General features: G+C 43.3%; 1 non-coding gene across 1 annotated transcript; it reads left to right on the forward strand.

The window, feature by feature from the left end:
• The first annotated feature begins 28,658 nt into the window (after positions 1-28,658).
• Positions 28,659-28,765, forward strand: LOC138813071 (U6 spliceosomal RNA). The gene has a single exon (XR_011367712.1). It is a non-coding gene; the product is annotated as a U6 spliceosomal RNA (small nuclear RNA).
• Positions 28,766-72,089: the final 43,324 nt, after the last annotated feature.

The following is a 72,089-nucleotide window of genomic DNA, read 5'->3' on the forward strand; positions in this document are numbered from 1 at the left end:
TATCTGTCTGTGTCTGTCTGTCTCTCTGTCCATTTGTCTGTCTCTGTCTGTGTCTGTCTGTCTCTCTGTCTCTTTCTGGGTCTGTCTGTCTGTCTCTGACTCCATTTTTCTGTGTTTGTGTCTGTGTCTCTGTCTGTCTGTCCCTGTATCTGTGTGTTTGTCTGTCTCTGTCTTTCTCTATCTGTGTGTCTGTCTTTCTCTGTGTCTGACTGTCTCTGTTCATCTGTCTCTCTGTGTTTCTCTCTCTATATTTGTCTCTGTCTCTTTGTCTGTCTGTCTGTCCCTGTCTGTGTGTCTCTCGGTCTCTATTTGTCTCTTTGTCTATCTCTATGTCCATGTCTGTCTCTGTATGTCTGTCTCTGTTCATCTGTCTCTCTGTGTCTGTCTGTCTGTATCTCTCTGCCTATCACTCTGTGTCTATTTTTCTGTTTCTGTCTGTGTGTCTGTCCGTGTTCATCTACCTCTCTGTGTGTCTGTCTGTCTCTTGTGTTTCTCTGTATTTGTCTCTGTCTCTCTGTGTCCATCTGTCTGTCTATGTCTGTGAGTCTGTCTGTCTGTGTTCATCTGTCTCTCTCTGTCTGTTTGTCTCTGTCTCTGTCCATCTGTCATTCTCTGTGTCCGTCTGTCTCTGTATCTGTTTGTCTCTGTCTATCTGTGTCTGTCTGTCTCTGTATCTGTCTCTCTGTCCATGTCTGTCTCTGTTCATCTCTCTCTCTCTGTCTCTGTCTGTCTGTCTCTATATTTATCTGTCTGTATCTCTCTGTGTGTCTCTGTCTGTCTCTATATTTGTCTGTATCTCTCTGTCTGTCTGTCTGTGTCTGTCTGTCTATTTTTCTCTCTCTGTCTGTGTCTGTCCCTGTTCATCTGCCTCTCTGTGTGTCTGTCTGTCTCTTGTGTTTCTCTGTATTTGTGTCTGTCTCTCCATCTCTCTCTGTCTGTGTGTCTCTCTGTGTCTCTGTCTCTCTCTGTTTATCTGTTTCTGTCTGTGTTTTGTCTCTCTGTCTCTGTCTGTCCATCTGTTATTCTCTCTGTCTCTGTCTCTCTGAGTCTGTCTGTCTGTTCATCTCTCTCTGTGTCTGTCTGTCTGTCTGTCTCTCTGTCTGTCTCTGCCTGTCTGTCTATATTTGTATGTCTGTATCTCTCTGTCTGTCTCTCTGTGTCTGTCTATTTTTCCCTCTCTGTCTCTCTGTGTGTCTGTCCCTGTTTATCTGCCTGTCTGTGTGTCTGTCTGTCTCTGTCTCTCTGTCTCTCTCTGTCTATCTGTGTGTCTGTCTGTGTGTCTGTCTGACTCCATTCCTCTGTCTTTCTGGCTGTGTTTCCTCTCTGTCTGTCTGTCTGTCTATCCCCCCTCCTCCCCCGCCCCCCCACACCCCCTCTTTCTCAGCTCTGTGCCCCCCACCCCACAGGTCCGGCATTTTCCCCTTCCTCTCCCCTCCTCCTCCTCCTCCTCCTCCTCCTCCTCCTCCTCCTCCTCCTCCTCCTCCTCTCTCTTTCCTTCCAGAACTTTCTCTTAGGCCGTTTCTCCCTCCCCCTCCCCAGCATCCCCCCCTTCCCCGCCTGGCCTGGTGGGGGGATTCAGGGTCTCCCCATCCCCCTCTCCCCGACCCCCACCCCCTCTTTTTCTTCCCTGCTTCCCCTCCCTCCTTTTCCCACTGACACCCCCCCTCAGCCCAGGTTGTGTGGGGCGGAGCTGAGGCTCAGGCCGCAGCGTGGCAGGATGGGGACATCTGGGCCTGGGCGGATAAAAGAGGAGCCCGCAAGCTGTGCTGTGCTGTCTGGAGACACAGGACAGAGAGACAGACAGACAGACAGACAGACAGACCAGGTGAGGGGGCCTGGACGAGGGGTGGAGGGGGGTGAGGGGATCTTGGGGTACAGGGGATCCTGAGAGGGGGGAAAGGGGGAGGTGTAGGGATTTGGGGGTTCTGGGGGTCAAGGAGGAGAGGTTAGGGGTCAGGGAGATGCAGGGGGAAACATGGTCAATCCTGGGGTTCCCAGGACCCCAAAGTTCATTGGGGGGAAAGCACAAGGATTCCTGGGAAGATGGGGTCAAAGGCCCAGAGAGCAAAGGTCCTGGGGTGCAGCCAGCAAAGGAGTTCAAAGGTCAAGGAGGGGGGAGACAGAGGTCAGGGGAGGGCGGACACCTGGGACATGGGCAAGATCAGGGAGCCAAGGTCCTGGGGTGCAAAGTTCAGGGGTAAGGGAGTCAGGAAGAGGGGGAATGGGAAGTTCAGGGGTGCAGGGATCAGAGGTCACCAATCTGGGGGGTGAGGGAAGGCATCTGTCACGGGGGTCCTGGGTCCTAGGTTCCCCCAAGTTCAGAGGGGAAAAGCCCAGGGAGCAAAGGTCCTGGGGTGCAGAGTTCAGGGGGTGCAGGGGTCACAGGTCACAGGAATCTGGGGTACCAGGGTCCCAGGGCCCAGAGGTAATGGAAAACCCACCTTAGGGGTGCAGGGTGTCATGGTCCTCCTCTTCCTCCTCCTCTTTCTCCTGTCCTCCTCCTCTTTCTCTTCTTCCTTCTCCTCTTCCTCTCTTCCTCCTCCTCCTCTTCCTCCCCATCCATCCATCCATCTACCCATCCATCCATCTACCTATCCATCCACCCATCCATCCATCCACCCATCCTCCCATCCATCCATCCATCCATCCACCCATCCATCCATCCACCCACCCATCCACCCATCCATCCACCCATCCATCCATCCATCCACCCACCCACCCACCCATCCACCCATCCACCCACCCATCCATCCATCCACCACCCATCCATCCATCCATCCATCTGCCCATCCACCCATCCATCCACCCATCCATCCATCCATCCACCCATCCATCCACCCATCCATCCATCCATCCATTCATCCACCCATCCATCCATCTACCCATCCATCCATCCACCCACCCACCCACCCATCCATCCACCCATTCATCCATCCATGAAGCCACGCCCCCTGTGGCTGGTCCAACCCATTCTCTTCCTCCTCCTTTTCCTCCTCTTTTCCTCCTCCTCCTCCTCCTTTCCTTCCTCCTCATTGTTATTACTATTATTCTCATCATAGTTATTATTATTACTGTTATTGACGTTGTTTTTACTATCATGGTTGTTACTGTTATTGTTAATATGATGGTTATGATCATCATTATTGTCATGGTTATTACTATTATGGGTATTGTGGTTATTATTGTTATTGTTGTCATGATGTTTGGGTTATTGTTATGATTGTTATTGTTGTTATTGTTACTATGGTGATGGTTATTATTATGGTTACTGCTATGGTTGTCATGATGGTTATTATTGTTATTGTTGTTGTCATTGTTATTATTATAGTTATTATTGTTGCCATGGTTATTACTATTATGGGTATTATGGTTATTATTGTTATCATTGTTATTATTGTCATTGTTATTGTTATTATAGTTGTTATTGTTGTCATGATTATTATTGTCATTGCTATTGTTATTATAGTTATTATTATTGTCACAATGGTTATTGTTGTTGTTGTTCTTGTTACTGTGGTGGTGACGGTCGTTGGCATATTCTTCGCCAAGCCTTCCTTGTTGCTCAGGAGGCTGAGATCTGGAGGATCGTGGTTCAAAGCCACCTCCACCCCCTCTCCCCACCCCCCCAGGACCAACCGAGAGACCCGGATCTCCAGTGAACCCCCCAACCTGGAAAGGTAGGTGAGGAGCTCCGGCCCCGGGTTCGCGTCCTGGGGAGGGGGGGCTGATGGAGGTGGGAGGAAGAGGAGGAGGAGGAGGAGGACGGTGATGGGTGATAGGAAGCCAGGGGGAAATGGGGTGCTGAGTACTTAGTATTTAGTCCTGGGGAGGGGGGAGGGGGGATGGACAATGACAGAAACAGACAGACAGACAGAAGAGATACACAGACAGATGTAGACAGACAGACAGACAGACACAGACATGACACAGAGAGAGAGAGAGACACAGACAGACAGACCAAGATGTGCAGACAGACAGGGAGAGACAGAGACAGGACAGACAGACACACAGACAGACATACAGACAGACAGAGACACAGAGACTGAGAGAGAGACAGAGACAGAAGAGACAGACAGGCACAGACAGTCAAACTGAGCCAGGACAGATAGACAGAGACACATAGACAGGAAGAGACAGATGGACACAGGCACAGACAGAGACGGAGACAGACAGACAGAGATGGACGTGAGAGAAACTGGCACAGACAGACACAGAGAGACAGACAGACAGACAAAGAGACAGAAGAGAGACAAGACAGGGAGAGACAGGTGCACCGAGACAGATAGACATAGAGACAGACATACAGAGGCACAGAGAGACGGGCAGACAGACACAGACAGACAGAGACAAGTGACAGATGGAGAGAGACAAAAGAGACAGACAGAGACAGGAAGATAGAGACAGACAGACAGACAGACACAGACAGACTAATATGAGACAGACAGATGTAGACATGGAGACAGGGAGAGACCGACAGAGGTAAATGGACAGACACAAGAGACAGACAGATGTGAACAGAGACAGACAGGAAGACACAGAGACAGAACAGACAGACAGAAGAGACACACAGACAGATGTAGACACAGAGACGGACAGAGAGAGACACAGACAGACGAAGATGTGCAGACAGACAGGGAGAGACAGACAGAGACAGGACAGACAGACAGAGACACACAGACAGAGACACAGACAGACAGAGACACAGACAGACAGACAGGGAAAGACAGATGGCAGAAACAGAAGAGACAGACAGGCACAGACAGACAAACTGAGCCAGGACAGATAGACAGAGACACAGAGACAGGAAGAGACAGACAGACACAGGCACAGACAGAGACAGAACAGACAGACAGAGATGGACATGAGAGAAACCGGCACAGACAGACACAGAGAGACAGACAGACAGAAAAGACAGAGAGAAGTGACAGATGGAGAGAGGTAGAAGAGACAGACAGACAGAGACAAGAAACAGACAGACAGCTGTAGACACAGAGACAGGAAGGGAGATGAACAGACATGGAGAGACAGCAGCAGACAGAGATAGACACAAGCACAGAGAAGACAGAGACAAGAGACAGACACAGAGACGGGCACAGACAGAGACAAACAGACAGAGACAGAACAGACTGACAGACAGACAGATGGAGACAGGGAGAGACCGACAGAGGTAGACAGACAGACAGACTGAGACACAGATGTGAACACAGAGACTGACAGGAAGAGACAGAGACAGGACAGACAGACACAAGAGACAGAACAGACACAGACAGACAGACAGAGATAAGAGACAGACAGACTCAGAGACAGACAGAGAGAGACAGATGGACAGACACAGAACAGATAGACACAGGGGCAGACTGACTGACAGAAGAGTCAGACACAGACTGAGACAGACAGACAGACATCAACATACAGACAGACATGAGACAGAGACAGACAGACAGACAGAGACAAGTGACAGATGGAGAGAGGCAGAAGAGACAGAACCAAGAAGACAGAGACAGACAGACAGAGAGACCAATGGACAGATAACAGACAGAGACAGAGAGGCAGACAGACAGAGACAGACAGAGGGAGACATGGAGACAGGGGGAGACCAACAGAGACAGACGGACAGACAGACAGACAGATAGGGAGAGACAGATGGATAGAGACAGACAGACACAGACAGAGACAGAGAGACAGAGACAGAGAAAAGACAGATGGACAGAGACAGGAAGACAGACACAGACAGAACAGACAGACAGACAGAGGCGGATGTGACAGAAACAGGCACAGACGGACAGACAGACACAAGAGACAGACATATGAATACAGAGACATACAGGAAGAGACAGAGATAGAACAGACAGACAGACAACAGAAGAGACAGACAGATGTAGTTACAGAGACGGAAAGACAGACACATGAGACAGAGAGAGACACACAGACAGACGAAGATGTACAGACAGACGGAGACACACAGAACACACACAGACAGAGACACAGAGACAGACAGATGGACAGAGACAGAAGAGACACAGACAGAGAGACACAGACAGACATGAGCCAGAGATACAGACATGACTGACAGACAGACGGAGACAGACAGAATCAGAAGAGACAGACAGGCACAGACAGACAAACTGAGCCAGGACAGATAGACAGACATAGACACAGAGACAGGAAGAGACAGACAGACACAGGTACAGACAGACAGAGAGACAGACAAAGAGAAGAGACAAAAGACAGACAGACAGACACAGATGTACACAAAGAGACACACAGGGAGAGACAGATGCACCGAGACAGACAGACAAAGAGAACAGACAGACACAGGCACAGAGAGACGGACAGAGAGAGAGAGACAAGTGACAGATGGAGAGAGACAGATGAGACAGACAGACAGACAGACAGAGAACACAGACAGATGTAGACACAGAGACAGACAGGAAGAGACAGACAGACAGAGACAGACATGTAGACACAGAGAGAAGAAACAGACTCAGACAGACAGACAGACAGACAGACAAAGGACACAGATGTAGACACAGAGACAGACAAGAAGAGACAGACAGTCAGAGACAGACATGTAGACACAGAGATAGAGAAGAAACAGACAGACGCAGGCACAGACAGATAGATGGGCAGACACAGAGGAGACAGATGGACAAACAGACACAGATAGAGACAAGTGACAGATGGACAGAGACAAGAGTCACACAGACAGACAGAGACAAAAGACAGACAAGTACAGACAGAAGAGAAAAGAGACAAACAGACACAGACAGGAAGACAGACGGGGACAGACAGACTGAGACAGAAGAAACCGACACAGGCACAGAAAGACAGACTGAGAAGAGACAGACAGACACAGAGAGACAGAGACATGAGAGCCAATGGACAGACAAGAGACAGAAGAGACACAGACAGACAGACATATACACAGAGACAAAGACATGAGACAGACAGACAGATGGAGACAGAGACGGACAGAGGGAACAGACACAGACTGACAGACATGAGACTGATGGACAGACAAGAGACAGACACAGAGATGAGAGACAGAGCCAGACGGAGACACAGACACAGACAGGGAGAGATAGATGGACAGACCGAACAGACAGACAGACAGATGGAGACAGGGAGAGACCGACAGAGGTAGACGGACAGACAGACTGAGACAGACAGGAAGAGACAGAGACAGAATAGACAGACAGACACAAGAGACAGACAGAGACAGAACAAAAACAGACAGAGATAAGAGACAGACAGACAGGGAGACAGACAGACACAGGCAGACACAGAGACAGAGAGACAGATGGAAAGACACAGAACAGATAGACGCAGGGGCAGACAGACCGACAGAGAGAAGAGTCAGATACAGACAGACAGACAGACAGACAGACGTCAACACAGAGACAGACATGAGACAGAGACAGACAGACACAAGTGACAGATGGAGAGAGGCAGAAGAGACAGACAGACGAGCCAGGAAGACAGAAACAGACAGACAGACAGACAGACAGACAGAGGACACAGATGTAGACACAGAGACAGACAGACAGACACAGACTGAGACAGAAGAGACCCAGACAGACAGACAGACAGATGTACACACAGAGACACACAGGAAGAGAAACGGATAGAGACAGACACAGGCATAGACAGACAGACATAGAGACAAGAGACAGATGGACAGAGACAGAAGAGACAAAGAGACAGACAGGCACAGTCACAGACAGACAAACTCAGCCAGGACAGATAGACAGACATAGACACAGAGACAGGAAGAGACGGACGGACACAGGCACAGACAGACAGAGACAGAACAGACAGACAGACAGACAGACAGACAGAGATGGATGTGAGAGAAACTGGCACAGACAGACACAGACAGACAGACAAAGAGAAGAGACAGAAGAGACAGACAGGGACAGACAGACAGATGTACACACAGAGACAGACAGGGAGAGACAGATGCACAGAGACAGATAGACAAAGACAAGAGACAGACAGACACAGACAAAGACAAGTGACAGATGGAGAGAGACAGACGAGACAGAGAGATGGAGCCAGGAAGACAGAGACAGACAGACAGAGGACACAGACAGATGTAGAGACAGTGACAGGAAGAGACAGACGGACACAGGGACAGACAGACAGAGACAGGGACAGACAGACAGACAGAAGAGACAGACATGTAGACACAGAGACAGAGAAGAAACAGACTCAGACAGACAGACGCAGGCACAGACAGACAGATGGGCAGACAGAGGAGACAGATGGACAGACAGACAGACACAGAGACAGGCAGGAAGGGAGATGGACAGACACGGAGAGACAGACAGACAGAGACAGAGACAGACAGGAAGAGACACAGACAGATGGACAGAGACAGGAAGACAGACAGACAGACAGAACAGACCAACAGAGATAGACACAGGCACAGAGAGACAGACAGACAGAGACAAGAGACAGACGGGGACAGACACTGAGACAGAAGAGACACCAAGACAGATAGACAGAGACAGACGGACAGACAGAAACAAAAGACACACAGAGACAGACTGAGACAGAAGAGATCCAGACAGACAGATGTACACACACAGACGGACAGGAAGAGAGTCGGACAGAGACAGAGACAAGAGACAGATGGACAGAGACAGACAGACATGAGACTGGTAGACAGACACAGGGAGAGACAGAGATAACAGACAGACAGACGTCAACACAGACAGACAGAGACAAAAGACAGAGACAAACAGAGATGTGGAGACAGACAGACGTCAACACAGACAGTGATGGAACAGACAGACAGACAAGATCGATGGACAGACAAGAGACAGAGATAGAGAAACCCAGACAGACAGACGGAGATGTACAGACAGATGGAGACACAGAGATAGACAGGGAAAGACAAAACAGACAGACAGAGAGACATGAGACCAATGGACAGATAACAGACAGAGACAGAGAGACACAGAGACAGACAGACAGACAGAGACACAGAGACAGGGAGAGACTGACAGAGGTAGATGGACAGAGACAGGCAGATGTCAACACAGACAGAACAGACAGACAGAGATAAGAGACAGAGACAGACACAGAGACAGACAGAGACACAGACAGACAGACACAGACAGACAGACAGACAGGGACACAGACAGACAGATACAGACAGACAGAGATAAGAGACAGAGGGAGACAGACATAAGAGACAGACACAGACAGACAGACACAGGCAGACAGGGAGAGACAGACCAGACAGACAGACATGAGACCAATGGACAGATAACAGACAGAGACAGAGAGGCAGACAGACAGACAGATAAGAGACAGACAGACAGATGTCAACACAGAGACAGACAGACAGGGAGACAGACAGACACAGACAAAGACAGACAGAAAGCTAAAGACAGAGAGATAGACATGGAGAGACAGATGGACAGAGACAGACAGACAGAGCAGGTCTTCCCGGTCTCTTTTTCCTTGTGTCTCTCGACTTCCTGATCATATTCCTGTTGGTTGGTGTTTTCCTTCTTCCTATTCTGTCTCCTCTTTCTCTTCCATCTTCTCTTCCATCTCCTCTTCTTCTTCCATTTCCTCTTCCTCTTCCATCTCCTCTTCCGTCTCCTCTTCCCTCTTCTCTTCCTCTTCCGTCTCCTCTTCCATCTTCTCTTCTGTCTCCTCTTCCTCTTCCATCTCCTCTTCCTCTTCCGTCTCCTCTTCTGTCTCCTCTTCTGTCTCCTCTTCCATCTCCTCTTCCGTCTCCTCTTCCATCTCCTCTTCCGTCTCCTCTTCCATCTCCTCTTCCTCTTCCATCTCCTCTTCCTCTCCTCTTCCATCTCCTCTTCCTCTCCTCTTCCTCTTCCATCTCCTCTTCCTCTCCTCTTCCTCTTCCGTCTCCTCTTCGATCTCCTCTTCCTCTTCCATCTCCTCTTCCTCTCCTCTTCATCTTCCGTCTCCTCTTCCATCTCCTCTTCCTCTTCCATCTCCTCTTCCACTTCTGTCTCCCCTTCTGTCTCCTCTTCCTCTTCCATCTCCTCTTCCATCTCCTCTTCCGTCTCCTCTTCCGTCTCCTCTTCCATCTGCCCTTCTGTCTCCTCTTCCTCTTCCATCTCCTCTTCCATCTCCTCTTCTGTCTCCTCTTCCTCTTCTGTCTCCTCTTCCATCTCCTCTTCCATCTTCTCTTCCATCTCCTCTTCCGTCTCCTCTTCCATCTCCTCTTCCATCTCCTTTTCCTCTTCCATCTCCTCTTCTGTGTCCTCTTCCATGTCCTCTTCCTCTTCCATCTCCTCTTCTATCTCCTCTCCGGTCTCCTCTTCCATCTCCTCTTCCTCTTCCATCTCCTTTTCCTCTTCCATCTCCTCTTCCTTCTCCTCTTCCATCTCATTTTCCATCTCCTCTTCCTTCTCCTCTTCCATCTCCTCTTCCTCTCCCATCTCCTCTTCCATCTCCTCTTCCATCTCTTCCGTCTCCTCTTCCATCTCCTCTTCCTCTCCTGTCTCCTCTTCCATCTCCTCTTCCGTCTCCTCTTCCGTCTCCTTTTCCGTCTCCTCTTCCGTCTCCTCTTCCGTCTCCTCTTCCATCTCCTCTTCCGTCTCCTCTTCCGTCTCCTCTTCTGTCTCCTCTTCCTCTTCCGTCTCCTCTTCCTTTTCCATCTCCTCTTCCGTCTCCTCTTCTATCTCCTCTTCTGTCTCCTCTTCCATCTCCTCTTCCTCTTCCATCTCCTTTTCCTCTTCCATCTCCTCTTCTGTCTCCTCTTCCATCTCCTCTTCCTCTTCCATCTCCTCTTTCATCTCCTCTTCCTCTTCCATCTCCTCTTCCTCTTCCCCTTCCTCTTCCTCGTGTCCATGTCCTTCTTCCTCTTCCTGTTCTTCTGATACATCTCCTTCCTCTTCCCATTCTCCTTCCTCTTCCTCCCTGTTGTCTCCCTGACCCCCACAGGTTGCCTCACATCCTTGAACCTCCATCCCCGGGCCTCCAACTTCCAGCCTCCATCCCTGGGCCTCCACCCCCTTGGACCTCCATCTCCAGCCTCCACTCCTGGCCTCCATCCCCAGCCTCCACCCCATTTGGCCTACTTTCCTCTATCCACAGGGCCTCCATCCCTAGCCTCCACCCTCCTGGGCCTCCTTCCCTGGGCCTCCAACTTCCAGTCTCCATCCCCAGCCTCCACCCCATTAGGCCTCCATCCCTGGGCCTCCATCCCCAGCCTCCAATACCTCTGGGCTTCCTTCTCTGGCCTCCAACTTCCAGTCTCCATCCTCAGCCTCTACCTCTGGCCTCCACCTTCCTGGACCTACATCCCCAGCCTCCATACCTGGCCTCTAACCCCGAGGCCCCCATCCCTGGACCTCCACTTCCCTTAGGCCTCCATCCCTGGGCCTCCAGCCCCTGGGCCTCCAACTTCCAGTCTCCCTCCTCAGCCTCCACCCCTATCCTCCACCCTGTTGGACCTCCATCCCCAGTCTGCACCCTGGCCTCTAATCCCTAGGCCTCCTTCCCTGGGCCTCCAAATTCCAGCCTCCATTTCCCTGGGCCTCCACCCCTGGGCCTCCATCCCCAGCCTCCCCCCCTCCATCCCAGCCCCAGGATGGGGGGCCCCCGCCCCTGGGCCTCGCTGCTGTTGCTGCTGCTCCTGTGTGGCCCCCACCCAGCCCCCGCCACCCGCTGCCCCAGGACCTGCGCCTGCTACGTCCCCACCGAGCTCCACTGCACCTTCCGCAGCCTCAGGGCTGTGCCCCACGTGCTGGACCCCAAGATAGAGCGCGTGAACCTGGGGTGAGGCCTGGGGTGGGGGAAGGGGGGAAGGAAGGGAAGGAAGAGGAAGGAAGGAAGGAAGGAAGGAAGGAAAGAAGGAGGGAAGGAGGGAAGGAGGGAAAGAAGGAAGGAGAGAAGGAGGGAAGGAAGGAAGATGGAGGGAAGGAAGGGAGGATAGAAGAAAGGAAGGAAGGAGGGAAGGAAAGAAGGAGGGAGGGAAGGAAGGAGGGAGGGAAGGAAGGAGGGAGGGAGGGAAGGAAGGAAGGAAGGAGGGAAGGATGGAAGGAAGGAAGGAGGGAGAGAAGGAAGGAAGGAAGGAAGGAGGGAAGGAGGGAAGGAAAGAAGGAAGGAAGGAAGGAAGGAAGGAGGGAGGGAAGGAAGGAAGGAGGGAGGGAAGGAAGGAAGGAAGCGAGGGAGGAAAGGAAGGAAAGAAGGAAGGAAGGAAGATGATGATGAGTAATGATTCATTATTATTGACCCTGACCCGGAAACAAAAGTCCTGCCCTCCCAGCGCTGGTTTTCAGTCTGGTTTCCTGATTTCCTCTTCCTGTCCTCTCATCTGTTGAATTAGGTTCAACCACATCCGGGTCCTGACGCACGCTTCCTTCTCTGGTCTCGCGAGACTTCAGCTGCTGCTGCTGCACGGAAACGAGATCTTGGACATCACCGAGGGCGCCCTAAGCGACCTGGATGCAATGCAGGTGCGCAGGGAGCGGGCGGAATTGGAAGGAAGTGGAAGGAAGTTTGGCAGGAAGTGGGGCAGAAATACGCAGTGAAGTGGGACAAAGTAGGGGAGGAAGTGGGGCGGAAGTTTGAGGAAATAGATACGGAAGTGGGAGGAAGTAGGGCTGGAAGTGGGAAGGAAGTTGGAGGAAGAAGGATGTGGGAAAAGAGTAGGGAGGAAGGAGGGGGGAAATGTGGAGGAAGACAGGCAGAAATGGGGATCAAATAGCAAAGGAAGTGGGGAGGAAGTAGGGAATCAATGGAGGAAGTAGAGACGGACATGGAAGGAAGTCAAGGCAGAAGGGAGGCGGAAGTGGGGCAGAAGTGAGACGGAAATGGATAAGGACCTGGGAAGAAGTAGGGCCGGAAGTGTAGCCGGATGTTGAGTGGAAATAGGGAAGGAAGTGGAGCAGAAGTAGGTCGGAAGTAGTGAGGATATGGATCTGGAAGTGGAAGTAGGGCCGGAAGTGGAGTGGAAATCGGGAAGTAGGGAGGAAGTGTGAGGAAGTAGGGACGAAAATAAGCCGGAAGTGGGGAGGAAGTTGGAGGAACTAGGGGTGGAAGTGGGGCGGAAGTGGTTAGGATAGGGTTCCGGAAGTGAGAAGTGGGGTGGAAATAGGGAAGGAAGTGGGGAGGAAGCAGGACGAAGTAGGGGCGAAAGTAAGGCGGAAGTGGGGCGGAAGTGGTGAGGATATGGATCCGGAAGTGGAGTGAAAATAGGGAAGGAAGTGGGGAGGAAGTGGGGGCGGAAGTGACCCAGAAGTGGGGAATGATATATAGCCAGAAGAGGGGAAAAAAATGGAAATAGGACCATGGGTAGGACCGGAAGTGGGGCAGAAATAAGGAAGGAAATGGATAGGAAGTGGGAGGAAGTCGGGGCTGAAGTGAGGCGGAAGTGAGCCAGAAGTGGGGCAGAAGTGGTGAGGATATGGATCCAGAAGTGACAGGAAGTAGGGCCGTAACTGTGGCCGGAAGTGCGGAGGAACTTGGAGGAAGTAGAGGCGGAAGTCAGCCGGAAGTGGGGAGGAAGTGACCCGGAACTGGGGCAGAAGTGAGTCGGAAGTAGGGAGGAAGTGAGACTGGGGCAGAAGTGGGAATGGAAGAAGTGAGGATATGTACTCGGAAGTGGGAGGAAGTAGAGGCAGAATTCGGCAGAAGCCGGATGTGGAGCAGAAATGTGACAGGAAGTGGTACGGAAATAGGGCAGAAGTGAGACTGGAAGGGGGTGAAAGAGATCGGAAGTGGGGCGGAAGTGACCCCGAAGTGGCCCTTCGGATCCCAGAAACGCCCGCTTTGACCCGTGCAGGTGCTGAAGCTGAGCTACAACCAGCTTCGGGCACTGCACACAGGCTCCCTGCGGGGCCTGCGGCGCCTGTCCCAGCTGTACCTGGACCACAATCGGCTGGAGTTGGTGCACCCATGGGCACTGCTGGGGCTGGCATCGTTGCGGCTGCTGCGTCTGGATGGGAACCGGCTGGCGGCGCTGGCGCCCGAGGCACTGGCCACGCTGCGTGTGCGCGGGGTCCCGGCCTGCATGCTGGGCGTGCTGCACCTGGCCAGGAACCGCCTGGCAGCGCTGCCTGCCGGCACCCTGGCCCGCGCACCCACGCTGCGCGCGCTGCATCTGCATGGTAACCCCTGGGCCTGCGGCTGCCACGCGCTCTGGATGGAGGGCCTGCAGGGGCGGGGCCGAGGTGAGCAGAGGGGGCGTGGTCAAGCGCAGGCCAATGAGAGGGTGGGGCGGGGCTGAGGCAATGCAGAGAGGGAGCGTGACCAAGATACAGCCAGTGAAAAAGGACGGGGTCGTGGCTGGGCGTAAGTGAGTAGCCGAGCTCCCGAAGTCACGTGGGGCAGAGGCGTGGCCGAGGTGCCCAGGGGGGTGTGGCCGAGCTCCAGCCAGTAAAAAACGGCAGCAGTGTGGCTGGGCGTGGCTGGGCATTAGTGAGGAGCTGCAGGGGGCGTGGCCAAGGTCTAGCCACTACGGCGGGGCGGGGACGTTGCTGAGGCTCCACAGGGAGGGTGTGGCTCATCTTCAGCCACTCAGGCAGGGCGAGGGTGTGGCTAAGACTCCACGGGGGCGTGGCCGAGGTCCAGCCAGTCAGGTGAGATGAGGACGTGGCTGAGGTGACACGGGGGCATGGCTGAGCTCCAGCCAGTCAGGCAGGGCAGGGGTGTGGCTGAGGCTCGGCAGGGGTTGTGGCCAATCTCCAGCCAGTCAGGCATGGCGGGGGCGTGGCTGAGAACCCCCAGGAAGGGCGTGGCTGAGCTCCAGCCAGTCAGGCGCGGCGGGAGCGTGGCCGAGGCTTCCCAGGGGGGCGTGTCCCATGTCAGCCCCGCCCCTCTCCCGTCCCCCCCTGCAGGCGTGCTGCGCTGTGGGAAGGAACAGGCGTGCTCGGCCTGCGCCAGCCCCGCTGACCGCCGCAGCCTGGACCTGCGTCGCCTGCCGACACGCATGTGCTGTCGGTCGCCGCGAATCCTCACTGACCCGGCGGATGGCGAGGAGCCGCCAGAAGCAGAAGTGGAGGCAGAGGAAGAGGAAGTGGAGGACGGGGAGGATGTGGGCGAGGTGCAGCTGAGGCTGACAGACGCATGTGGCCGCACCGCCCACCTTGCCTGCCGCCTGCGGCGCGCGCCCGTCGTGCGCGACCTCCACATGCGGCCCGGCCTCGCCCCCGACACCCCTGCGCACGTGCGCCTGACGCTCAGTGCCGCCCTCGTCTGCTATGCCGACCCTGCCCACCTCGCACATGCCCGCCGCCTGCTGGGAGGCACTGATGACGTCGCGCTGATGCTGCGCTGGGACCCGGAGGCACTGGGCCACGCCCACCCGGATGGGGACCTGGGAGATGGATCCGGGGAAGGCCACGCCCAAACCTCGGGCGGAGACCCTGATGGGGATGAGCTGTATCAGGAAAGGGACTCGGATGTAGGCCACGCCCACCGTCAGGGCGGAGACCCAGATGTGGACCATATGTATCAGGCCACAGACTCGGATGTAGGCCATGCCCACCATCGAACCAGGAACCCTGATATAGGCCACGTCCACCAGGGAGCCAGAGACCCTGATGTAGGCCCTGCCCACGCTCAGGACAGAGACCCGGTTGTAGGCCACACCCATCTGCAGGACAAATACCCGGATGTAGGCTATATGTATCAAGCCCGAGACCCGGATGTAGGGCCCTCCCGCCAGCAGGACAGACACCCGGATGTAGGCCATGAGTATGATCAGGACATAGGCCCCGCCCACCCTCAGGACAGAGACCCGGATGTCAATGACCCAGATGAGGGCCCTGTTCACCCTGAGGACAGAGACCCATATGTAGGCCCCGAGTATGACCAGGATGGAGGCCACGCCCACTCTGAGGCTAGAGACCCAGATGTCCGTGACATGGATGAGGGCCCTGCCCACCCTGAGGACAGAGACCCTGATGTCAATGACCCGGATGAGGGCCCCGCCCACTCTAAGGACAGAGACCCGGATGTAGGCCCCGGGTATGACCAGGATGGAGGCCACGCCCACTCTGAGGCCAGTTTCCCGGATGTCCATGACCCCGATGTGGGCAAGGCCTACCGCCTGGTTCGCGGCCCTGGTGCGTCGTCATCGTCGCCGATGTCACTTCCGGGCGTGGTGGCCTGGCTGTGGGCGCGGCCTGCCTGGCTTCTGCAGCCCGAGCTGACGCTGCACTGGGCCGGGCTGCGCGGGCCACACATACATCTGACGTGGACGGTGTGTGTGCATGGCCCCGAGGACCCGGAGGACGCGCCCTGGGTGACCCTCGACCCCCGTGATGACCCCGATGACGTGGTGACCCCGGGGCAGACTCTGCGGCTGCACTGTGCGGCGCAGGGCTCGGAAACGCCACGCGTGGCCTGGACGCGGCCCGACGGCTCCGTCCTGCGGGGCGATGAGGATGGCGGCCATGACGGGGGGACAACGCTGGAGATCCACGAGGTGCGCCAGGCCGATGCTGGCTGGTACCGCTGCGAGGCCCGAGTGGGGCACCACGGGGAAACCGAGGCACGGCACGTGGCCTACGGCGGGGACGGAGCCATGGGGTCCGGGGCCTACGCGGAGGAGGAAGCCATGGAATCTGAGGCCTATGGTGTGAATGAAGCCATAGCATCCAAGGCCTACGCTGAGGAGAAAGCCACGAGATCTGAGGCCTACGCTGAGGAAAAAGCCACAAGATCCGAGGCCTACCCTGAGGATAAAGCCACAGGATCCCAATCCTATGCTGAGGAGAAAGACATCAAATCTGAGGCCTATGACATGAATGAAGCCATAGAATCTGAGGCCTACACTGAGAATGAAGCCATAGGATCTGAGGCCTACACTGAGAAAGCCAAAGGATCCAGTGCCTATGGCTCAGATGAAGCCATGAGATTCAAGGCCTACTGAGGAAAAAGCCACAAAATCTGAGATCTATGGTGATGAAAAAGCCATACAGTCCGAGGCCTATGCTGTGAATGAAGCCATAGAATCTGAGGCCTATGGTGCAAATGAAGCCATAGAATCCGAGGCTTTCGCTGAGGAAAAAGCCATAGGATCTGAGGCCTACACTGAGGAGAAAGCCATAGGCCCTGCAGCCTACACCGTGTCTGAAGCCACAGGGCCCGCAGCCTTTGATACCTCTGAAGCCACAGGCCCCGCAGCCCCGTCTGCAGCCCCAGGCCCCGTGGCCTTTGATGCCTCTGAAGCCACAGGCCCCGCGGCCTACACCAGCCTTGAAGCCACAGCCCCCATGGCCTCCGCCCCTTCTGAAGCCACAGCCCCCGCGGCCTACGCCCCATCTGCAGCCCCGGGCCCTGTGGCCTACGGTGGCTTTGAGGCCGCCATGGCAGGCCGGGCGCAGCGCGTTTTTTTGGTGGCGTCGCGGGCGCCAGTGGCCACAGCTCTGGCGCTGCCTGTGGGCGCCGCACTGCGGCTGGGCTGCTGGGCGGAGGCGGAGCTGGCGGTGCGCGTGGGCTGGCTGCTGCCGGGCGGGCGCTGGGCCTGGGCGGGGACGGAGCTGGGGACGGACGGCGTCGGGGTCGGGGCAGACGGGACACTGACACTGCCCATGCTGGGTCCGCAGCACACTGGGCGCTATGTGTGCGTGGCCGCCAACACGCTGGGGATGGCGCGCTGGGAGGCCGACGTCAGCGTGGGCGGGGCGGCGGGGGGCAAGATGGCGGAAGCCAAGATGGCGGAATCAAAGTTGGAAGAATCCAAGATGACAGAAAGCAAGATGGCCAAAAACAAGATGGCAGAATCAAAGATGAAAGGCAACAAGATGGCGGAAAACAAGATGGGGGGAATTAAGATGGCGGATTCCAAGATGGTGGACACCAAGATGGCGGAATCCAAAATGGAGGGGAGCAAGATGACCGAAAACATGACAGAATCTAACATGCCTGACGCCAACATGGCGGATTCCAAGATGGCCAAAAACAAGATGGGGGACGCCAAGATGGTGGAATCAAACATGGAGAGAAACAAGATGGAGGAATCCAAGATGGAGGGAACCAAGATGGTCGAAAACATGGTGGAATCCAACATGGCCGACACCAACATGGCAGATTCCAAGATGGTGGACGCCAAGATGGCGGAATCCAAAATGGAGGGAAACAAGATCAGGGAAAGCAACATGGCGGAATCCAAGATGGAAGGAATCAAGATGGCGGAAAACAAGATGGAAGGAATAAAGATGGCCGAAAACAAGGTGGTGGAATCAAAGATGGAGGGAACCAACATGGCGGAATCCCAGATGGAGGAATCCAAGATGGAGGGAATTAAGGTGGCGGATTCCAAGATGGTGGAGGCCAAGATGGCGGATTCAAAAATGGCGGATTCCAAGATGGCAGGTGCCGCTGCGGAGGCGGCCGTGGGGGCATCGCGTGGCGCTGATGTCATTGTTGACGCGCCGAGCTCGGGCCCGGGCACCAGGGAAGCGCGGCTGTGGCGTCGGCGTCCTGCGGGCGGCCCCGGGCGCGGGCAGCAGCGGCGTCTGCCGCCTCTGCCTCCCCTTCCCGCCCCGCGCGCCGCCCCCACCGGCCGCGGGTTCGAGCCCGCCTTGCCGCACCGCCCACGCCCGCCAGTGGCTGCCGAGCACATCCGGCCGAGCACTGGGCGCACATCCTGGCATGCGTGCAGGGCCGCGGCACGGGAGACTTCCGGGCCCCGCCCACCCTGCTTCCGGTCTCCATGGAGACCTCCCTGCTTCTGGCATCCACACTTCTGGTTTCCACACTTCCGGTTTCAACGCAAATATCCCCACTTCCGGTCTCTGTGTCTTCCGCCGACCCACTTCCGGTCTCCACTTGGACCTCACCACTTCCGGTCTCCACACTGCCGGTTTCCACTCAAACATCACCACTTCCTGTCTTCACTACTTCCGCCTACCCACTTCGCTCTCCCTGTGGACCTCCCCACTTCCAGTCTCCACTCGGACCCCCGCACTTCCTGCTTCCACACTTCCAGTTTCCACTCAAAAATTCCTACTTCCGGTCTCCACTCGGACCACCCCACTTCCTGTTTCCCCACTTCTGGTTTCCACTCGGAAATCCCCACTTCCGGCCTCCACTATTTCGGCCTACCCACTTCCGTTTTTGACTGAGAGATCCCCACTTCCAGCTTCCACACCTCCGGTTTCCCCACGGACCTCCCCACTTCCGGTCTCCAGTCATACCACCCCACTTCCGGTTACCACTCGGAGATCCCTACTTCCGACTTCCATACTTCCGGTCTCCCCATGGACCTCTGCACTTCCGGTTTTGACACGGACATTCCCACTTCCGGCCTCCACCCCTCGAGCATCCGCTGCTCCGACCTCTGCACTTCCATCCTCCTCACTTCCGGCCTCCTTATTTCCGGCCCCTAGGAGGTCTGGCGGCGGCCGCAGGCAGGGGAGACAGCACAAAGCCCACCACACCCGGCCGGGCCCCACGGCGAACACCCGTGACCCCGTGGTCACGACCCTGCACAGCCGTGCCCCGGATGCCCTCCCTTCCCGTCCTGCGGCTTTCCCCGACGGTGACCCCGGGACCTTTGACCCCCGACCCCGGGCCTCGCCCGCCGTGACCCCGCCCCGTGGCACCTGGAACGAGCTGGACACAGGTGAGCCTCAGTTTACCCATCTGTTTCCTGCAGGCTCTTGGCGTGGGGGTGTTGGACTGAGGGGAGCCAGATAAGAGGTGGAGGTTAGAGGTCACAGGGAGGATACAAGACAGTCAGAGGTCACGGGGAGGTTAGGGGTCATGGGGGTTCAGAGGTCACAGGGAAGTCAGGGGTCACAGTCGGGTCAGCGGTTGCAGAGAGGTCAGAGGTCATGGAGAGGTCACGGGTAGTTGAGAGGCCATGGGCAGGTGAGAAGTGGAAGGGAGGTCAAAGGTTATGGGGAACTCAGGGGTCATGGAGAGGTCACGGGGAGGTCTCGGGAGGGTCACTGGGAGGTCAGAGGTCATGGGGAAGCTAGGAGTCACAGGAGGTCAGAGGTCACAGAGTAGTCAGAGGTCACAGGGAGGTCAGGGGTCACTGGGAGGGCAGAGGGCATGGACAGGTCAGAGGGCATGGGGAGGGGTGGGGCGAAGTCCTTTACTCTGTCTGTTGTCTGTGTTCCTGGCCGTGTGGGGCACAGGATGACTGGGGAGACAAACACACACGCACGGACAGACAGGCAGGCAGACATAGAGCAGACAGATAGATAGAGGGACGGATGGATAGACAGACAGACAGATAGGTGAATAGACGGATGAATGGACGGATAGACAGAGCCATAGAGAGACAGACAAACAGATGGACAGAAGGACGGATAGACAGGTAGACAGACAGTAGACAGACAAATGGACAGATAGACAGACAGATAGACTGATAGATAGATAGATAAACAAATGGACGGATAGACAGAGCCATAGACAGACAGAGAGATACATGGACAGATGGATGGAGAGACAGACAGACATGGAAACATACATGGTTGGATGGATGGATAGATAGGTAGACAGACACCTGGATGGATAGATAGACAGACCAATGGACAGATAGACAGACAGAGCCATAGACAAAGAGATAGATGGACAGATGGATGGGTAGACAGACAGACAGACTGATGGATATATAGACAGGTGAGTAGACAGACACCAGACAGACGGATGGATACAGAGACAGGTGGACAGATGGACGGACAGAAGGACGGATAGACAGGTAGACAGTAGATAGATAGAAGGACAGATGGACAGATAGGTAGACAGACAGATAAACCAATGGACAGATAGACAGAGCCATAGAGAGACAGACAGACAGACAGAGAGATACATGGACTGATGGATGGATAAACAGACAGATAGACTTATGGACGGATAGACAGAGCCATAGACAGACAGACACCAGAGACATGGACAGATAGATAGAAAGAGACAGACAGACACACCTACCAATGGAAGGATGGACAGACAGAGCCATAGAGAGACAGATAGAGAGATACATGGACAGATGGATGGATAGACAGACAGACAGATAGAAACATACATGGTTGGATGGATGGATAGGTAGACAGACAGACAGACAGACAGACAGACAGACAGACAGACAGACAGACAGACAGACAGATAGATAGATAGATAGATAGATAGACAGACAGACCAATGGACGGATAGACAGAGCCATAGAAACAGACAGAATGGACAGAGAGATGAACAGATGGATAGATGGACCAATGGACAGATAGACAGACAGAGGCATACACAGTCAGAGAGACAGATGGACAGATGGATGGAAAGACAGACGGGTGGATGGATGGATGGATTGAAAGAGATAACATGGACTGGTGGGTGGGTAGACAGACGGACGGACTGATGGATGTATAGACAGATAGGTAGACAGACACCAGACAGACAGGCAGACAGATAGACAGGTGGACAGACAGATGGACAGATAGCTAGATGGATGGACCAGTGGACAAATAGACAGAATCATAGATAGACAGACAGAGCAATGGACAGATAGACAAACAGAGCCATAGACAGAGAGAGAGAGAGAGAGAGAGAGAGAGAGAGAGAGAGAGAGAGAGAGAGAGAGAGAGAGAGAGAGAGAGGGACAGAAGGAAGGATACACAGGTAGGTAGACAGACAGTAGATAGATGGATGGACAGATGAATGGACAGACATACATCGGTGGACGGAGCGACACAGACACATGGACAGATAGATGGATGGACTGATGGATGGATAGACAGATGGACAGACAGAGAGACAGAGGGACAGACAGATGGACAGAGGGACAGAGAGACAGAGGGACAGACAGATGAACAGAGAAACGGACGGACAGAGAGATGGACAGACGGACGGACAAGTAGACAGACGAACAGACAGACTGACAGAGACAGACAGACAGAAGGACAGACAGACAGACATAGACAGACTGACAGACAGATGGATAGACAGACGGACAGAGAGATGGACAGCCGGATGGACAGACAGACAGAGGGACAGAGCACTGTCTACGAACAGCACAGGGGCCCTTATCCAACGCCCTGTCCCTCTGTCCCTCCCTCCGTCCGTCTGTCCATCCCCAGGCGTGGAGCTGACCCCAGCGGCGCCCAACATGCATGGGATAGACACGAGTGGATCTGACGCTGGCATGATGGACACGCGTGGAAATGTCACACGTGGATCTGAAACTCACACGATGGTCATGTGTGGAAAGGACAGGCGTGGACCTCACAGAAGCAAACTGTACACGCATAGGCCTGCCACTGACTTGATGATCACGTGTGAAAATGTCACACGTGACATGGACACGATCAGATCCCTTCCACACTCACTGGACATGCGTGAAACGCACATAACTGCATCTGACATGAGTGGAAATGTCACACGTGTAAATGTCACACGTGTAAATGTGTCATGCGTGAAAGGGACACGATCATGTCTGTTATTCATAGGCCTAACACCAGTGGAAATGTCACGCGTGGATCTGACTCTCAGATGATGGTCACACGTGGAAATGTCACGCGTGAAAGGGACACGATCAGACCCCTTCTGCGTGGACCTGACACTCTTAGAATGCACATACGTGGATCAGCCACGCGTGAAAATGTCACGCTTGGATATGACAGGCGTGGAATGGACACGATCAGGTCCATTATTCATAGACCTGACACGCGTGAAAATGTCACGCATGAAAATGTCACGCATGGAATGGACGCGATCAGGTCCCTTCTGCATGGCCCTGATACTCTTGGACCACACATGCATGGATCTGACACGCGTGTAAATGTCACGCATGAATCTGACACTCACACAATGGTCATACGTGGAAATATCACTCGTGAAAGGGACACGATCACATCCCTTCCACACTCACCTGATACACATGAAGCGCGCATGCATGGCGCTGACACACGTGGAAATGTCATGCACGCCTCCCCCGCTCCCCCTATGCTGCGTGAGGCGCCCACGGAGTTTGTGTCCGCCCACGCGGGCCTCACCCTGCACCTGCCCTGCACAGCCCAGGCCTGGCCCCCTGCGGCCCTACACTGGCGTCTGCCTGACGGGACCCACGCGAGACCCGTGCATGCGCACACGCACCCTCGACTCAGCGACATCTACGTCCTCCCCAATGGCACGCTGGTGCTGCGCCGCCTGCAGGCCCCGCGCCATGCAGGTGAGTACGAGTGCGTGGCCGCCAACACGCTGAGTAGTGCGAAACGCACTGTGCACGTCGAAGTCACGCCTGCACACGCGCGTCTCCCCCCAGCGTCCGACCCCGAGGCCCGCTCGCCACGTGCGTGCCCCACGGTGCTGACCTCACGCTGCACTGCCATGTGTGCAGGGACCCCACCCCACGCGTGTTCTGGAGGCTGCCAGATGGGCGCCTGGTGGATGCTGGGAGCAGGTGAGTGTGGGAAGTGGGGGGCATCCATCTGTCCACCCGTGCATCTACCCATCCACACATCCATCCATCCACTCATCCATCCACCCATCCACCCACCCATCGATCCATCCATCCACCCACCCATCCATCCATCCACCCATCCAGCCATTCATCCATCTACCCATCCATCCACCCACCCATCCACCCTTCCATCCATCCATCCACCCACCCATCCATCCATCCACCCATCCATCCATCCATCCCTCCATCCACCCATCCATCCACTCATCCATCCACCCACCCATCCATCCACCCATCCATCTACCCATCCATCCACCCATCCATCTACCCATCCATCCACCCATCCATCCATCCACCCATCCATCCACTCATCCATCCACCCATCCATCCACTCATCCATCCACCCATCCATCTATCCACCCATAGTTGGGATAAAGATGATACCCCTTGATAGATAGTTAATTGATAGAGGATGGATTAGACAGATGACATAGACACAGTAGACCATAGATAACAAATCCATTATTGATTAAATATTGATAGAGATGAGGTGGGGATGGTAGATCTATTAGCAGTGAATAGGTAATTGATAGGTCCTGGCTTGCCAGATCGCAAGGTAGAACCCTAGTGATTGATCATTGATAGATGATCGATCAGGGATCGATACAAGATGAGTATTGGATGCATATGTCACATGTGCGAATAACTAACATTGGCTTCAAATTTGTCTTCCCTTCCTTATGGTCTTACCTCCTATTACTTTCTTCCCTCCTTCCTTCCCTCCTTCCCTCCTTCCTTCCTTCCCTCCCTCCTTTCTTCCTTCCCTTCTTCCCTCCTTCCCTTCTTCCTTCCTTCCTCCGATCCTTCCTTCCTTCCTTCCCTCCAATCATTCCTTTCTTCCCCTCCAATCCTTCCTTCCTTCCCTCCAATCCTTCCTTCCTTCCATCCTTCCTTCCCTATATTCCCTCCTTCCTTCCAACCTCCCTTCCCTACATTCCCTCCTTCCTTCCCTCCAATCCTTCCTTCCTTCCCTCCAATCCTTCCTTCCCTCCCTCCAATCCTTCCCTCCAATCCTTCCTTCCTTCCCTCCAATCCTTCCTTCCTTCCCTCCAATCCTTCCTTCCTTCCCTCCAATCCTTCCTTCCTTCATTCCCTCCAATCCTTCCTTCCTTCCCTCCAATCCTTCCATCTTTCCTTCCGTCCAATCCTTCCTTCCTTCCCTCCAATCCTTCCTTCCTTCCCTCCGATCCTTCCATCCTTCCTACCCTCCAATCCTTCCTTCCAATCCTTCCCTCAAATCCTTCCTTCCCTCCTTCCTTCCCTACATTCTCTCCTTCCTTCCTTCCATTCCTTCCTTCACCCTTCCCTCCTTCCTTCCTTCCTTCCTTCCTTCCTTCCTTCCTGCCCTCCCTCCCTCTCCGCTCCCCAGCTCTGACATCCGGGTCCGCGCCTTTCCCAACGGCACGCTCTCCGTGCATCCGGTGATGTCACGCGACGCGGGGGAGTACGTGTGCGTGGTGCGCAATGCGGCGGGCGACGCGCATGCACGGCTGCGCGTGGAGTTGGCAGCTGGGCCAGGCGCCTCCTATCTGCAACCCCGGCTTCCCGTGACACCCGTGACACCCGTGACCCAGGACGCCGACCCCAGGGAGGACTGCACTGCCCACCACCGCCTCCACGTCCCATCCGGTGTCCTGGGAGACCCCGATGTTCGGGTCGCGAGGCATGATGGGAGTGTGGGGATCTGGGACCTGGGGCCTAGGTTAGACCTCGGATGTGTGACCACGGGTGGGGGGGCGGGGCCTGGGGCGGGTTCTTCCTCTTCCTCTCAGTCACTTCCTTCTTCCTCTTCCTCTTCATTTCCTGTTTCCTCTTCCTTTCCTTCTTCCTCTTCCTCTCAATCACTTCCTTCTTCTTCCTCTTCCTCTCAACATCATTCAACTTCTTCTTCCTCTTCTATTCCCTCTTCCTCTTCCTTTCCTGTTTCCTCTTCCTTTCCTTCTTCCTCTCCATCTCTTCCTTCTTCTTCCTCTCACCATCCTTCATCTTCTTCCTCTTCCTCTGCTTCTTTTCCTTCTTCCTCTTCCTCTCATCCCTTCCTGTTCTCTTCCTCTCAATCTCTTCCTTCTTCCTTTCCTTCCTCTTCCTCTTCTCAGTCTCTTCCTTCTTCCTTTCCTTCCTCTTCCAAGTCTCTTCCATCTTCCTCTTCTTCACATTCTTTTCCTGCTTCCTCTTCTTTTCCTTCTTCTTCCTCTTCTCCATCTCTTCCTGCTTCCTCTCATGTTTCCCCTTCTTCCTCTTCCTTTCCTTCTTCCTCTTCCTCTCAGTCTCTTCCTTCTTCCTCTTCATTTCCTGTTTCCTCTTCATTTCCTGTTTCCTCTTCCTCTTCACTTCCTGGTTCCTATTCACTTCCTGGTTCCCCTTCGCTTCCTGCTTCACTTCTGGCTTCCCCTTCATTTCCTGCTTCACTTCCTGCTTCCTCTTCGTCTCCCACTTCCACTTCTGCCCCGCTACCCCCCCGAGCTCTCCGTCCCCTACGGTGCCCCCGTGACCCTCACATGCCCCGTGACCCAGGGGTCGCGCACAGTGACCTGGCTGACGCCGGCCTCGCAGCCCGTGGCCTTCACTTCCGGCCAGGAGGACGCCCACTTCCGGGTGCTACCAGACGGGCGTGCCGACGCAGGCATGTACACGTGCGTGGCGGGGCGGGGCCGGCGCGCCACCGTGCGCCTACACGTGCAGCTGCGGGCGCCACGCATCCGGGTCACGCCTGATGTCCATGACAACGTGAACGACGACATCCGCGTCTCCGCCGTGGTGCATCTGCGCGTGCGCTGCCAGGCGGATGGCTTCCCCGAGCCCCGCCTGCTGTGGGAACTTCCGGGCGGACTGGTACTTCCAGTCCCGTATCGCAGTCGCATGGGGGGAGGGATCAGCGTGGATGTGCGCGGGACGTTGGAAATCCCGGATGTGCGTGCGCTGTGCAGCAGTGGCAGCGACGCCGTGGCATGCGAGGCGCGCAACCCGGCGGGCGAAGCCCGGATATGGGTGTGGCTGCCACCATGGTGGGCGCGGGCTCTACCTCCAGCGGCTTCGGCTCTGCCCTCTGTGGTATTGACTCCGCCCCCTGGCGCGCCAGCTCCGCCCCATCACATGCCTGCCCTGCCATCTTGGGTGCTGGCTCCACCCCCTGGTGCACTGGCTCCGCCCTCTGAGGCAGCTCCGCCCCCTGGGCCGCCTGCCCTGCCATATTGCGTGCTGACTGCGCCCTCTGAGGCGTTGACTCCGCCCACTGGCGCACCAGCTCCGCCCCATCACGCGCCTGCCCCGCTATCTTAAGCAAATGTTGTTTAGATGATATTTTAAATCAGTTTCTCAGGTGCTGGGAAGGTGGCTCAGTGGTAGAGTGCTTGCCTTGCATGCATCAGCCCCAGGGTTTGATTCCTCAGCACCACATAAGCAAAACAACATGGAAGTGGTGCAGTGGTTCAAGTGGTAGCGCTAGCCTTGAGCTGAGGGACAGCACCCAGGCCCCAGAGTTCATGCCTCATGACCAACAAAATCAAAATAAAGAACAAAACACAGTCTATCACTGTTTTGGCCTCAACTCTGTAATACCACTGCTTCAGCCTAGGGATAAAATTTTAGGTGTAAGCCAGGCACTGGTGGCTCACGCCTGTAATCCTAGCTAATCAGGAGGCTGAGATCTGAGGATCGCGGTTCAAAGCCAGCCCAGGCAGGAGAGACGGTAAGACTCCTATCTCCAATAAAACCACCAGAAAACTGGAAGTGGCGCTGTAGCTCAAGTGGTAGAGTGCTTGCCTTGAGTTGAAGAGCTGAGGGACAGCGCCCAGCCCCAAAGTTCAAGCCCCATGACTGACCAAAAAAAAAAAAAAATTTAGGTGTGGACATTTATCAACACTTCTGACTCAGACTCTATTTGATAATTTTTTAAATAAATACTTTGTTCTTAATTTTCCTCTTTGTAAATTAATATGCACCTATAAAAATTGGTTTGGCCATCCAAGTAACCTTCTCAAAGTACCTCCTAATGATGATTTACAAATAGTTTTACTAGGGCTGGGAAGGTGGCTCAGCGGTAGAGCGCTTGCCTTGCATGCATAAGGGCCTGGGTTCAATTCCTCAGCACCCCATAAGCAAAAAGAAAAAAGCCGGAAGTGGCGCTGTGGCTCAAATGGTAAAGCGCTAGCCTTGAGTTGAAGAGCTGAGGGACAGCGCCCAGGCCCCACGACCAAACCCCTCCAAAAAAGTTGTACTATATTTCAACAAGTAAAACAATGCTACAAATAAACAAAACAATAATTAAATGTTAATAATTAATAAAATAAAAAGCAAATATTATGACTGTTTTCCCTATTTGAAGTGTACTACATATTAGATTTTATTATTTGCTCATAATTCTGTACATTTAACACTGACTGAGGTTGTGATGTTCAACAAGAGTTTTATAGAATATGAGTAGTCTTTAAAGCTACCCACTAAGATTACTATTTATGGCTCTTCTCATTATTTGTTTATGGCTTATATCATCATTTTTCCTCATTAACTTATAAACTGAGGAAGCCCTAAAGTTTTAACAGACCATGTAGTTAACAAAGTGTTAACACTTCATTCTACTTCTTTACACAAAAACTTTGCAACTTCTCATTAATAAAGTTTCTTGAAACTCTGAAATGTACATACTTAGTAGTATATGTCTACTACCATAAATCTTAAATACTTTATGGAAAAGTTTTATATCTGACAAACAGTCCTAATTTTGGCATATGTAAACAAATTCCCAAAATTAAATATATTTAATACATTAAAAATTTTAACAAACAACGCTTGGTGCAATGTTCATTATGACAGGTGCCTTGTATAGAATAATTGAATCCTCCTCCTACACATTTCTTGAACAACAAATATCTGGGAATATTTTGTTTTTGACATGCCAATCTTGACTTTATTCTTAAATTTGTGCTTATGTAAGAAATTTATGGTTCTAAAATTTCATGACAATTCTTTTGAACTTATTTTTTGTTGAATTGTCTAGTTTAATAAAATCCAACTGCACTTTTTTTGGGGGGATCCATTCTTGGGGCCTCAACTCTGGGCTTGGGCGCTGTCCCTCAGCTCTTCAGCTCAAGGCTAATGCTCTACCACTTGAGCCACAGCACCACTTCCAGCTTTTTTCTTTTTGCTTATGTGGTGCTGAGGAATCGAACCCAGGGCCTCATGCATGTAAGGCAAGCGCTCTACCACTGAGCCACCTTCTCAGCCCCCACAATTGCACTTCTGATATAAAAAATATTCTGTGCTCAATTCAGCCACACATACACTAACATTGGAACGATACAGAGAAGTTTAGCATGTCACCTGTGCAAGGACGATATGCAAATTCGTGGGGCGTTCCATATTTTTACAACAACAGATGCTGGAGGGGATGTGGCCACAAGGGAACCATACAACATTCTTGGTGGGAGTGTAAACTTGTTCAACCACTTTGGAAGACATTATGGAGGTTCCTCAAAAGATTCCACATAAAGCTCCCCTTTGACCCAGCAGTCCCACTTTTGGGGATTTATCTAAATGATCACAAACAAGACCATACTAAAACTACCAGCAAAACTATGTTTATTGCAGCATTTTTTACCATAGCTAAGATATGGAACCAACCAGCTGTCCCCACTACATGAATGGATCAAGAAAATGTGGTGTATATACACAAAGGAATTATATGCCTCTATCAGAAAGAATGACATTGCCCCATTTGTTAGGAAATGGAAAGACTTGGAAAAAAATTTATTAAGTGAAGTAAGCCAAGTCTAAAGAAACAGGTCCCATGGTTTCCCTTATTTTCAATAACGAATATATGTCTGGGGTAAGCAGACAAGGTCAAAAGCTATGTGCATATGAACAGATATGATAACGTTAAGGGAATTGAAGCCCACGATAGGGAAACAAGTAGTTTTTTGTTTCTTGCTATTGTTTCTAACGTACTTATAATGTGCGATGTGAATTTTTGTTTCTTTGTATATTCCTCCCCCACTCAATAACCCTTGTTTTCTCTGTATTTGAAGTTGGTGCATCTGCCTCTTTTATGTACGCTTCTCTAATTTGGGGAGGGGAAGGGAAAAAATGTGTGCGCGTGAATGCATGTGCATGTATGTGTGTTGGTATGCTCAGAGTTTGAAATCAGGGCTTAAAGGTCTTGCTAGGCCTTTCCTCTCTAGGTTGGTGAGGTACTATATGAGCTACATCTTCTTTCCTGGGTCTTTGCTAGTTCATTAAAAAGTCTGAAAAATAATTTCATGAATTTTTTTTTTGACCCTGATTGACTTCCAATTGTTATCCACAAATCCCAGGTTCCTGAGTAGCTATCCTGAGTAGATAGGATTACAGATGTGACTAGCCAATACAAGGCTTTCAGAATAATTTTAAAAGTAGAAGAAAATTTACTTCATGGGGGCCTGTTTTATTATCTCCTACTTTTAAAGCATTTTGGATTGATTAAGTGTGAATTTATTTCATTTTTGGATTCTTAAAAGACAGTAAGTGATGATATTTAAAAGTTTTGGTACTTTTTAAAAAAGGAAACTGGAACTGTAGGACAGAAGAAATTTGTCTCTCTTTGGACCTCAATTTAGAAGCTCAGCTCTGTGCATGATAACCCAATGTCACCAACATAGTCTCTGTTGGAGACAAAATGTGATAGAAAACAATCACCATGGACAATATTTGCTATGCTATAATTTCTTGGACAATATGAATATTGAATTGAGAGTGTAAGAGAATGGAAAGAATTTACCTACCCTTTGTGTATTGCTGAAAGATTTTTGGAAACTTTGACTCGTTTCCTTCCTCACTGTGTGTCTTTGGGCCATGCACTTAGTGCCTTTAATTATAATTTTTCCCAACACTAAAATACTAATAACATTAGCATTATAGCAAATGTTATCTTAAGAATTAAGAGAAATAAAACTTGTAATATACTTAACATAAACTTCTATGAATGAGCTTTGAGTTTAGCCAGAAGTTTTTTTTAAATACTAAATAGAATGTCATAAGTATTACAGAAACCATTACATGTAGTGAAGCCGGGTAGATAACTTCTCATGCTGTAAATCAAACTGGTTATTTTAAGTCTTGTTAGTGTAAAAATATCAGGCACATAATAATGAAGGAATGTTGTAGACTGAGATGAAGTCCAAAAGAAAATGTACAAAACTGATAAAACAAAAGTATCTGAGCAGTATATTGTGTTTTACATCATTTAAGTTACATCTCAAAGATAAGGCAGACCTAGAAGAATGAATTGTCTTTTTGATATTCTATCATAGGTCTTTCCTCATTCTTGTAGAGGCATCATCAGATTTGAGGAACTAAGTTTTTGGTTTGCTTCCTTCCATTTAAGTTACATCATTTAAGTTACATCACAAAGATAAGGAAGACCTAGAAGAATGAATTGTCTTTTTGATATTCTATCATAGGTCTTTCCTCATTCTTGTAGAGGCATCATCAGATGAGAGGAACTGTATTTTTTTTTGTTTGCTTCCTTCCATTTATTCTTCAGTTTGAAATCTGAACTACATGAGACAGAAAGAAACCAAGGGAAATTAGTCATGCAGGGTTTGGAAAGAAAAATCAATGTAAAATAAAATACATAGCCTTGTATAAGGTCTAACTAAATTGAGTTATATAGTCTCAAGCATTAACAGAAAATGATTTAAGCAATATCATGTTATTGAAAACTGAAAAATGTTAGGAGTTGCTTTATTTTTTCCTTTCTACTACCTTGAATTAATTATTGATTTTGTACAGAGATTAAAGATGAGATTAACAAGAAACTTGATTAAAAATTGTCAAAATTTCTGAATACACATGTTTACCAAAAAGCTCTGAAAATTGCCAGTGTGTTTACAAAGTTGTGTTTAATACAACTTCTATGCTGGCTTAATGTTTTGTAAACAAAAATCATTAGAGAAATGCAATTCAAAATTACTATGATACTACTTCATAACTATTATAACTCTTATCAAAAAAAATCAAAGGAACCAGGTGTGGTGGTAAAGGCTTGTAATTCGAAGCTTTTAGGAGGTTGGAGTAAAAGGATTTGGGTCTGAGGTCATCTTGGGTATTGCACACAGTAAATACCTGCCCTTTAAAAAAACTCAAAAGGTAATAATTTTGGCTGGTGAGAGTGTGGAGAAAGGAAATTTTCTACACTCTTGGTCAAAATACAGATTAATACTCTCCTTGTAGAAAGTAGTATGCAGTTTTCTAAAGAAATCCAAAGTTGAAATATCATCTGACCCACCAATCATCTGATTATTTCTCTCTGGGTAACTCATAAATATATCTGTAGTTCATTGTTATTCACATTATTCACAACAACAGCCAAGATATAAATCGAAGTTCAGTGTTCAACTACAGACTAATAAACAACTGTGGTGCATGCACAAATATATTTTTCTGTTTCATCCTTAAAATAGCAAGAGACTTCTCCCATTAGCCACCACTTATAATGACCTGAAAGATGTATTGTAAATGAGGAAAAATGTTGTCTTCTGATTTTTGTGAACACACACACACACACACACACACACACACACACACACACACACACATCAACCTCAAACATTAAGAGTGAAATTTTTGAAAAGTAAAGCAAAGTGGAATTGCTGGGGCATTTAGGTCACAATGTAGAAGATAGTAGATATACAGGATGAACCGGTATAGAGTTGTAATGTACAGCATGAGGATACAGGGGACAACACTGGCCTTACATAGGAATGAAGCTAAATAAGTAGGAGTTGTTCTTCCTAGTAGGGGTTGCTCTTTTGGATGCTCTTCCTCCAGTAATGGATAAGATGAACATAATTCTTTAAATATACCTGCCTGTTTGCAGAAATAATAACAAACAATATAGCAATAATGTTGTATGCTCAACATAAGACATGAGATTATCCTTGGTGTAAACTAATTATTACAAATAAGGGAAACCGTGGGACCTATGTTTCTTTAAGTCTGGCTTACTTCACTTAATATAATTTTTTCCAAGAACTTCCATTTCCTTACAAATGAGGTGGTATCATTCTTTCTGATGAAAGCATAGTATTCCGCATGTGTGTGTGTGTGTGTGTGTGTGTGTGTGTGTGTGTGTGTGTGTGTGCGCGTGTGTCTCATTTTCTTGATCCATTTATCTACTGAGGGGCATCTGGATGGATTCCATATCTTAGCTATGGTAAATAATACTGTGATAAACATAATTTTGCTGGTAGCTTTAATGTGGCCTTGCTTGTGGCCACCTGGTTAAATGCCCACCAGTGGGATTACTAAGTAATAGGGGAGCATTATTGTGTACATCAAGGATAATCTTAGTAAATGAGCAGAATAGCCCTATAGCTCTGTACATATGATTGTATAAGGTGATTCTAAGTGAAATGAACTCCAAGACATGTTCTTTGATGTTTTTGTTCTTAATGTATTGCGTGATTTCTTTTTATCCTTTTGTTTTCCCCACCTATGGTGTATCCCCTGTAGTCACTGTATTTGATTTTGATACCCTGGTTATTGTAAATATGTTAATCTGAACTAGGGAAGGGAAAGGGAAAAAATGATGAGGCAAAGGACAAAGGGGGAACCTATGCAACAGTGATACACAGAAGACAATATGTTGGAAATAATCTGGAGGGGCTGTTGGGAGGGAAGAGGGAGAAAAATGGGGGAAGGGATAACAAATTAGAAAAGAAATAAATTCATTACCTTACTTATGTAACTATAACCCCTCTGTACATTACCTTGACAGTAAAATTTAAATAAAAAGTAAAATAAAGAAGGGATGGGAAGGGGAAACAAAGGAGGAGGCAACAATGCTTAATAAGAAATGTATTCATTATTTTGCCCATGTAATTGTAACCCCTCTGTATGGTATTTTCACAATAAAAATACAATAAAATACATGAGAGCAGCAATACAGGATATGGGACTGGGGAAAATACTATACAAAGAGTAGAACAGCTGTGGAGAATAATAATTTTACTTTAGCATAGGAAGTAATTAACTAGCATACAGATTTTCAGCCTCATGTCAGTCACTAAAAAGGGAAAACAACATACAAACCAGTAGAGATAAAATAGAAAACTAAACAATAAGGATGAAGAGACAGCTTGGACCAAAAATTACAAATGAGACAATTAGGAAACAAATAAAAAGCTGGTAAGTTCAAAAAAATATTACCCATAATTCTATTAATTGTTGTTTACATCACAATTTGTTAGAACTATAATTCAAATCACAGTTTAGTACTATATCATTTTAATAATAGGTTACTTATTGATTTCTTAATGCTGAATGTTTAATATGTAATTTTACTTTTAGCAGCTATAGAAAAGAAGAAAGTGAATCTAATTTTACTAATATATACCATGAATTGTAAAATTGAGAAGCAGAATTTAAACAAATAATATATTATTACTGTTTTAATTCTGTGAATTAATGTAATAATTCAAAGTGTATTCTACAATTAACAATCATCTTAACTCATTGACTCTAGGCCAGGGGATCACAGGGGCCCAGAAAAGCTACTACCATGAATAGTAATCCTAGACCTCTAAAACAAAACAAAACAAAACCAGAAACAAAACAAACAAAAACACTGCAGTAAGCACAGCCAGTCAGGGTTGCTATCACAGCCTACATGAAGTCAGGCCAGAAACAGAAATTGAGAGTCATTTAGCTGATAACTAATATATTTTTTTATGAGACAGACTCAAATGAGACTCCTGAGAGAGAGTCAGAAAGACTGATGAAAGGGACTAAAATTGATCACACAAAGATTGGAAAGTAGAATTCCTTGTAGAACAAATAAATCATAGAAAGCCTGTGCATGTCAGAACAAGACAGCAGACCAAATTCCAGAAATGCACATTATCTTAGAGGTCAGCTTAATGAATTATCAATAGAAATCTTTGAAATCTTAAATATTTGAACACATGTGGGAGAAGGACAATTGCTGAAGAGAAAGAAAATGGCATCACCCGGTTAGGATGTCCAATATCACATTAGGAATTAATAAAGCACAGATTTGTAATAAAAAGAATACAATTATTCCAAGTGAGTGGTTCATTTGTTTTGATGTAAAAGTTCTTGATTTAGGTGCTAGCAATTAACATACAATTGATCCAGTCCCACAGCTGAGTTGATATTGACTGCAGTATTCCTACATAAAGAGTAAGAGAAAATTTACAAATGTCTGGTGAAATGAGTTGAGGATGAAGTGTTCTAATAGTGATAACTGAGGTTTAGACACAGGTAAAGAAGTGGGCTTTCTTTTCTAAAATCCCCCCATTTTTAGTCTGGTGCCAGTGGCTCACAACTGTAATCCTAGCTACTCAGGAAGCTGAGATCTAAGGACAGCAATTCCAAGCCCCCTGAACAGGAAAGTCCCAGAGACTCTTATCTCCATTTAACCACAGGAAAACCAGAAGTTGCACTGTGGCTCAAGAGGTAGAGAAATCACCTTGAGTTGAAGAGCTCAGGGACAGTGCCCAAGCCCAGACTCCAAGCCCCTCGACCAACAACAAAAGAAATCTCCCTTTTCTTGGACTGCCTACATCTTTTCCTAACATTCAACAAAGAAGCCATTTTATCACCCACAACATTTAAGTCCTAGCCTAGCTACTGCAAATAGAATGATTTGGTTTCTTATGTCAAAAGTTCATATTTTTAAAAACAAATACCAGAAGTGGTAACTTTTATTCCAGTCCTTGAACACTGGGCCTGGGCCCTGAACATGGTTATGCTGATAGCTTTCATGTGAGCTTGCTTGTTATTTATTGAATTACTGCTGATGAGGGGAATTACTGGGTCTTAAAGAAGATCTATATTTAGTCTTTTCAGTAAACTCCATACTGCATTCCACGGTGGATGAACAAGTTTAATTTCCCACCAACAGTGTAATAGAGTTCCCAATTGGCTACATCCATGTCAGCATTTGCTATTGTTAGTTTTCTTGATAATGGCCATTCTAACTGGGACGAGGTAGAATCAGTCTTGTTTACTTGTAGATTTGTGGGCACCTTCTAGCTAACATAAATGAATGAATCCATGAAACTTATATTGCTCTGAGTCTGCATTCTGTTCTCTTTGCTCTTAGTATAATTTTGCCAAGCCTTTCATTTTCCTTAAGACTGGTGAAAAGTCATTTCTGATGGGTGAGTAGAATTCCACTGTTTGTGTGTGTGTGTGGTGTGTGTGTGTGTGTGTGTGTGTGTGTGTGTGTATGTGTGTGTGTGTGTGTGTGTGTTAAATCATGATAGGCCCATGAATTCATTTCTAAGCCTTCTGTTTCATCTATAATTTAGTAATTCCATATGAATTCATTTCTAAGCCTTCTGTTTCATCTATAATTTAGTAATTCCATATTAAATTTGGATTGCTTTCTCTACTTTATTGAACAATATAGTTGGGATTTTGATGACTATTGCATTGTCAATTTTTGGGGGGCCGCATTGCAGTTTCATCATGTAAATTCTTCCAACCAGGAGCATTGAAAGATTTTCCATTTCCTTGAGTCTCCTTAATTTCCCTTTTTAGATTTTTAAAGTTTTTACAATAGAGGTCCTTCACATTTTACTTTAATTAATTCCTAGTTTTGTTGTTGTTTTTTTGTTTAGTTTAGATTTGATTTGGTTTTAAGGCTAATATATATGAGGTTGTATTTTGGATTTCAGCATGGATCTTCCCATTGATGGTAACACAGAAAAACTACTGATTCTTGTGGTTTTTATACCCTGCTACATTGCTGAAGGTTAGCATCACCTTTAGTAACTTGAAGGAGGAAGCTATAGGGTCCTTTAAATACAGGATCATTTCATCTGTAAAAAGGGATAGTTTTACATCTTCCCTATTTGGATCCCCTTTATGTTTTTCTCTTGCTTATTGCTCTTGCTAGAAAGTCCACTGCCTTATTGAAGAGTAGTAGAGAGAATGGACATCCTTGTCTCATTCCTGATTTTAATGTCTTCATGCTTCCACTGTTAGATAAATGCTAATTATCTGTCATATACATACTCTGTAATATATTGAGGAATGTTCCATGCATTCCTAGCTTCTCAGACAATCATAAAGGGGTATTGGAGCTTGTTAAAAGCTATTACTTCATCCCTATAGACGATCATGTGTTTCTTGTCCCTGCTTCTGCTGATGGTTTGTATTATGATTATTGAGAAGAATATTGAATCCAATTGTATCCTAGGATGAATCCTATTTGATCATACAATATTATTTTTTTGTTAGTTGCTGAAATTAGTTGGTGAGAATTTTATTAAGAAGTTCTGCATTATCACTTATCAAAGAGTTGGGTTCATAGTTCTCTTTCTTTGGTGAGTCCCTATGTGATTTGGAGAAGAGTCTAATTCTAGCTTCATAGAATGTGATTGATAATTCCATTTCTCTTTCTATTCCATTGAAGAGTTATAACTGTGTGTTGTAAGTTCTTTGCAGGCCTTAATTTCATGGTAAATTCATTGAGTCATAGATTTTTCTGGAATGGGAAGTGGTTTATTGACATTTCATTTTCATTTCTTCTTATGTGTTACTTCTTGCTTCAGATCCAGTATAGGAAAACATGAATTTCCCCAGGATTCTTCAGGTGATTGGCATAAGATTTTCAAAGTACTCTCTTATAACATTCTTAATTTTGCTTATATCTGTTGTGTTGTCTCATTTTTGTCTCTAATTTTCTGTATTTGTATGAGTTCTCTAATTATTTTGTATTGTTTTGTTTTTTATTATGAAGGTGATATACAGAGAAGTGGGTTACAGTTACATAAGTAATGAGTACATTTTTTTTTTTGGTCTGGTCATGGGGCCTGAACTCGGCCTGGGCGCTGTCCCTCAGCTCTTCAGCTGAAGGCTAGCTCTCTACCACTTGAGCCACAGTGCCACTTCCGGCTTTTTTCTTTTTGCTTATGTGGTGTTGAGGAATCGAACCCAGGGCCTCATGTATGTAAGGCAAGCACTCTACCATTGAGCCACCTTCCCAGCCCAAATGAGTACATTTTTTTTTTTTTAAATTGTATTTTATTTTATTTGAGAACATACTGTACAAAGGGGCTACAATTACATGGGCAGGATAATGGATACATTTCTTACCAAGCATTGCAGCCTCCTCCTTTGTTTACCCTTCACTTCCCTTCCCCGCCTCCCCCCTCCCCCCACCCAATTTTACCCCCCTCCCCCCACCCAATTATACGCCCCTCCCCCCCCCACACCGGCATTGTAAAGCTGGTTTTGACATGACATTTTGTACTTCTCATTGTTGCAACAGGTCCACCTGAATCCTTAAACGACTTGTTTGTCCCCATCTACTCCACATGTTATACTGACATCAAATATAGTGAAAACGGGGGTTACACTGTGAGGGAGGGACATACAAAGCAACAAAGAAATAATCTTATAAATGCATTAGAAATACATGCATGAAAGAAACGAAAACATTAAAATACATATTTAAGGGTTCATTTTCCTAGTATCACATTATCTGACCTTTTCCGCTTGACTCATACCTATACTAGATATTGCAAATAAGGGAAACCATGGGACCTATGCTTCTTTGGGCCTGGCTTACTTCACTTAATATAATTTTTTCCAAACCTTTCCATTTCCTAACAAATGGGGAAATGTCATTCTTTCTGATGGAGGCATAGAATTCCATTGTGTATATATACCACATTTTCTTGATCCATTCATCTACTGAGGGGCATCTGGGTTGGTTCCATATCTTAGCTATGGTAAATAATGCTGCAATAAACATAGTTGTGCTGGTAGCTTTAGTGTGGTCTTGTTTGTAAACATTTGGGTAAATGCCCAAAAGTGGGATTGCTGGATCATAGGGGAGATCTATGTGAAGTCTTTTGAGGAACCTCCATACTGCTTTCCAAAGTGGTTGAACAAGTTTACATTCCCACCAACAATGAAGTAGGGTTCCTTTCTGTCCACATCCCCTCCAGCATCTGTTGTTATTGGAGTTCTTGATTTTTGCTGTTCTAACTGGAGTGAGGTGATATCTCAATGTTGTTTTGATTTGCATTTCTTTTATGGCTAGGGATGTTGAACATTTCTTCATGTGTCTATTGGCCATCCTTCTTTCTTCTTCAGAGAAGCTTCTCTTTAAGTCTTTCGCCCACTTATTTATTGGGCAGTTGTTTCTTTGAGGATTTGTTGTTGGGTGGTTTAATTTTTTGAGTTCCAAGTATATTTTAGATATGAGACCCTTGTCCGTTGTATGGCTAGTAAAGATCTTCTCCCAATCGGTGGGTTTTCTATTGATCTTGCCAGCTATGTCATTTGCCCTGCAGAAGCTCTGCAATCTTATGCAATCCCATTTGTCCAACCTTTCTTTGATTTGTTGTGCTTCCGGTTCTCTATTCAGAAAATTTCGACCTGAGCCAAGGAGACCTAGGGTTTCTCCTATTCCATCCTGTAATGTTTTCAGAGTGTCTGCTTTGAGTTCAAGGTCTTTGATCCATTTGGAGTTGATTCTGGTGCAGGGTGATATATAAGGATCTAGCTTTAGTTTTCTACATGTAGTTAACCAATTTTGCCAGCACCATTTACTGAAGAGGCTGTCTTTCTTCCATTCTATTGTTTTAGCTTCCTTATCGAAGATTAGGTGGCTATAGGTCTGTAGGTTCATTTCTGGGTTTTCAATTCTATTCCATTGGTCCTGAGGTCTGTTCTTATGCCAATACCAAGCTGTTTTGATTACTATGGCTTTATAGTAGAGTTTGAAATTTGGTATTGATATTCCTCCAGCAGTGTTCTTTCCGTTGAGGAGCGTTTTTGCTATTCGGGGTCTTTTATTGTTCCATATGAATTTTTGGATTGCCTCCTCTATTTCCTTGAAGAATGAGGGTGGAATTTTGATAGGTATCGCGTTGAATTTGTAGATAGCCTTGGGAAGTATTGCCATTTTCACGATGTTAATCTTGCCAATCCAGGAGCATGGGAGGTTTTGCCATTTTTTAAGTTCTGTGTTGATTTCCTTTTTCAAGATTTTAAAGTTTTCATCATAGAGGTCCTTCACTTCTTTGGTTAAGTTAATTCCTAGGTATTTTATTTTTTGTGGGGCTATTACAAATGGAGTTGCTTTCCTAATTTCAGCCACACTTTTCTCATTGTTGGCATATAGAAAAGCCATTGATTTTTGGGGGTTAATTTTATAACCTGCTACTTTGCCAAAGTTTTGAATCAGCTTGAGTAATTTGGGAGTGGAGTCTATGGGATTCTTTAAATACAAGATCATGTCATCTGCAAAAAGGGAGAGTTTTATTTCTTCTTTCCCTATTTGGATCCCCTTTATGTCTGCATCTTGTCTTATTGCTGTAGCTAGGCATTCTAATACTAGATTGAAGAGAAGTGGAGAGAGTGGGCATCCTTGTCTTGTTCCTGAGTTAAGAGGAAATGGCTTTAGTTTTTCACCATTGAGTATAATGCTGGCTGTAGGTTTGTCATATACAGCCTTTATTATATTGAGGAATGTTCCATGGATTCCTAATTTTTCCAGAACCTTCATCATAAAGGGGTGTTGGATCTTGTCAAATGCTTTTTCTGCATCTATTGAGATAACCATGTGGTTCTTATTCTTGCTCCTGTTGATGTGATGAATAATATTAATTGATTTGCGTATATTGAACCAGCTTTGCATCCCTGAAATGAATCCTGTTTGATCATGGTGTATGATTTTTTGGATGAATTGTTGAAGTCGATTGGCCAAAATTTTGTTGAGAAGTTTTGCATCAATGTTCATCAAAGAAATGGGTCTATAGTTCTCTTTCTTTGATGAGTCCCTGCCTGGTTTTGGCATGAGGGTTATGATGGCTTCATAGAATGTGTTCGGTAGTGAGCTTTCTCTTTCAATTTCATTGAAGAGTTGGAGGAGTATTGGTGTGAGCTCTGCTTTGAAGGCCTTGTAAAATTCCGCTGTAAAACCATCTGGTCCTGGACTTTTCTTAGCTGGGAGGTCTCTTATTGCTGTTTCTATTTCGATGCTTGATATGGGCCTGTTAAGCTGGTTTAACTCATCTTGGTTTAGTTTTGGCATGTCAATATTTGCTAGGAAAAGGTCCATTTCTGTCAAGTTCTCAAACTTATTAGCATAAAGTTTTGAGAAGTATTCCCTTATAATGTTCTGAATCTTGGTTGTTTCCGTGGTGATGTTTCCATTCTCATCACTGAGTTTATTAATTTGGGTGTGTTCTCTCCTTTTTCTGATAAGGTTTGCTAAGGGTCTGTCAATTTTGTTAAGTTTTTCGAAGAACCAACTCTTTGTTTTGTTGATTCTTTCTATAGTTTTTTTTGGATTCTAATTCATTTAATTCTGATTTAATTTTGATTATTTCTTTCCGTCTACTGGATTGGGGTTTATCTTGCTGCTCTTTTTCAAGGAGGTTTAGATGTGTCATTAAATTATTAGTTTCCGATCTCTCCAATTTGTTGATGTAGGAGCTCAGAGCTATAAACTTGCCTCTGAGTACTGCCTTTGCTGTGTCCCAGAGGAGCTGGTAATTTGTGTGTTCATTTTTGTTGAATAGCATGAACATTTGAATTTCCTTTCTAATCTCTTCCATGACCCACTCATGATTCAGCAGTGTGTTGTTCAGCCTCCATGTGATACCGGACTTTCTTTGGTGGCTTTTGGTGTTGAGTTCTAATTTTATTCCCTTGTGGTCAGAGAGAATGCAAGGTATAACTTCAATGTTTCTGAATTTAGACAAGTTTGCTTTGTGGCCTAAAATGTGGTCTATTTTAGAAAACGTCCCATGTGCTGCTGAGAAGAACGTGTATTCTGATGCTGCTGGGTGAAATGTTCGGTAAATGTCTGTTAAGTCTAGTTGATCTATGCAGCTGTTTAGATCTGCGGTTTCTCTGTTGAGTTTTTGCCGAGTTGATCTATCTAGTGGGGAGAGTGGTGTGTTAAAATCCCCAACGATTAATGTCTTTGGATCTATCTGGGATTTGAGGGAAAGTAGTGTTTCTTTGATAAATTTGGGTGCTCCTTTGTTTGGCGAATAGATATTTAGAATTGTAATATCCTCCTGAAGGAGAGATCCTTTAATTAGTATGTAGCGACCTTCTTTATCTCTTCTCACGAATTTTAATTTGAAGTCTATTTTATCTGATATTAGGATTGCAACTCCCGCCTGTTTATGAGGGCCGTTTGCTTGGTAGATTTTGTTCCAGCCTTTAACCTTGAAAATATGTTTGTTTTTACGGGCAAGATGTGACTCCTGCAGGCAGCAGATAGAAGGGTCTTGTTTTTTAAGCCAACTAGACAGTCTATGTCGCTTAATTGGAGAGTTCAGTCCGTTAACATTAAGAGATAGGACTGAGAGGTATTTGGAAGTTCCTGCCATGTTATCCACCTTCTTGGGGGCTGTGAAAACTGGGTTCTTCCTAAGGTTCTTGGATTCTCAGTTTGGGTGCAGTTTCTTGGCCTTTGTTGCGTTCTTGTTGGTTTTCTATGTGTAGGACATCTTTAAGAATCTTTTGCAGGGCTGGTTTGGTGGAGATGTATTGTTTCAATTTTTCTTTGCTATGGAAGGTTTTTATTTGGCCTTCAGTTATGAAGGAGAGTTTAGCTGGGTACAGTATTCTTGGTTGATAGTTGTTTGTTTTTAGGGCATGGCATACATCATTCCAGGCTCTTCTTGCTTTGATTGTCTCTGGTGAGAAATCTGAGGTAATTCTAATTGGTTTCCCTTTATAGGTGATTAACCTTTTCTCCTTGACAGCTTTAAGGATCTTTTCCTTGGTCTGGGTTGATCCTGTGTGGATTATAATGTGACGGTGGGATGTCCTATTCTGGTCTGGTCTATTTGGGGTTCTAAAAGCTTCTTGTATCTGAATAGGCCTATCTTTTTGTATGTTTGGGAAGTTCTCTGCTAGGATCCTGTTAAACAAATTTCCTAGACCATTAACTTCTGTTTCTAGGTGCTCCTCTACACCCATTATCCTTAGATTGGGCCTTCTGATGGTGTCTTCCAGGTTTTGGATAGACCTATCATATTTCTTGGACTTGTCTTGGATGGTTGTATGTTCTTTCTCTATAATATCTAGGCTGTCTTCAATCCCTGAGATTCGATCTTCTGCATGGTCTAACCTGCTGTCAAGACTCTCTACTTTGTTTTTTATCTCTTTTCCTTCTAATTGGTCAGCTTTGATGGCTTCAAGTTCTTTGTTGAAGCTCTGTTTTAGGTCTTGTATGAATTTCTTTACTTCCTTAATTTGGTGTTCAGTGTTTGTTCTCAAATCACTTAGTTGATTGGTTATGGTTTCTTTGGACTCCCATTCCTTCTGTTGGGTTCCATTCAGCCTTCCCTTTGTGGTCTCCCTGACTTCCTTCAGCTCTTTGTTAATGGATTCCATGAATGTCTTTAGTGATCTTTGTGTATTCTCTACCTGGTCTCTTAATTCGTGAATTACTCTTTGATTAGTTTCCTCCCTTCTGTGGGATTCCTGCAGTTCTCTTTGAGTGTTCTCTGCCTGCTCACCCCATTCCTCCCTTTCTCTTTGAGTATTCTCAAGTTGTTCACGCAAATCCTGTATCAGTTTTTGAGAAGCTTCCTCACGCTCATGATGTTCCTGTATAAACTTCTGGGATGCCTCCTCTCTCTCCCTATCACGCTCATACAGAGTCCTTTGTACATTGTCAAACTTCTCATTTATCATGTTTGCTATTAGTGTTTGTAGAGCTATTTGGGAACTCTCCTCTGGATTATTCTTTATCTGTTCTAATCCCTGATTATCAAGGTTGGGAATTGAGATACCCGAATTTGCCATTTTTCTTGTGTTTTTCCGGCTTACTCGGCCCATTTGAGATACAGATTGCACCAGTTTTGTGCTAGAACACTATCTTAAGGCAACCATCAACCAAAGTTTGCATTTGTACAGTCAATAGTCTACAGATACAATCTAGTTCAACAGATACATCTATTCAACATCAAATGACTATATGTTAAAGGACTTCGAACCGCAGAAAAGAATTTGGAAAACCAGAAATTATTAGGATTAGGGAGAGATGTGGGTAAAAAATAGGAATAGATTGGTGTGGGGAGGCACAGGGAGAGTTAACTATGTCCTAATCACAGTGCAGGAAATGGGTTGGGTAGGATGCAAGTAGAGAGAGAGAGAAAAAGAAGAGACGGAAAGGGGGATAAAGAGAGACCAGAAAAAGAATAGAAACGTAAAAATTAATGTTATTATAGAGGTTAAAAGACCGTCTATTTAGAGAGGAATGTGAATATGTTCAGAGAAGGGGAGGGACATAGAGGAGATGTGGAAAGCTTTAAGGATGGGAAAGGGAGAAGAAAAGATCAGAAGTTCAGTAGAGCTAGATAAAAAACAAAAAGATAATTAAGAATGAAAGAAAAAGAGAAAGAAGACAAGAAAAGAAAGGAAAACTCTCATTCACGTATTCCTAAAATAAAAATTATAAGATGAGAAAAAAAAATTACTGGAAAACAATTATTTTTTCAGAAGAGGCAAAAATTAAAGATTAATAAAAGTTTTAGAAGGGAAAAAATTTATATATATATATATATATATATATATATATATATATATAAGGTAACAAAAAACAAAAAACAAGCAAAAAAAAGAAAAGAAGAAGAAAAAAAAAAAAAAAAGAAAAAAAGAAAAAAAAGTCTTTTGATTTTTTTTTTTTTGGGGGGGGGAGGAGTGGGAGGAATCCTGTATCTCCCTTTTGTCTGCGACCAGTCTCTTATTGTAGTCTCTGGTCAGCTTGAGGTCCTGTGGCTTGATTGGTTTCTTAAGTCGGTTGGTTGGAAGAGGCAGAAAAATGCTCTGCTTTACCCAAGATTTTGAGATCCCCCTCCCAGGTTAGTTTTCTGGGAGGGTGGTCTGCTTTGAGAGTCACAAAAGAGGGGGATGTGGTTATGAGGCTAGGTTCTGGGTAGGGTTGAGGCCTTTCAACAAACAGTAGCTTTTCCCTGGGGCTATTTTGTGATAGAGCTCACAGCGCCCAGCCTGGAGCCATTCTCAGGGTTTCTGTTTTTCAATTGATTGTGGTGGCTGCTAGAGGGAGGGGCAGCCTCTGGCTCTGGTTACCCAGTGACGCTAGGCACTCCGATGGCTGGCGCCTGAGCTGGGTGACTTTTCCCTGGATGGAGCTGAGTCTGGCAGGTCACTTCGGCGTTAAGTTCTTGTGACCTGCTAAATGACTCGTTTTATTCCAAGGCCTGAGCTGGAGCTAGCAGCAACTCCGAGCTTTGTCGGTATCCAAGATGGAGATCACCGGTGCTGGGGGGGGAGGGGTGGCCTTCCCTCCTCTGCTCCCTGAGGAGTGAGGATGTCGGGCTTGTACTCACGCCGAGTCTTGGATCCTGGGTCGTCTCTGGTCTGCAAACAGCAGGATGAAGATGTTCGCTCCTTGTCGGTTCTTGTTGGTGTTGAGTAGAATCCGCTCGTCCGCTGCGTCTGGCTCCTTCGTCCCCGACTCTCTGTGTCTCAGGTATGACTCCCGCGGCGGTGGTCGCCGCCGCGACCCCGCCGCCGGAGCGGCAGCTGGTGCGTTTCCTTGGCTTCCCCTCTCTTGTCTAACTCTCTGTCCTGTGATGGTACACTTGGTGTGATTCTCTGGCTTAGGACTGTTCACTGGAACTCTAAACCTACTTTCTATGCGAGAGCTTGTTCAGATTCCAGCTTCTCCTCCGCCATCTTCCCGGAACTCACCAAATGAGTACATTTTTAACAGTGTTACCCCTTCCTCATTTTTTTCTGCTTCCCCCAACCCTGACATCCCACTCCCACAAAGTTGTAACGTTTATTTCTAACATAGTGTCTAGTGAATATCACTGTTGCTTTGGTTAATCTTTGTCCCACCATTTCTGTGATTTTCCTTCCTTTCCCTAAATCAGATTAACATGTATAAGACAAAGGGTACAGAAATAAAAAACAGTGAGTACAGGAAATAAACCAAAGGGGAAAAACTAAATAGAAATAACTAAAAACAATTCACTATACAATCATCTTGTATCCATTTCTTGGAGCTCATTTCGATATGCATCATTTTATATGGTGATATGCATATTGCTATTGAACTACTGTGAATATCCTAGACATATTCTAGTTTTTCCAAATGAGTGAAAACATGTAGCCTCTGATTCTTTGGGACTGGCTTGTTTGAAGTATTATGTTTCCAAATGATTCCATTTCCTTACAAATGGACAATGTCAATCATTCTGATGGAAGCATAGAATTTTGTTGTGAATATATACGACATTTTCTTGATCCATCATTGCTGGGTCATAGGGGAGCTCTAGTGAGGAACCTCTATACTTCTTTACAGAGTATTTGAACAAGTTTACATTTCCACCAGTAGTGTAGTAATGTTCCTTTTTGGCCACATCCCCACCAGCCCAGCATTTGTTATTATTAGTTTTCTTCATTCAAACCGGGGTTAGGTGGAATCTCAATTTTACTTTGATTTGCATTTCTTTTATGGCCAGAAATGTTGCTTATTTCTTCATGTGTCTATTGGCCATTCATATTTCTTCTTCAGAGAGGTCTCTCCTTAAATCTTAAGCTCAATTATATTATGAGGGTTGTTGTTTCTATGAGGATTTGTTTTTTCGGGGGAGTTAATTTTGGGGCTCTAAGAATATTTGAGATATGAGCCCATTGTATGTTCCAGAGCTAATAAATACCTTCTCCCACTCTGTTAGTTTTCTACTTGTCTTTCTATCTATATAAGTTCTCTTTTTAGTCAGATTTGGTAAGGGTCTGTCAAGTCTGTTAATTTATTGAAAGAACAAGCTCTGTTTTCTTGGTCTTTCTGTTTTATTTTGTCTTTATTTAGTTATTTCTGATTTAATTTTTTTTTATGTTTCAGCCTACTTATGTTTGGACTTGTTCCTCTCTTCAAGGAGCTTTAGGTACATGATAAAAATACTGATTTGAAATTTCCCCAATTGCTTGATGTAGGCATTCAAAGCTATACCTTTTCCTGTAAGTACTGCATTTAATGTGTCCCAGAGGAGCTAGTATTTTGTGTCTTCATTTTTGTTAAATACCAGAAACTTTCAGATTTCCATTCTAATCTCTTCAGTGCTCCACTGGTCATTCAGCAATGTGTTGTTCAGTCTTCATAGGTTTGACAATTATTTTTGCTTTAGTTCTTTAATTGTAAGTTTATTCTGCTGTGGTCTGACAAGCTATGGGAATTCAATTAATTTTTCTTTCGATTTGGACAGAATTTCTGTGTGACATAGGATGGGTTCTATTTTGGAGAATCTTCCATGACCTGCTGCAAAGAATGTATATACTGACACTGAATATATATTCTGTAGATGTCTGTTAGGGCAAGGTGGTCAATGCAGTTATTTAGGTCTTCAGTTTCTTGGTTGAGATTTTCCTGGATAACCAATCCATGCATGACAATTATGGGTTGAGATGTATTTTTAGGTTATGTAGTATTTGGTTGATGATGTGGGGTGGTCCAAGATTCACGGCATTGATATTTACACTTGTATCCTCCTAATGGAGAGCTGCCTTTATCAATATATAATGTCCCTTCCTACTACTTTTAATTTGAATTCTACATTATTTTATGTTAGTAATTCTACTGTGGCCTGTTTATGGTATCCATTTACTTGAAAAATTTCCTTTGTTTGTGTTTTTGTTTTTGTCAATGTGTTTGTTTTTGTCAAGGAAATGTATCTCTAGTGGACACTGGATGGATGTGTCTTGTTTTTTCATAATACTATCTAACCTGTGTTTTCTAATTGGAAATTTAAGTCCATTGATATTGAGAGTTACAGCTGGGAAATATTTAATAATTCCTGCTGTTATACACCTGCTGTTAGGAGCTGTGCCTCATCTATTCTTAATATATTTACTTTGTTCTCTGGTAGGGAGCATTTTATATAACCAGTTCCTGTTCTTCTTGACCTTCTCTATGTAGGATATATTTGATTAATTTCTATCTTGTTGATTTGGTGGATATAAATTTTTCAAGTTCTCTTTGTCATGAAATATTTTTATATTTCCTTTAAATATAAAGGAGAGTTTGGCTTGGGAGAGTATTCACAGTTGGTAATTGTTTGTCTTTAATGTTTGCCATATATCATGCCAGGCTCTCCTTTTTACCACATCAGCTAAGAAATCATTATTTATTCTGACTGTATATCCTTTATAAATAATCAGTCTTTTCTCCTGACAGCTTAAGAATCCTTTCCTTGATCTCTAATGATCCTCTAATGGATTATGATGTGGTAGTGGGTTGTTCTGTTCTGTTATTCTCCGTTTGGTGTTCTAAAGGCTTCTCTTCTCTGAATGAGCCTATCTGTTTGGATGTTTGGCATGTTCTCTGCTAGAATTCTGTAATATGTTTCCCATCCATTTTGTTTCCTGCTCTTCTCCTTCTTGATACCTATCTCCCCCAACTTTGATCTTCTAACTGAATCTTGAACTTCCAGCAAGATCGTTTCTTATTTCTTGGATTTGTTCTAAATGATAGCTCTCTTTTCTATTAGACCTAGTCTGTCTTTGATGCCTAACATTATCTTCTATGTCATCTATTCGCTGTGGAGACTTTCTACATTGGTTTTGATTTCTCTATCTTCTAATTGGTCATTTTTTTAGGGCTTCTATCTTTACTAAAGCTTTATTTTAGGTCTTGTGTGGACTTTCTTTACATCTTTTCTTTGGGTAGGGGAGTTGGAGGGGCTGTTTTTTCAGCTGTGTCTTCTCATACCTTTTAACTATTTAACTACTTAACTATTTTTTCCTTGGACTCCTTTGCCTTCTCAGACATTATTTATCTTTCTGTTTGTAGTCTTCATGAATTATTTTGCTAATCTTTGATTGGTGTCTTCTTTTTTGACAAATTACCTTGTAAGGATTTTGTATCTTTTCGTTAATCACATTTTTCAGCAGTATTTGTAACGTATTTTGAATTCTCTCTTCTAGCTCCTTAATTGTCTGTTCTAATGTCTGGTCAGTTCCTGTGTGAATTATACTACCTTGGCATCAGTTTTCTTGTATTTTTCTGATTTGTTCTTTCCATTTGGTGGATTTCTTGGCTTTCATTTGGGGAATCTATGATCTTAATAGGTGACTCTCTATGTTCTTGGTTGATTTTTCAGGTGTTGGTTTGGTCTTCTGTTGTTATGTGTTTTTCTGAAATTTGGTTTTTGTCTAGACGATTAAGTGTAGGATTAGAGATCATTTGCGGTGAGATGTTGTCATGTTAGTACTTGTGATTCCAATGACAATTCGAACTGTCCAGTGGTAAGATGAATAGTGTCTGTGTTTGGATGTGGCTTCCTCTGTTCCTGCTTTTTTCCCATGTGGTCCTTTTATTTCCACAGTGCAGCTGTGCTTTTGAATATGTTGGCCAACACAGTCACAGCAGTCACCTGCCTGGCTGGGTAACTTTTCATAGATTTCTGTTTTCTTGTAAAGACAGTATAAAATCTTCTTTGAATTATATATTTATATATAATTATACCTGACTTGGTTTGACCTGCTAATAGTGGAATACCTTCTAGGACTCTAAATCTCTGTTTCATTAGCTAGAGCTAAGGTAATTTTCTGTTCTTATTCTCCCATTGTTTTTCTACTTCCTCAGGTTTATTTTTGATATTGTGGATTTTTTCACATAATTTAGCATTTGTGATTGTTGTATCTGGTTATTTTTGTTTTTCTGTTTGTGTTACTTTGAAATAGTGATTTCAGGCTTCTATGAAGAGACAGTAATAATATGAAATATATGTTATTACATTGAAAGAAAGAGAGCAGACATTATAACCTTTTGCTACAAGTAAATTAATATTAAGCAAAACTAATAAAAATACTTATTTACTCTTTAGAGAATGAGCATAGTACTCTTGGATATCTTGGAGGAAACATATTAGACTCATTACATTTACATTGCAATTACAGGCTAACCATTCTTTTTCAGAAGACAAAAGCTTCAGTGCTTTCATATTAGTATTATAAAATCATAATACCTGCATGTTGATTTGTTTTCATCTGCAATTTTCAATTCCATTCTTCATCCATTAGGTAACTAGAGCTTTGAAAGATCAATTCCTTAAAATACCTATATTTCTTATATTGTGATGTAAATCTCAGTAATATAAGTATGAATTTATCTCTCAGTCTCATCTTGAGCTATATTCATATGAAATTTATGCAGTCTCAAGCAAGAATCCTATTTAACTCTTTTCTATGTTTTAATCAATATATCCATTCTCTTTAGAAATATGTTTTCATCTTTTTCTAGAAATATTTTTCTCATATTTCTCATGTTTCTCATCATATTGCTCCAGTGAACATCGTGTATTTTCAGGACTTTAATTGAAATAAATATAAAGTTTTGAACATGAAGACACTTCCTCCCATTATCACTTTAAAGTAAAACTTTGGGGACTATTGTATATATAAAAATAAAAAAGTTCAATGCAAATGCTTATACATGAATGGTCTAATGATTAAGTCAATTAGACCCAAAAACTACCATACCACATCAAGTCTCAATTTGCTTAAAGGCACCAAAATATTAGTGTTCATGAATATCACTCATTGTTAGAAAACGACTAATCAAAACCAAGTTTATTTTTGAAATTTAAAAAATGAAAATTACACCCAGATTTTCTGTCAATATCCTGTTTCCAGGAATACATTTTTTTCAGCAAACAGAGAAACAAAAAATAAGGATTTGTTACATAGAATGAAAGATATAAAATTAGACTGTCTTTCCTTAAGGTGATAAGTACATGCAAATTGTGATTTATTCAATGATATGATAAACATTCATAAGAAGATATGTGATCAGAAGTGATAGGTAAGCAAAATAATTGGAAAACTGTACATGTAAATTTTGCTTTCAATATAGGATTACAGGTTTTCAATTCATGAGCCTATTGAACAAGATTTTGTGTCTGTAATACAGATCCTGTATTCTACATTTTAGACATACTCCGATTCTCTTACTTCACTTTCTGATCATTATTATTCTACTTTCATGATGTCAATTGCTACTAAAGTAACAAGGTGGGAGTTTTATTTCGTTTCTAGATCAAATAAATTTTAGTATTTTGGAATAGTAGTATAAATTCATGGAGTTTACTTTGAATGTCAAGTTTGAGGATACTGCATTCAGGGTATTGTGAATTGGCCTGAAGCAGCCAGGAACATATTTTGAATACACAGACACACAATATACTAAGATCTAGGGACTTGATCTCAGAGAAAGATAAAGGTCCAGGCAAGATCTTGAAGCCGAGATAAAACAATGGAGCAAACATCAATCAACTATTATCACAAATGGAACTGATCTCTGATGTGTCTGGTGACAGCTCTCTCTGTGTGTGTGTGTGTGTGTGTGTATGTGTGTGTGTGTGTGTGTGTGTGTGTGTGTGTGTGTGTGTGTGTGTGTGTGTGTGGAGAGAGAGAGAGAGAGAATTTTAGTGTATCTTCCATATTTACAGTCCATAGAGCATTACTTGTTATGAAGAAGGTGCTCATATCACAGTTCTGATACCACTGTCATCACTTTTAACTGCTAAAAGCACTTGCTTAATCTCTAATTAAAAAGGGAAAAATAAACTAACATCTTACATGATTGTTTTGACAAATAATTGGTATATTAAAGGCCAAAAGGAGGAATTGGAGATTAATATAATCTTTTTCCTCTCTTCTGATTATTACACAACAATAGCTGTGATTTTCAGGAGTTTCTTGCAATGTTCTCATGGCTGAATTACTAATATGCTTAATAATATGAAACATACGATACAGAAGTAGATCAGCCTGCAAGCACAAAGAACTAGTGATAAGATCAAACTTTTGAGCAGAGTTGACACATCATTTAGCAATGCAATTCCTTCACATGAACTTCAAATTTTGTGGCTTTCCTTGTGTGATTAAAAGGTAAGAAAGTAGAAGCAAGAATTCCTGTTCAGCCAAGTAGAAAGTGCTCATTATCCCATCCTCATGTTGCAAATTTCCATTCCATAAAGACTCTTCATTAGAGTACTTTCATTTAATACAATTCAGCACATCATCCTTCCCCGTTAGAGACAGGAAAAAAGATAATTTTGTTTGAATATTATCTTACATAAATTAGTGTGCATAAGCTTGATTTGTATAATTACAGATGTTTGTAATAAAAGTATGTAGGGATCATGTCACAACTAAAAAGTAAAAATAAAATCACATAACTGCTACAAGTCACAGCATTTTGTGCATAAATACATACATTAGATTAGTTGCAGAATTTCTATTTTGAGAAAAACTTTATATTAAAGTATAATGCACTTTACTAAGGATTGAAACATTTTATTGAGAAAAAATATATTTTTTGGGGGGGAGAGTCTGGTCATGGGGCCTGAACTCTGGGCCTGGGTGCTGTCTCTCAGCTCTTCAGCTCAAGGCTATCACTCTACCACTTGAGCCACAGTGCCACTTTCAGCTTTTTTTTTTCTGCTTATGTGGTGCTGAGGAATCGAACACAGAGCCTCATGCATGCAAGGCAAGCACTCTACCACTGAGTCACCTTCCCAGCCCCTGAAAAATATATTTCTTAGAGATGTTTTTGCTTCATAATTTTAAGAAGAATAATGATCCCAAAGTAATTATTTTTTATTGTTTCCCTGTTTCCATGTGATTAACTTTCAAATTAGAAATCCAGATATATGATTTAATTTAACCAAAAATATTTATTGAGTATAAAGTCCTTCTACTCTCTACATTCTTCACACTAAGACCACCAAATATGAGTCTGAAATGATTAGTGTCTTTTTAACCTATGTTAATATTATTTACAATGTGAGTGAAATGTTTAAAAAGTAGTATTTATTTTAGCTTAATTGCTCTGAAGAGACAATAAATGATGTAATCAAAGGTTAAAAATGATTAGATTTAAAATTTACAATTCAGGAAATGGTTTTGACCACTCTGGTTACTGAAGCCCTCACTACAACCTCATGAGACAATTTATATTGATGAAGCAAAAATCCGAGGTTAGACATTTATGAATAAAAAATCATGTCATTCTGAACATGTAAAGCTACATTTCAAACAAAGAAAATTTAACTCTTAAATACCTGAATATGCTAGTACATTTAATTGCAGGGTAAGTACTTGTTCTGAAAGGAGATAGAAGTACATTTATTTTGAAATGTAAACCTAAGCATTCATTTGAATAAAATATAATGTTTAAAATATCACTCATTCAAGAAAGAAGATGTACAGTTAGTTGTTTTTCATGCCAATTATGTTCTCTATACTTACTACAAATACTAGATTAGTAAATCTAATTCATTGCTTTCTGGGAAATAGAAATTCAGTTTCCTAAAACTCATGACTATAACTTTTTCTCAAACAATTGCTAAATAATTGTTTTATATTTTTTGTCATGGAATCTTATTTGACTTTTTTATTCATTAAGTTAAATAATTGGCCAATAACAATATAAATTATGTAAGAACAAAGTTTATCTAACACAATATTTCTTTCACAAGACATACCATGTCTCTCTTAAAGAACATTAGAAGGCAGTGTGTTCTTTATTAATTTTTAGTTATTTTCTTAATGGTTATTAATTGTCAGAAGTGGCAATTCTATAATATATTTAAAGAATTTGATTATAGTCCCTCTATTTCCTTTCCATTACTCCTTTCTCTAAAGATCTTCTGTTTTTCACATAAAATTACATCTTTGTATATGTGCATATAAACTAATTTAGAAGATTTTAGCTAAACTGCAACTTAATTCAAGCTGTACAGTGGATTAATAAGATGAATAAAAACTTGAATATTTTTTGTTAACTTCTGAATTGAGTTATCATTATTATTATGGTTAGGGTTAGGACCCCAGGCAGAATTAGAATTAGGGAAATAGAAAATTTAACTTCAACACAGGATGACCCATTGCAACAATGATACTCAAAAGACACTACGTTGTAAATGAAGTTTACACCATGGGGAGGGAGGAGTAAGGGAAGTGGGGAGGGATGGGTTAGTGGGAGAACAAGACAGAAGGGGGTAACAATGCTCAACAAGAAATGTACTCTTTATATTACATGTGTACTTATTCGCTCTTTAAAGCATCCTTACAACAAAATAAAATTTTCAAAAAATAATGAAAAATAAAACCTGTTAGGAAATATGAAAACACTTAGAAATTTAGGTTCAAAATGCAAGTAATAATTAGACGTACACGCTGAGCAAGAGTTAGGATAAATGTGAAAAAAGAGGCTTGCTATTAACATGATGATTCGGTTATATGTAGGCTTAGGCTTAGGCAAGGTGTTCCAGTTAGAGCTGGGGTTAAGATGAGAAAAAGATGTAAGATATTGTGAAAAACTGCCACATATTTTAAGAAGAATGAATGGCATCAAAGTTAGAATGAATGAAAACCAGTGTTTATATTACTTTAAACATTCAGATATAATTTGGTTTAAAGTGTGAGATACTTTTTTGTTCTAATTACGGTTAGGGAAGGATAAGCTTTAGGGTAACTTTTAGTTTTCTACTAAGAAGTAGAAGCAAAAAAATGTGTGATTGAATAGAATCTAGACAATTTTCCTTACATTAACCATTTGGAGTTAAATCAGACTGTGACTAGGATTAGGTTTCTGGTTAACCGGGGTAGAGGATAGAGTACAGAAATGGGTTAAATTAGTGGCTTGTGCCTATTTTCCTAGCTACTCACGAAGCTGATTTCTGAGGATCCCAGTTCAAAGCTAACCCGGGCAGGAAAGTCTGTGAAACTTTTATCTCCAATTCACCACCAGAAAATCCAAAAGTGGTGCTGTGGCTCAAGTGGTAAAGCTCCCACATTGAGCTAAGAACTCAGGGATCGTGTCTAGGCCCAGAGTTCAAGTTCCACTACCGACAAAAAGAAAAAAAAAAGAAATGTGTTAAATGATAAGTAAAGCTGAACTTATTTTAGGTTCTAGGAATTCAGGAAATGCTGAGATAATGGAAGTACAATGTATTTCATAATATCAGGATTTGCGATCAATGAGTATAATGATTCCTCTTATGGAACAAGATACATTCAGAATTAAGAGTGAGAAAATCTGTAGGGTTTACAGAAAACCTGCAATTTATTTCAAGAATTACAAGGGGAATTTCAGTTAGGATTGTAGAAAATGAGCATTTTTCATAAATTTTAGAATTGGGATACTGTTAGTGTCAAGGTTATGGTTAGGATGCCAGCCATGGTTAGGGTTAGAGTGAAGGAGAAAAAAATGGGGCTCAAATTGAAGGTAAATTTAGACTAAGACTAGTAAGAATTAGAATGAATGTGAACTAGAATATTGTTATTTATATTAGAATATACTTACAGTTAGACTTATGGTTATTGTCAATGTTCCAGTTAAGATTATGTTAGGATTAGAAAATGACTAAGATATTCGAAAAATAAATGAAACCTAATTTTGGAAGTCTTATTTGAATCAAGTTAGGATGAGTGAAAACTAGTGTAATTGTGTTTAGTGTTAGTATTGTCATATAATTAGGATTAAGATTAAGATCAGTATTTTGTTCTGATTATGATTACTGTTATGAATAAGAAAGTTTTTAGTATAAACTTGAGTTTTTACTTACAAGTAGAAGCAAAAATGTGAGATTGAATAGTAACTAGAGCATTATCATTATATTTATTTCTCAGTGATCATTCTCATAATGATTAATGAGAGGTTTAGGCTGAAAGTTAGCATTAAGTAATGGACTAGATGGTAAGTAAATCTGAAACTGTTTTAGGGTACAGGGTTTCTGGAAAAGGTAGGATGAATGGAAACTACAATATTTTTCCTGATAATGAGAATTTGAGGACAAGTAATATAATGGTTCATGTTAGGGAACAAGATAACTTCAGAAGTAGAGTCAGAAAATTTGTGGGAATGAGGGCAAACTGAAACTAATTTCCAGAGTGCAAACTGGAGTGTTGATTAGAATGATTTAAATCTAGAGTCATTTTCTTAAATATTAGAATTGGACTATCAAGGTGAAAGGTTTCAGTTCCAGTTGGGGTTAGTGAAATGGAAAGATAAGGGTCCAACTGAAAGTAAATCTTCGAATAACAAGTCGAGTTAGAATTAGGATGAATATGAAATAAGAAACTGCTAACAATACTAAGATTAGGTTATGATTAGTGTGAGCGTTAACCTCAATATTTCAGTTAGGGCTTGGGGTACAATAATGGCAAGATAATGAGTAAAATTACAAACCATTTTGAGAAAGATGAGTTGAATCAAAGGATGAATAAAAACTAATGTATTTGTGTGGCTTTTAGAATCCAAAGCCCATTAGTTCCAGGGTTAGGGTTACTTTTCTAATTCAGGTTAGGCTTAGGATTAGGGAAGGTTAAGCTTTAAGGTAAAACTGAATTTTCTGCTAACACTTTCAAGTAAATTAAGTTTGAAACTTACCAAAAACTACAGAGTTTCTCTAAGTTTCCTATGCAGAGCTCAATGGGGTTAAATTTAGAGTTAGGTTTCTAGTAAGGTTTAGATATATAGTAAGGGCTAGGAACTAGAGTAGATTTTAAGTAAACATGCAACTTCTTTTTGGAGATACAGGAGTTCTGTAAAAGTTAATATCATTGGAAACTATGGTATTTTTCATGATATGAGGATTTGAGGTTAATGATTCATAATAGAGAAAAAGATAGATTTCAGATTCCAAGTCAGGGAATCTGTAGGATTTGGAGCAAACTGCAAATCATTTCAAAGACAATGAGTATCTGTAAGGATGTATCTAAACTTCAGAATTTTCCATTAATTTTAGGATTGGGTTACTATTATCATCAAGGTTACTCTTAGGGTTGTGACCAGGATTAGAGTTAGGATTAGGGAAATTAAAGGTTGAGAATTTGAGTGAATTACTTCCCTTGTGTATGTATTGCACTGTTCTAAGGCTTGAACTCAAGGCTTGGGTTCTGTTCCTGAGCTTTTTGCTGTAGGCTACGAGCCGCGAATCCAATTCCAGCTTTCTTTGGCAGTAAATTGGAGATGAAAATCTCACAGACTTTCTTATCTGAGCTGACATTGAACTGAGATCCCCAGATCCCTGCCTTCTGATTAAAGTTAGGTTTAAAGGCATGAGCTACCAGTGCTCAGGACAGTGATTGACTTTTATTGACTGTTTTCACTTATGTTCCAGATCAAGAGTTAAATTCACTCAATCTTCAAGGAAATAGAAGAGGCAATCCAAAAATTCATATGGAACAATAAAAGACTCTGAATAGCAAAACCGATCCTCAACAGAAATAACACTGCTGGAGGAATATCAATACCAAATTTCAAACTCTACTATAAAGCCATAGTAATCAAAACAACTTGGTAATGGCACAAGAACAGACCTCAGGACCAATGGAATAGAATTGAAAACCCAGAAATGAACCTATAGACCTATAGCCATCTAATTTTCAATAAGGGAGCTAAAACAATAGAATGGAAGAAAGACAGCCTCTTTAGTAAATGGTGCTGGCAAAATTGGTTAACTACTTGTAGAAAACAAAAGCTAGATCCTTATATATCACCCTGTACCAGAATCAACTCCAAATGGATCAAAGACCTCGGAATCAAAGCTGACATTCTCAAAACATTACAGGATGGAATAGGAGAAACCCTAGGTCTCCTTGGCACAGGCTGAAATTGTCTTAATAGAGACACGGAAACACAACAAATCAAAGAAAGGTTGGACAAATGGGATTGCATGAAGTTGAAGAGCTTCTGCATGGCAAAGGACATAGCTAGCAAGATCAATAGAAAGCCCACGGATTGGGAGAAGATCTTCACTAACCATACAACGGACAAGGGTCTCATATCTAAAATATACTTGGAACTCACAAAATTAAATCCCCCAATAACAAATCCTCAAAGAAACAACTGCCCAATAAATAAGTGGGCTAAAGACTTAAAGAGAAACTTCTCTGAAGAGGGAAGAAGGATGGCCAATAGACACATGAAGAAATGCTCAACCTCCCTAGCCATAAAAGAAATGCAAATCAAAACAACATTAAGATACCACCTCACTCCAGTTAGAATGACTAAAATCAAGAACTTTAATAACAACAGATGCTGGAGGGGATGTGGACAGAAGGGAACCTTATTGCATTGTTGGTGGGAGTGTAAACTTGTTCAACCACTTTGGAAAGTAGTATAGAGGTTCCTCAAAAGACTCCACATAGAGCTCCCCTATGACCCAGCAATCCCACTTTTGGGCATTTACCCAAATGTTTGCAAACAAGACCACACTAAAGCTACCAGCACAACTATGTTTATTGAAGCAGTATTTACTATAGCTAAGATATGGAACCAACCCAGATGCCCCTCAGTAGATGAATGGATCAAAAAAAACGAGGTATATATACACAATGGAATTCTATGCCTCCATCAGAAAGAATGACATTGCCCTATTTGTTAGGAAATGGAAAGTCTTGGGAAAAAATTATATTAAGTGAAGTAATCCAGGCCCAAAGAAACATAGGTCCCATGGTTTTCCTTATTTCCAATATCTAGATTATGTCTGAGTCAAGCAGAAAAGGTCAGATAAGGTGTGTTAGGGAAATGAACTCTAAGATATGTATTCAAATGCTTTTTTTTCTTTCCTGAGATTGTTTCTAACAAATTTGTAAGATATTTCTTTGTGGCTTTGTATGTCCCTCCCCCACAGTATAACCCCTGCTTTCACTGTATTTGATGTCGGTATAATTTGTTTAGGGGAAGCAAAATCAAATCGTTTAAATAGAGATACAGATGGACCCATTGCAACAATTAGATGTACAAATCGTTATTTCTAAAATGAACTTTACAATTTTCATGCGGGGATTGGGGAAAATTAGAGGGGTAGGGGGAGGATGGGAAGGAATGGGAAGGGGAAACAAAGGAGGAGGCTACAATGGTTGATAAAAAATGTACTCATTATCTTGCCCATGTAATTGTAACCCTTCTGTACAGTATTTTCACTTTAAAAAAAAGACTTGAATTCAATATCTGATAGCTTTGCTCATTAGGTAGCACTCTGCCACTTGAGCCATATCTCCAAAAATGATTTTTTTAAATAGCTGGAAATCATTAATTTTTCTTCAGATGATATGCTTCATTAGTGTTGTTCTAAAACTCATCCAAATGAAAAAAAGATTTATAGACCCTAGAGATGATCTGAGCAGATTCTCATGCTTTGCTTCTAATGGCATAACATTTTAGGGACATGATTTTTAATTATTATTTTAAGTAACAAAGGAGTTATCATTAAACAAAGCAGTTTATGCATACAATATACCTTGATCAATGACAACCCTTTCAACATTCTCATCCATGTCTCCTCTATGAACCTCTTCCTTAACTCTTTTTAATTTTGTACGATATTTACTGGATTCCTCTCTGCACTTCACCCCTGTTCTCCTTTTCATTCTTCTCATTTTCCCCCTTCACCCCTCTTTTGACTACCCACTTCCATATTATCCAGCAACTCTACTCCTAGGCATTTACCTGAACATTTACAAACTAGGATGTAGTAAAAGTTTCAGCACAACCATGCTTACTGAATCACCCTACCTACCCCTCAAGAGAGAAATGAATCAAGAAAATGCAAAACACACACACGCGCATGCGTGCGCACGCGCGCGCGCGCGCGCGCGCGCGCACACACACACACACACACACACACACACACACACACACACACACACACACACACACTGGAAATTCTACTTACCCATCAGAAAGAATATTGTCCAATTTGTATCTCATTTCTCATTTCTTCTGCCTGGTATCCCATTGTTGCCATACTGTCCCTGTACTGCAGTAACTGACACATGCAAACTGATGTAAAATATTGTCAGGGTTATTGGCTAGGAATAGATTCCTGAATAAGTTCTTTGCTCATCCTCTTCGTCTATTCATGCCTTTGAGTAGTGATTGTACAGATTCATTTGTACCATTTGCTACACACAAAAGAGATGAACCACTTGTATGTATATATACATACATGTATATACATACATACATGGATATATGCATTTTATGATTTCAAGAATTATGGAGCTAACAAAAATCATATGCATTTTCCTTCCTTTTCAATTCTTTCAAAGCCTAAATTACTTTGTCTCTTTTGAATACCTAATTTTAAAGAGAGTGTCATCATCTCTAATCTGTCAGTGCCCTTGAAATTAGATGTTCCAATAAATCAAAATTACTTAGGCTTTTTGGTGGAAGAGAAGAGTATTACTAGGGTTTTATTCAGGACTTTGGTTGTATAGCACCAAGCAGCTCAACTACTGTTGCCATAGTTCTAGTCCCTTTTATTTGCTTGAGTTCTTGAAGTTTTTGCCCAGGTCTGATCTTAGATTGACTGAGACTTTGCTACCTATGCCTCCCACATAATTAGGTAGGATTACAGATGTGAACCAGGATGGCCAGATCCCACTCTGTGGGAGGAACACAGAAGGAAACAAAAAAAATCACAATATAGATGATTTCATTGTGTGTATAGGTTTATTGTGTATAGGTTTATTTCACTTCACATCATCTTATCTGATCATATATACATAGATTTTGAACTTTTATACTTGTCCCAGACATATACTAGTTATTGCAGATAAGGGAAACCATAGGATCTATGTTTCTTTGGATCTGGCTTACTTCACTTAATATAATTTTTTTCCAAGACTCCACTTAGAGCTCTCCTATGACCCAACAATCCCACTTTTAGGCATTTACCAAATCATCACAAACAAGACCATACTAAGCTACCAGCACAACGATGTTTATTGCAGCATTATTTACCATAGCTAAGATATGGAACCAACCCAGAGGCCCCTCAGTAGATGAATGGATCAAGAAAATGTGGTATATACACACAATGAAATCCATCTCAACAAATGTCTGGCCTGGCCTCAGACATTTCTGCTTCTCAATCAGCTAGGATTACAGATGTGGGCTACTATACTTGGTGTACATGACACCTTCCTTTTTTTGAGAGGTTTTTATTGTAAAAATACTGTATAGAGGGGTTATAGTTACATGAGCAAGGTAATGAGTGCATTTTCTATCAAGCATTGCTACCTCCTCCTTTGTTTTTCCCCTACCCTCCCTTCCCTCCCACCTTCACAACTACACTCCCTCTTCCCCCTTTCCCCACTTCCCTGCCTAAATTGTAAACTTCCTTTCTCAACATAGTGTCTTGTGTATCTCATTGTTACAATGGGTCAGCCTGTATCCTTGTTTAAACATTTTGTTTTCTCCCTTCCCCTCCCCAAGCTAGAGAAGTGTGTATACAAGATGCAGGGCACCGACATCAAATACAGTGAAAACAGGGGTTATACTCTGTGGGAGGAACACAGAAGGAAACAAAAAAAATCACAATATAGATGATAAACCCCTATCTTGAGGTTTATTTCACTTCACATCATCTTATCTGATCATATATACATAGATTTTGAACTTTTATACTTGTCCCAGACATATACTAGTTATTGCAGATAAGGGAAACCATAGGATCTATGTTTCTTTGGATCTGGCTTACTTCACTTAATATAATTTTTTTCCAAGACTCCACTTAGAGCTCTCCTATGACCCAACAATCCCACTTTTAGGCATTTACCAAATCATCACAAACAAGACCATACTAAGCTACCAGCACAACGATGTTTATTGCAGCATTATTTACCATAGCTAAGATATGGAACCAACCCAGAGGCCCCTCAGTAGATGAATGGATCAAGAAAATGTGGTATATACACACAATGAAATCCTATACCTCAACAGAAAGAATGCCATGGCTCCATTTGTTAGGAAATGGAAAGACTTGGAAAAATTATATTAAGTGAAGTAAGCCAGGCCCAAAGAAACATAGGTCTCATGGTTTCCCATATTTGCAATAAGTAGTATATGTCTGAGACAGGTAGAAACAGTCAGATAAGTAGATGTTAGGCAAAATGAACCCCAAGATAAGGATTCAAATGATTTTTCTTTCTTGTGATTATTTCTAACATATTTATAAGATGATTTTTTTGTTGCTTTGCATGTCCCTCCCACACGGTACAACCCCTGTTTTCACTGTATTTGATGTTGGTATAATTTGTAGAAGGGAAGGGAAAAAACAAATTGTTTAAATAGGGGTACAGGTGGATTCATCACAACAATGAGATGTACAAGACGTTATGTTGAAAAAGGAACTTTACAACTTTGGATTGGGGTGCGTATGTGCGGGGGGTGGATGGGAAGGGGAAACAAAGGAGGAGGCAATTCTTGATAAGAAATATACTCATTACATTGCCCATGTAATTGCAAACCCTCTGTATGGTATTTTCCCAATAAAAAAGAGAAAATGTCGTGTGTGTGTGTGTGTGTGTGTGTGTGTGTGTGTGTGTGTGTGTATCACATTGTATATGTTTATATATGTATATGTGTATATACATACATATATATAGATGTATATATATATATATAACCATAGATTCCGTAGTTTCCCTTACTTGCAGTAACGAGTACATTAGTACATGGTATCATATGACCATATAAGATGATGTTAAGTGACATGAACCCCAAGAGAGGGACACAAATGATTCCATGAGATTCTTATCTCTATATAATCCCCCAGAGAAAGTTGGAAGGAGAGCTATGGTTCAATTATTGAGCACCACCCTTTAGGGAAAAAGCTTAAGTGAGAAGGTAATGTCCTGAGTTTAAACATCAGCACTCAAAAAAGTTGATTTCTTTTCCTTGAGGTTTTTATTAAGTTGCTCAGAAAATACTCAACATTGAATTTATGTTTAGTATTACTATCAAAATTATGTTATATTTATTGATGTTTTTCTTTATTTTCCTAAATTTTACTTACACATTAATATCCAGTAATGGAAAGAGATGATTAGTGTTTCACAAGTTTTTATGGCAGTTGAATATATGGATGAGAGATGCTTACAAGGAGTTTGGACTGAAAATAGATATGTGCAAGCTCTTCACATAAATATGTTATAGTTGAAGAATCTGTGGTTCTGTATGAAATAAAATAAAGAAATCAGCAAGGAAATGTAAGGTATGATTCTGGAAAGCACACAATTTTGGAAGATAAAAAGACAATGAATATATGTAGATTTTGGTAAGAACTTTGTAACACACCTAACATTTTATTTCTTAAAATTTCTACTGTAAGGCATTTCAGTTAACTTTATTTTACAAAGTTAAACATGATTGGCATTTAATACTTACTAGCTTCTGTCTTAGGTGAGCAATTATTCTAACCAGGTGCCAGGGGTTCATGCCTATAATCCTAGCTACTCCGAGGGCTGAGGTCTCTAGATCCTAGTTCAAAGCCAGGTTGGAGAGGAGAGTTGGTGAGACTTTTCTGTTCAAATAACCATGAGAAAACTGGAAGTGGCATTGTGGCTCAAAGTGGCAGCACTAGCCTCGAGCAATAAATTTCAGATACAGAACCCAAGTTGTGAGTTCAAGTTCTCTGAAATTATTCTTAAAATATTTGTTCTCAGGATTTCATTAACTTGTCTAGAAGAATGTTTTAAACTTAGGGATGTTTTATTTTATGTTGGCAGCATTGATTTTTAAGATGTGCAGAGAAAAATTAAAGTCAGAACTGGTTTGTATTGTGTTGTATTAGGCATTGCCTCTACACACAGAGATCAGCTGGAAAGCAGATGGTCAAATCCTGGCTGTTGGCAATGAAGATGGATACGTGTTTCTTTGAGCAAATAAACAACATATGTAATGGCAGCCTTTATCTATAATACCTTAATTGTAACAAAATTAATATTATTACTATTATTATTTTTGTCAGTTGTGGGGCTTGAATTCTGTGTCTGGGCATTGTCCCTCAGCATTTCAGCTCAAGGCTAGCACTCTACTACTTGAGCAACAGTGCCACTTTACATTTTCTGAACCTTTAGTTGGAGATAAGGGTCTCACAGACTTTATTGCCCAGGCTGGCTTTGAATAGAGACCTTCAGTTCTCAGCCTCCTTAGTAGCTAGGATTACAGGTGTGAGCCACTGGGGCCTGGCAGTAAAATTATTTTGAAAAAGAAAAATCCCATGATTCTATCCTTAAACGATTACAATCTGGCAAGTGTATCTGTAACGTTAGTTGTATCAAGTAACCATAGGCAGCAATCATTTTTAGATCTCACTATGTCCTGTCCAATGCCAGATAATATTTCATTAATTTAGTTTTTCCTAACAAAGTTCATTATGAATTCTCAACAGCACAATTTTCTAGTGAGTAAAAAGAATTATTCAGAATATTTATTTCAACAAACAGCATTTTGCACTTAAAAATTTTTTTTTTCCAGTGCTGGGGCTTGAAATGAGGGCCTGGGCACTCTCCCTGAGTTTATTTTGCTCAAGGGTAGCACATTACCAATTGAGCCACAGCACCACTTCCAGTTTTTCTGCTTACATCATACTGAGGAATCAAATCAAGTGTGTCATGCATGCGAGGCCAGCACTCTACCACTAACCACATTCCCAGTCATTCGGTCCTGGTATATTTCGCCTTCTAGATGAATAGAAACATTCCAGCCTCTGAACTTGAAGCTGATCCCTGCCATCCAACGACATCACAATCTTGTGAGTAGCACTAACTGGCCTCATGAGCATAGCAGCCAGCTAGAGCTCAGCTGTCTTATAGCCTTGGCCTCCAACAATGCAGTCATTTCTGTGCACAGACTGAAAACTGTCATAGGTAAGTTTGATATATTCCATCCTATTCTCAGAGACTTGCCATTCTCAGCTTTGTATGCTTTAAATTCTGTTAAACATTAATTACTATTTCCCACCATTCTCAAACGTAACATGTATGTCTTACTTTAAAATTTATTCAAACATGCAAAAATGTTAACATAGTTGCTGTCCACTAGTGGTTCATGTTTTAAAATCTAGCTACTTTAGAGGTCAAAAACTGAGTATCTTGGTTTAAAGCAGCCCAGGCAGAAAAATCTGAGATATTTCTCCAATTCAGAAACCAAAATTCAGAAGCGGAGATGTGGCTCAAGTGCTAGAGTGTCAGCTTTGAGCAAAAAGACTAACCAAGTATAATTGGTCTACTTCAGACTCACTCATGGAGCGCGCGCGCGCACACACACACACACACACAGACACACACACACACACACACACACACACACACACACACACATACACACAATGTACATTCTCCTAGACAACCCTTCTTGAGCAATATTCAATGTCATTAACCTAATTCATTCTTTCCAAATTATTATGGTAGGGATTAATCTACATTTGTATTTATGATAATGCATTTTTTTTCTTTTTTTTAATTTAATTTAATTTTATTTGTGAACATACTGTACAGAGGGGTTACAATTACATGGGCAGGATAATGAGTACATTTCCTACCAAGCATTGCAGCCTCCTCCTTTGGTTTACCCTTCACATCCCTTCCCGGCCTCCCCCTCCCCCTAATCCCAATCCTTCTCCTTTCCCCCCCTTCCCCCCCACCCCCGCACAGACGTTGTAAAGCTCGTTTTGGACATGACAACTTGTACTTCTCATTGTTGCAACAGGTCCGCCTGTATCCTTAAACAACTGGTTTTTCCCCATCTCCTCCACAAGTTATACTGACATCAAATATAGTGAAAGCAGGGGTTATACTGTGGGGGAGGGACATACAAAGCAACAAAGAGATAATCTTATAAATGCGTTAGAAACACATGCATGAAAGAAAAAAACATTAAAATACATATTTAAGGGTTCATTTTCCTGACAATATCTAGTATATGTATGAGTCAAGCGGAAAAGGTCTGATAATGCATTTTTGTACTTTTTCTTTTTCACTTTTTTTTGGTACTTATGTGAGAGAACAGTGTTTTGTGAAGACTAAACAGAAATCAATGTGTCAGTAAATAGATAGTGACAGACTGAAAGATGCAGATAATACCACTTGAAATTTTATTTCTCCAAATTTAAATATATATGCATATGTATGTATTTAAAATTTCTGACAAGATTTTATTTCCATTAACAATGATCTATTTGTTCCATTTTATAAATTTAACATATTGTATGTTTCATAGTAGATTAATACTTATAGAATTTCTTTCCTTTGGAGACAATGTTCTGCAGTGTAGACCAGGCTTTCTTCAACTCCTAATTCTCCTGTGTCAGGTTCCTGAGTAATGATTGCATTACCATGTGGTAGCATAGTATCATGTCCAGCTATATTATTTACATTTTGTACAGTAGAATATTAATATGAACAGCTTTAAGCTACATATCTTCATGAGCATGAATGAATTTCTTGCAGAAAATGTTATAAATAGAATTACTGAGTGAAGCTAATTATGGTAGACATGACTGTAATCCTAGTTTCCAGGAGGATTGTAAACTTAAGAGAAGCCTGAGCTACACAGTAAGTCCCTTTTAAACCAAAACAACAACTGTTGAGCTTGGAAGAAGGAAAGTATTGTTAAGTGGGGTGAGAGGAACATACAAAATGTAGTGTGTGTTTGTATGTGTGTGTGTGTGTGTGTGTGTGTGTGTGTGTGTGTGTGTGTGTGTGTGTGTGTGTGTGTGTGTGTGTGTGTGTGGTTGTGCTGGACCTAGGGCTTGAACTCAGGACCTGGGCACTGTTCCTGAGGTTTATGCTCAAGTCTAGCACTCTACCACTTGGACCAACCTCCACCTCAAGCTTTTTTAGAAGTCATTGGAGATGAGTCTGATACAGTTTTCTGTTCAGGCTTAGAACCTTGATCCTCTTTCTCAACCTCTTTTCTAAGTAAGATTACAGGCGTGAGTCTGTAGTAGTTGTTGTATTACTGTTAAGTAATATAGTAAACATGCCAGTTTATACTCCTTCCAGCAGTGCTTGAGTGTTGCATACACACCTAAGATAAAACCCACTCCATAATCCCGTGAGATACATATTGTTATGCTGACTTTACCTATGAAGAATTTGAGCTCCAGAGAGTTAGGTTAAGTTTGAGTTCCCATCTAGTATACAGTGGAGCCTGTATTCAAGCTCAACTAGATCTGTTTATTTCAGAAAACACGGAGTCGTCATCTGTTCTAGTCAACATGTGTTCTAGCAAGTACTGCTCATTGCAAGTACAGTTCTGTGCCTGACAGATTACCTTTCTCTCTCTTTAACTGTTTGCACCCCCTTTCATAAGCTAGGGAAGCACAAGTGATGAGAAGAGCCATTTTTGAAGGGGAAATTGATAGTGGGGTTTGAACTTGATATCACATACATATTAGTCAGATCTTCCAGTTGAGTTATGCCTCCAGAACTCTATTTCTGTTTTATTTTTTGTTACAAAGGTGAGTTACACAGAGGTTATAGTCATATAAGTCAGGTCTGGATATATTTCTTTTTTAAAATGTCACCCCTTCCCTTGCTCTCTCAATTTTTCTCTCTCACTAGTTTGGTTTTATTAAATTCCTCCTCCTCCTCCTCCTCCTCCTCCTCCTCCTCCTCCTCCTCCTCCTCCTCCTCCTCCTCCTCCTCCTCCTCCTCCTCCTCCTCCTCCTCCTCCTCCTCCTCCTCCTCCTCCTCCTTCTTCTTCTTCTTCTTCTTCTTCTTCTTCTTCCTTCTTCTTCTTCTTCTTCTTCTTCTTCTTCTTCTTCTTCTTCTTCTTCTTCTTCTTCTTCTTCTTCTTCTTCTTCTTCTTCTTCTTCTTCTTCTTCTTCTTCTTCTTTCTTCTTCTTCGAGATCTAGAAGGAATAGTTATATATTGTGGCAATGACTACATTTCTTTTGTCTTTGTTTTTGTTTCAGTAAGTAATAAGGCTTGAACCCAGGGCCTGAATACTGTCTCTGAGCTCTTTTGCTAAAGAATGGCACTCATATTGAGCCACAGTTCTACTTCCCTGAGTGCATTTCTTTTTGGACAATGTTAACCTTTCCCTTCATCTCTTCCAGTTTTCCCATCCTTCCCCACAAACAAGTTTCATAGGTCATTTTCAGCATAGTACCAATTGAATATCACTGATACACATGTTCATCATTTGTCTCTCCTTTTGAATGCCCCTTTAACCTCGCAAAGAGAGATAAAGATGAAACATGACAAAAATGAAATAAAATAAAGAAAATTATCTTGTTTCTGTTTCCTAGTCACTGGTTCTTTTTGAGATAAAATGTGTGTGTGTGTGTGTGTGTGTGTGTGTGTGTGTGTGTGTGTGTGTGTGTGCGCGCGCGCGCGCGCGCATGCGCATACTGGGGCTTGAACTCAGAGAGCTGATTTTTAGCTTTTTAACTCAAGGGTAACAGTCTATCACTTGAACCAAACTTTCACTTCTTGATTTTGAATGGTTAATTGGAGATCAAAATTTCACAGATTTTTCCCACCTGTTCTAGCTATAATCCACTTTCCTCAGATCTCAGCTTTATAAATAGCTAGAGTTACAGGTGTGAGCCACTGGTGATGCTTGGTCTACTTTCTTTTTGTTAAGTAGTTGAAATGTAAAAGACAGTTGTAACTATAATTAAAAAGAAATCCATTTAACTTTCCCAGCTTCATTAACTTTTAAAACTTTGTCACATTTGATATGTACAGAAAAACATTGTTTGTAAATGTTCCTGCAATTTGGTTTTCATCTGGGTTTTTTCCTCATAATGAACTTGATTTTATAGCTTTTTACCTACTAAATATTGATGAGAATATGTCCAGAGGGCATTAATGACCTTTTGCTGGTTTTCATAAGGAAATGGTGCAAGCTAACACTTGTGATATATTTGTGTGCAGGACCCCGATGATATATCCACATTCTTAGCTAGAAAACAATAGTGCCTGTTATAAATCATCTAGATCTGGCAAAACCCTGACACAGGCCTTGTTACCACCTTCCTGTAGGTCCTCTTAGAGTGCAATCCTGCCTCTCCAGTGACCATGACAGAGCCCTGCTGGGCGTTCTTAGGACACAGTCAAGGTCACCAGTCAGGCTTGGCACCTACTGCTTCCTATGATGGAACTACACAGGAAATGTTAGGTCCTTAAGGTGTCACAAGTCCCGAGAGTTCTTCCTTGAACATTCGAGCCTAAGAATTAAGGAGAAATCAAACTCTCTCTTCCTTGTGCCAGTTGTGGACCTGTATTTCTTCTGCTGCTGTCATCTTCTGTGGAAAAAAATGATCTGAGCTCTATAAGCCATTTTGCTTATTCTAGGTCCTTAGGGTGAATCTGGCTTTTATACTTAGACAAAAAGAAATGTAGTGATAAAAAATAGCAAACTAAAATTTTTTCTAGTATATTTATTATCCAAATATGTTTTCATATCCTACCAATAATTCTTATTAGTAAGAGGCACTTAATTAGCAGTCACTCTCACAAACTCCTAAGTTCCTCAGTGAGCTGTGCGAGAGAAACCACAGCAAGTTTCAGGGGTCCTCCAGACTAACTTCTTGCCCAGGGAGGAGTGCCTCCAAATTAAACAAAGAATATCTCAGATTACATGTCCAAGCTACACATACCAAAGAAAACTAAGAACAAGAGATTAGTCTAACTTGGGAACAATGAAGATCACAAACACGAATTCTATGTTAACAGAAATGAAAAGAAATTTTCCTTTTTTCATATAATACAATAAAAAGCACTACTTTTCTCATTATCACTTAATTGTGGTTGTATGTACTCAGCACTAGCTCTTGAAAGTCCTAAAAAACTCTTTGACACAAACTCAGAAGTTCCATTGGTATTAGCTTGAGAGTTTATGGAAAAAATTACTTTTTATATTTTTAAAAATCTATTTTATTATAAAGATGCTGTACAGAGGGGTTACATTTACATGAGTAAGTTACATTTCTCATTGAACATTATTACCCACTTAGTGTTTTTCTCCCTGTCCCTTCGCTCCTCTCCTTCCCACCCCCATTACATTGTAACGTTAATTTCTGCCATAGTGTCCTGTGAGTATCATTGTTGCAATGGATCACCATTTGTACTTCTTTCAGCATTTTGTTATTTCCCTTCCCTTCCCCCAATCAGATAAAGGCATATACAGGATACAGGGTACCAGAATCAAAGACTGGAATTGCAATAAAAACAATAGGAAAAGAAAAATGACATAAAGTAAGAAGAAAGAACTATCTGCAGTACATTGGCTACATCAAGCTTGACAACTAAACGAAAGAAGACCTGCTGTTTCTATGTCTTGGTGTTCATTTCAGTTAGCATCATTTTCTCTGGTCATATATATATTCATAACTCCTCAGCTATTATGATCCACTTTCAGGAGTAACAGGCTAATGCTAATCATTGCAAATGAGGGAAATCATAGAGCTTCTGTTTGTTTGGGCCTGGCTTGATTAATATAGTATGATTTTTTCCAAGTCTTTTCATTTTCTTACAAAAGGGACGATGTCATTCTTTCTGATAGAAGCATAAAATTCCATTGAGTAAATATACCACATTTTCTTGATCCATTCATCTATTGAGGGGTAAATGGGTTGTCTCTATATCTTAGCTATGTGTAACAATGCTGTAATGAACATAGTTGTGCTGGTAGCTTATTATACCCCAGTTTGAGATCATTTGGATAAATTCTGAGGAGTGGGGTGGTTAGATCTTAGGGAAGTTCTATGTTTAGTCTTTTGAGAAACCTTCATTCTGCTTTCTAGAGTGGTTGAACCAGGTTACATTCCTACCATCAGTGTAGTAGTGTTCCTATTTAGCCATATCTACCCCAGCATCTGTTATTATTTGTTCTCTTGATAATGGCCATTCTAACTGGGGTGAGTGGAATCTAAATATGGTTTTGGTTTTAATTTGCATTTCTTTTATGACCAGTGATGGTGAGCATCCCCCTTCTCTTTCCAAGAGGCCACGCTATTACAGGTTTCTAGTGTCTCAACAGAAGCATAGAAACTTGTAATATTGTGTGCTTTTTGTTGTACATTCACTTCACTTGGAGTTTTCAATGACTCCTATAACTTACAGCAAAGATTTATACTAATTACCTTACTGAAAAAAACACTGATTTTCAAAAAGCATAGAAAAAATATCTTTGCCAGGGGTCCCAGTGAATACTAAGGAAGTTTCTTTAGTGGGAAATTTTATTTGGTTGCTTGTTTGTTATGTCATTTTAACACATGTTGAATTTGGTGTTTCCCCACCAAATCTTCAACAAACTAGCAACTATGTTGCCTCATTGCATTTTGCTTCAAAAGTTACAAAATATTCTGACATATTTTTGGTTTGGTGTTTGGGGGTCGCTTTTGGAGTGCTAGTGGGCCTGTACTCAGGCTTGAACTGAGGGTCTGGAACTCCAGTTTAGATTGTTTACCACAATGCTGTCACTGTGCCACTCAAACCACATATCCACTTCTGGCTTTTTCTACTAAATTGAAGATAATAATCTTGGGGATTTATTAGCTTAGGTTGGCGTCAAACTGTGATCCTCAGATCCCACCCTCGTGAGCAGCTAAGATTACAAGAATGAGCCAGATGCTGGATATATTGTGCTCCCTATGAAACCTAAACAAGGGCACATAATACTGAAGCATGTGTGTAAGGTTATGTATTTCAAACTTAGTTAGAAAAATATAGCCCGTGTGTGTGTGTGTGTGTGTGTGTGTGTGTGTGTGTGTGTGTGTGTGTGTGTGTGTGTGTGTGTGTGTGTGTGTGTGTGTACATAATATCAATGTGCAGAGGGAAATGAGGATGTATCTGATTTTGAGGAAAGATTTCACCGGGGCTTTTCAAAGACTGAACTACACTGTACAGAATGCCTGAGACTAAAGGTGAGGTAAATGATGTCATCTCTTATTCATCTACATTCCTTGCTAACATTTGCATGTACTGTGGTGTTGCCATGATTATTTTGTGTATGAGAGCCAGTGCTGGGGCTTGAATTCAGGACCTAGGTACTGTCACTTAGCTTTTGTATATGAAGCTAGCATTCTACCATTTGAAGCACAGCTCAGGTTTCTGCATTTACTGTTTATTTTTTCAAACTTCCTGTGATTGTTTATGTTTTCACTTTCTTTTTTGGCTTTTTTTATTGTGAAATACTGTACAGAGGGGTTACAATTGAATGGGCAAGATAATGAGTACATTTCTTATCAAGAATTGTAGCCTCCTCCTTTGTTTCCCCTTCCCATCCCTTCCCATCCTCCCCCCGCCCCCCAACCAGTCCTCCCCCCAACCAAAGTTGTAAAGTTCATTTTCAACATAACGACTTGTACATTTCATTGTTTCAATGGGTCCACCTGTATCCCTATTTAAACGATTTTTCCCTCTTCCCCTCCACAAATTATACCGACATCAAATACAGTAAAAGCTGGGGTTATACTGTGGGGAAGGGACATACAAAGCAACAAAGAAATAATCTTATAAATGTGTTAGAAACAATCGCATGAAAGAAAAAAAAACTTTTGAATACATATCTTAGGGTTCATTTCCCTAACATCAACTTATCTGGGAAGGTGGCTCAGTGGTAAAGTGCTTGCCTTGCATTTACTGTTTAATTGGAGGTAAGAATCGTTTTTGTTCAGTTGGCTTTGACCTGAGTTCCTCATATCTTAAGGTTCTGAGTAGCTAGTTTTACAGGCCTGAGCTTCCAATGCCTAGCTTTTCATTATTAATGTTACAAGCTACATGCTCACACACATTCCTTTCATTAAAAAATCTCACTCTTCAGGCTGACTGACAAGATGTGAGGAAAGATGGTTGAGTAGATAAGTTACCAAATGGGCCTCTAGCTCCATTAACATCATTCTGGCAGTAACTTTCATT

Source organism: Dipodomys merriami, unplaced genomic scaffold, assembly GCF_024711535.1.
Source record: "Dipodomys merriami isolate MVZ:Mamm:240054 unplaced genomic scaffold, mDipMer1.0.p SCAF_58, whole genome shotgun sequence".
In the NCBI taxonomy this organism is placed as follows: Eukaryota; Metazoa; Chordata; class Mammalia; order Rodentia; family Heteromyidae; genus Dipodomys; species Dipodomys merriami.